The 72,089-nt window shown below is 41.2% G+C and overlaps 1 protein-coding gene across 2 annotated transcripts; it reads left to right on the top strand.

Moving 5' to 3' along the window:
• Window positions 1-13,109: 13,109 nt before the first annotated feature.
• riox1 (ribosomal oxygenase 1) lies at window positions 13,110-70,225 on the top strand. 2 transcript variants are annotated; one of them, XM_043695491.1, is made up of 15 exons: window positions 13,110-13,646; window positions 18,224-18,583; window positions 31,945-32,084; window positions 33,543-33,642; window positions 36,361-36,474; window positions 43,844-43,950; window positions 44,947-45,054; window positions 45,948-45,970; window positions 46,098-46,276; window positions 51,357-51,461; window positions 59,128-59,272; window positions 61,202-61,322; window positions 64,212-64,311; window positions 65,068-65,154; window positions 69,696-70,225. In XM_043695491.1, exons 1-15 carry the CDS (start codon window positions 13,575-13,577, stop codon window positions 69,768-69,770), a joined length of 1,836 nt encoding a protein of 611 aa, XP_043551426.1. In that variant the 5' UTR covers window positions 13,110-13,574; the 3' UTR covers window positions 69,771-70,225. The 2 variants fall into 2 exon arrangements, with proteins under 2 accessions (XP_043551426.1, XP_043551425.1); XM_043695490.1 differs by having other exon boundaries at window positions 13,111-13,646; window positions 45,948-45,982.
• The last annotated feature ends 1,864 nt before the right edge of the window (window positions 70,226-72,089 follow it).

The following is a 72,089-nucleotide window of genomic DNA, read 5'->3' as shown; positions in this document are numbered from 1 at the left end:
TAATGTACTTCTATTTAATGATTTTTATATGAACACATTATTATAATGGGTATGATACCATCGTGATTTTGTTACAAATAATCCAGATGCCTAGACTCATCCAAGAACATGAGCTCAAATCCCACCACCACAGCAGCTGAGGAATTTAAATCTTGTAATTAAATAAATCTGAAATTAAAATCCTGTTTCAGTAATGATACAAAGAACTAGTTGATTGCTGTAAAATCTTCCACACTCACATCAGAAAGAAAACCTGTTATTGTTATGCAGCTTTTTAAAATTCTCTTTTTTTTAGTGGGATGTAGGCATCACTGGCTGGCCTGTGGTTATTACCTGTCCCTATTTGCCCTTGAGAAGGTATGGTGAGCTGTCTTCTTGAATCGCTGCAGTCTACCTGCTGTGGTTTGACCCACAATGCCATTAGGCAGTGAATTCCAGGATTTTGACCCAGTGATAGTGAGGGACCAACAACATATTTCCAAGTCAGGATGGTGAGTGGCTTGAAGGGGAACTTGAAAGGCGCTGACATTCCCATTTATCTGCTGCCCTTGTCCTTCTAGGTGGAAGTGGTCATAGGTTTGGTAGCTGCTGTCTGAGGATCTTTGGTGAATTCCTGGTGTCCCTCTTTAAATTCTTACAAGCCTCTCTGGTTTCACACTTCTAACATATGCAGTCTACTTGATAGTACACACTGCTGCTACTGACCATCGGTGGTGGAGGAAGTGAATGCTTGTGGAGCAAGTGTCAATCAAGCGGACTGCTTTGTCCTCGATGGTGTCAAGCTTCTTGAGTGTTGTTGGGGCTGCACTCACCCAGGCAAATGGGGAGTATTACATCACACTCCTGACTTAGGCCTTGTAGATGCTTGACAGGCTTTTGGGAGTCAGGAGGTGAGTTACTCAGTGCAGTATTCCTAGCCTCTGACATACTCTTGTAGACACTCCATTGATGTGGTGAGTCTAGTTAAGTTTCTGATCAATGATAACTCCCAGGATGTTGAAAGTGGGGGACTCAGTGATGGTAGCATCACTGAATGTCGAGGTGTGGTGGTTAGATTGCCTTTTGTTGATCTTGGTCATAGCCTGGCATTTGCGTGGCGCAAATGTTTTGTGCCACTTGTCAGCCCAAGCATGGATATCATCCAGATCTTGTTGCATTTGGACATGGACTGCTTCAGTGTCTGAGGAGTCGCGAATGGTGCTGAACATTGTGCAATCAACGGCAAACATTCCAACTTCTGACTTTATGATGGAGGGAAGGTCATTGATGAAGCTGCAGAAGATGGCTGGGCCTAGGACACTACCCTGAGAAATGCCTGCACAGATGTCCTGAGCTGAATTTGGCCTATATGAGACTTCAGGCCCACTGCAGGCTCTAAACCCGGCTCTCTGAAATGGCCTAGCAATCTATTCAGTTTTATTCAAGAAGGCAACTCACCACTATGTCCAAAGGGCAATTAGAAATGGGCGGCAGAGTCTCATCACACTGAAATATTCTGGTACTTTCTGCATAGCAATGCCTTGACCAACCAGACTCAACTTGTCTGCTTTGAATTTGAACAAAACTTTAGCAGTGAACTGTTCCCGGCTTCAAAGCACACCTCTACCAATTAGATTCAACCTGCCAACCAATCAGCAGCCTGTTGTCATGCAGTATGTCATTCCCTTTGAGATTTGGCATTCTTGAGATTCTGACTTGATGAATGCAAGGTACAAAACATCGCAGCATATCTGTTTTTTCAGCAATACTTGAGTTCTGTACCACTAAGTGACTACTTGGAAAAAACAATCCTAAAACTGAACAGTTATAGTATGACAAGTCACAAGAGTACACCCACTCATGTGCAGGCCCCACTGGAACTTCCAGGATTATCCACATTCGCATCTGTGCACCAGCAGCGTCCTTACCAATAGACTGCATATGTTAGAAGTATGAAACTATGGAGGTTTGTAAGATCTTAAAGAGGGACACACAAACCCATTATGGGCTGCACTGAGACAGATAAGGTCTTATCACCTGACCTTAATACAACAACAATTCGGATGATGAAAGGATCTGTAACATAGCAAAACACCCCAAGGCCACCACAGGATGGTTATCATATAAAATCTGACAGCAAGCCACAAAGGAGATTTAGGGACACAAAGGGTCATACAGCATGGAAACAGAATCTTTAGTCCAACACAACCATGTTGACTAGATATTCCGACTTGGCCTAGTCCCATTTGCTAGCATTTGGCCCATAGCCCGCTAAACTCTTCCAATTCTTACACTCATCCAGATGCCTTTTAAATGTGGTAAATGTACCCATCTCCACCAGCTTATTCCGTACACACACAATGTCCAAAAGCTTGGGAGAAAGGGGTACCTTTGAAGGGCATTGAGTAAATTTAAGGTGGAGATGGGTAGACTTTTAAGTAGTAACAGCTTGAAGGGTTATAGAATGCAGGCAGGAAAGTGGAGCTGAGGCTGAGATGAGATCAGCTATGCTCTATCAAATGGCAGAAATCAGGCTTAAGGGACTGATTTGCCTATTCCTGGTCATAGTTCCTACATATACTCACTGCAACTGTTCTTGTGGTTACAGACCCCTGGATCTGGCCAAAGTGCTCAGTGACAGAATAGGGCTGGACACTGCCCTGTGAGAGTGGTTGGCTTTTCAATAGTGGAAAATTCCCAATCTGCCTCAAATTAATTAGGGAAGGGAAGGTGGCTCCAAAATCTCCACAATAGGGGAAGCTAGTTTTTCATTTTGTGAAAATATGTGGTTTCTCCAGTGAAAGAGTGCTCAATCAAGCCAAAAAGATAATCTGCATACCACAAAAATTAGTAATATGGTATATATATTCCAGTGCCAGTGTGGCACTGTGCATGTAGGCTGTATGCCCCAACATTTAGTGGATCACATCAAATGACACATCTCTTCAGTTGTTTTCAATTAGCAGAATATTATTCATACTTAACCAGAAGAGGGTCCTGTGGTGGAGAGGTAGTGTCCCTACGTCTGAGGCATGAGTCTTGGGTTCAAGTATGTAATAACATGTTTAAACACGTTGATTAGAAAATACCATACTTGACCAGGCCATGATCGCAAAACTCTGACTGCAGTGTCGTGGAAATTAAATTGACTCGACTCAAATGCTGGCAAGAGCAATGAAAAAGTTTATTTCAGACCTCTGCAAGGGGACCCAATATATTGGCAAGACGCCTCATGTAAGGGGCGCTTGATAGCTTTCACATCTTCCTTTTATACTATAACTCGCTTCTTCTTATCAACACCTGCAAGGTTAGGGGCCTGGAACATTCAAGTTCCTTTCCATATATGGAGTTGCTTTTCTCATTCCTTGACTGTTGATATGGTAGTTTAACTGGCCTTGTAAGTTTGCTGTTAGGTTGGTTTGCCTTTACATTTTTCTGTTTGTTTACAATACTTGCCCCTAGTTTCAGTCAGGCCCTTACTTCTTTGTTTCCCTATGCCTTTATAGATTTCACAATAAATCTTAATTTTCCATTACATTTCCCCGCTTTTTGTCATTTTATGAAAACAATGACATAAAAATATACAGAGCCAGACAGCTAAATATCAAACTGCTTAGGGAGCACCAGGCCTTTCCTTAGACACCATCCACCTGTAACACAGCTTTCTGGTGGTATCATCATTGTTCTGGTGTGCCCTGTACATAGCCCATTTTCACATGTCACACACTTCAATGTTACTGTATGGTGGGATCCATGCAAATGGATCTTCCTGCTGTGGGGCCTCTGATCGTTTTACTATTTGGTATCCCGCTCCACTCATAAGCAAACACCGTAGGCAGGTACACAAGCAGGGTCCTATACAAAGCACTATCAGCATGACCAGCCCTACAACTAGTAGAGCATGTAGGATCCAATATGGTCGAATGTAAAGGTCCCCTTAGCACCCTTGGTTAAGATTACCATCTGCAGCTGTATCCCAGATGCCCCTGCCTTTACGAGTAGTCCTGCCAGGGCGTTTACTAACAGTGTGAGCTGGGGCAGCCCCATATTTTTGTGAGGTGTCTAGCAACCTTACAAATCCCTATGTATATAAGTCCAATCTGGTTATCGGAGTTTCACTACTTGCACTTATTTGGTTCCGGTGTCGTCCAATGTCTCTTCAGGCCCAGCTACACGTTTACAATGGCTGGCGTATATCCATGTGGCTCTTTCGGCGATCTTAACAGCTGTCTGTGTGTTAAGGAGCACTTGAAACGGTCCCAGCCATCTTTTTGCCTTCCAGATTTTCCTCCTGAAGTCTTTCACCATTATCCAGACTCCAGGTTCTAGATTGTGCAGCTTCCCTTCTGCTGGTTGGGGTAGTGCTGCCTTCACTTGATTCTGTATTTGAGACAAAAGTGTAGAAAGTTTTATACAGTTGTTGTGGTTCTGTTCGCCGAGCTGGGAATTTGTGTTGCAGACATCTTGTCCCCTGTCTAGGTGACATCCTCAGTGCTTGGGAGCCTCCTGTGAAGCGCTTCTGTGATCTTTCTTCCGGCATTTGTACTGATTTGTATCTGCCGCTTCCGGTTGACAAGCGGCAGATACAAATCACTATAAATGCCGGAGGAAACATCACAGAAGCGCTTCACAGGAGGCTCCCAAGCACTGAGGATGTCACCTAGACAGGGGACGAAACGTCTGCAACACAAATTCCCAGCTCGGCGAACAGAACCACAACAACAAGCACCCGAGCTACAAATCTTCTCACAAACTTTGAAGTTTTATACAGTAACATAACATCTCATCCTCACAGTGGTCTGTTATTTGTCTTACTGTAGGTCTTGGGCCAATTCCTGTGTTGGGTGGCCTACCAAACAAAATGTCAAACGGGCTAAGATTGGCTCCACCTCTCCTTCTAGATCTCATATACATTAGTACGATTGGAAGTGCCGTTGTTCATGTCAGCCCTAGTTCCTCACAATATTTTGTCAATTTATTTTTTAGGGTAGCATTCTCTCTTACCACTCGCTGAGTGGTAGGCACAGTGTTGAAACATATTTATTCCCAAGTAATCACTGATCTACTATAGCGCATTATTGACAAATGGTGTCCCATTGTCGCTACTAAGCCTTTCAGGGATGCCCCATCTCGGAATTATCTCAGTTAGCAAGGCCTTGGCTACTGCACTGACATCCTGTTTAAACGTGGAGAACGCTTCCACCTATTTGGAAAACATCTCAATTATTACCAGACAATACCTTTTCCCTTCGCTGGGTGTTAGCTAAATAAAATCCATCTGTAAATGTTCAAAGGGTCTTTGGGGCTGGGGGTGTGCTGCCTGACTCATCTGTATTCCCCTCCCCACATTATTGGTGGCACTGATAAAACATCTTTCACAATACTTCTGGGAGTAGTTAGTAAATCCCTTAGTGTACCAGTGTGTCGAAATATTTTTGACACATGGTCCTTACCGTATGTCAGTTTGGCATAGAATGGGAATAATGATCGCGGTAAACAGGGTTTACCATTGGGGCCACACCATACCCCTTCCCTCATGCTGCACCCTGCCCTTGTCCACTCACGCTTCTCCTCCGGCGTGGTCTGCGATTGTTACTCCAGTACGTCTGCTGTTGGGGGACAAATTTTTGTCATTCACATGTCAAACTGATCACTTGGCAGCTGCTGGGCTACCGCCCTTGCTGCTGGGTCTACCTTCGCATTGCCTTGAGAAATGGAATTGTTATTTTTCGTGTGGACTTCACATTTACACACAGCGATTGATTTGGGCAATAGGTCAGCTTCCAAGAGGTCAAAAGTCAGGCCACGGTATGTGATGGGCTTTCTGGTGGAGGTCAAGAAGCCCCTGTGTTTCCACAGGGTTCCAAAATCATGTACAACCCTGAATGCATACCTACTGTCAGTGTAAATATTCACTGTCCTTCCCTTAGCCAATTTACATGCCTCAGTCAAGGCAATCAGCTACGCTCCTTGCGCTGACGGATGAGAAGGGAGTGATCCCGCTTTGACTACCTCGTGGGTAGTTACTACAGCGTACCCAACACAATCCTGGCCTGTCTCTCCGCTTCTAAATGCTGACCCACCCACAATAAACTCTATATCTGGATTCTGAAGTGGTGAATCCTGCAAGTCTGGTCTGGGGCTGTAAATTTCATTAGTTACAGTGACACAGTCATGTGGGTCTCCGTCTCCTTCTGTGGGGAGAAGGCGAGCAGGGTTAAAGACGTTACATCGCTTTATTGTAACGTTAGGCATCTCCGATAACACAGTACTCTATCTGAGCCAACGTGCTTCCGACATGTGTGCAGTCTTTTGCTCGGAAAGCAGTAAGGATACTGCATTTGGGACTAATTCATCATAGTCGAATATATCCCTGCCTTTTCAACGGCAGCCACGGCTCGCAGGCATTGAGGTAATCCTGCCGCGACGCGGTCTAGTTCAGCCGAAAAATAAGCCACCAGCTTCAATCATCCCCCATGATCCTGCAGCAGCACAGATGTCATGCAGCCACGCTTCTCATCTACCGTTTGTACAAAAGGCTTATCTGGACTTGGAATCCCCAGTGTAGGTGTAGTTTGGAGTGCCTTTTTCAATTCAACAAAGGCACTCTCAGCCTCTGGGGTCCACTGCAACGGACTCTGGCTCTGCAACCCTTTGCCATGGGCTGTCACTTAGGGGCACCTCAAGGGTTGCATAATGTGGGATAAACATTCTACAGTAGGAGCACATGCCCAAAAAAGATAGCAACTGTTTCTTCGTGTGAGACTTTGGAATTTGCTGGATTGCTTGAACTCTGTCCTGACCATTGGCTTTCCCTTGTTCAAATATTAAGTGGCCTAAGAACTTCACCTGTTATTGTACAAATTGTAGTTTTGCGAGACTAGCTTTGTGCCCTCCCCTAGCTAATGGCAGAGCAATACAAGGGTATCCTTCTCACATTGTTCCTCTGTTGGTGCTGCTTTAAGCAGTCATCTACATACTGCAGAATCACTGACTCCGGGGTTAAAACAAGAGTCTCCAGACTCCTGCGTAGAGCCTCATTATATATGGTGGGGGGACTCACAGTAACCTTGACAAAGTCGCGTGAAGGTATACAATTTCCCTTTGAATGAAAAAGTGAACCAGAATTGACTGTCTGGGTATACCGATACACTAAAGAAGGCATTTGCTAAATCCACTATGGAGAACCATTTAATGTCTAGCGGAATTTGAGCCAATATAGTATAAGGGTTGGGAACATTTGGGGCGCGTGGAACAACAGCGTTATTGACTGCCCGCAGGTCTTGAACAAACCTCTATTCCTCTGGTTCACCTGGAATGTTTGACGTTTTTGACCGGAAAAATGGGGGTTCTCATCGGTGAGTTTTCACAGGGGATTATCACTCCAGCCTTTAGGAGGGATTCAAAGACTGGAGTAATTCCTTCTATAGTCTCAGGTTTTAATGGGTATTATGCTCTGCAAGGACGATACTCAGACTTCGGGGTTATTCTTATGGGTTTGCAGCCTTGTATGAGCCCCACATCATGTTTGCCTTTTGCCCACAACTCAGTAGGGACCTTTCTCAATCTTGGGTCCGAGACTTCTACTTTAGGAAAATACCAGGCTACCCTCCTAGGCTCTTCAGGGCTAGTGGGGGTTACCTGGACTGCCCTATCTGCCTGAGTTAGCCAATTTAGTTTCTTCCTATATGTTCGCATAGCTTCATTGAACCAGATACCCACATCGTCCCTTAAGACCCAATCTTTTGTTTTTTGTGCCTTTAGTATCCATGGTCCCAAATCCTGCCCACTGTCGTTGGATACCTTCGCCAGTGACTTGTGAGGAAAAGAGCCTTCCAGATCAAAAAAAAGGTCTACTTGCCGTCACAGAGACCTTAGATAAGTTCACACTGACTGCACATCTGTGATCATTCCAATAAAATTTGCACAATAACAACTGATCTGATTTAGCCAATCTCCTAAACCAGTCCCTCTTATATGATTCATCAGGGCCAACACGGTGTATGCGTGCTGTGCAGTGCAGCATATCCCCAGCAAGAAAATCGGTGTTAATAGGATTAACATGGTTACTTGCTTCCAGGGCGAGTGAATTGCTCACTGAACTTATTGCTCTCTGGCTTAATCGCCATTCATAGCCATACATCAGAGGTCATGAGTCATATTTTACAGCCTGCACTGGCAAATCTTCTTTTCGTATTACCTGCAAGCCCGTCGGGGTACTGAGCAAATCCAAAGTCTCGCTGAGATCCTGAGCCATCTGATTTAAAGGACAGAATTCTGATAACAAAAATAAGAATTGAAATGTTTCCCCATTACTGGTTTTGCACAACAGAGGTGTGGTAAATCTCTCTCATATCACAACTCCTGATGCACCCATTGAGTTCTGGAACCTTCCACTCACCTTTATTTGCATCGACTCTCTGAACTGGTTTGATTTAAGGACTGAATATGTTGTCCCTGTATCTACCAAAAAGGTAACTGATGTACCTTCCACATATAACATAGAAATAGGCATTGACTTATGCGCATCATCGTTATACTGAACATATGGTCCACGCTCCGCAATCTCAGTGCTCAATATGGGGGTGGGACATGTTTCAGTGCCCGTAAAGTTAGTAGAAGAGATTAGCATAAGCGAGTCTTTGTTGCCAAGCAAAAAGGAAAGAGGCTTACCTGTCCCTTGTGGGCTGCCCACCTCCACCTTAGCCTTCCCCCGTCAGTCACCCTGCTGTCCAGCCTCCAGGGCTGACTGAGGCTGTCTGTGCGGGCACTGCCTCGCCCAGTGGTCCATTGCTCTACAAACAAAGCACCCGCCAGATCTACTTCTGCCAGCCCCTCTTCCTCTTCCACAACCTCCACCTCTGCCTCTCTCCTTTCCCACAGCACTTCCCTCTAAGGGCTGGGTGACCATTTGCATCATAGTAAGCTGAGCTTTATGTGCTTGCTATTCCATCTTTAGTTTCTGCTTATCCTTCTCTTGGGTAAGCAATTTTTCAGCATGTATTACATGTTGTTCTATCAAATTCAGCTTTCCCGTGTCCCAAGTAACACGTGTCTTTGACCTTTTTTGCTATTTCGTCCTTCATTCCACTGATGAAGCTGTTCCTCAGTCGTGCCTCAGAAATACGGTGTGATTTCTGCCGTCGTTATGTCCTTGGGTGGCGTCAGTCCACTATGGGCGTTATGGACTTCAGTGAGGCGCGTAAGGTACTGGAACACTGTCTCACCTTCTTGTTGTTTACACATGCAAATTACACATTGCAATTTTGGTCATGTCCATTTGTACTGGGAATGCCTCCCTGCAGGCAGTTGCCAGCGCTGCAACAAAATCATTAAAGTTTCTATTCCGCTCTACTTGCGGGTAAGCTGCTCTGGCATGGATGTTTGTGGCTGGCCAGTTATAACTGACTTTGGTGACATTGGCACCCAGTTTTTGTTCCAGGGGATGTCTCATCTCATGTGACTTGGGACAGAACTCAGTACAGAACCTTGTCACTTCTTCGGCGAACTTATTACCTCCAACCTCACGTGGGTCAGACAACTGCCCATAGGCACTTTCCAAATCCTTCATAGTCCATGGCTGGTGGACCAACATTGGGTACCCTTCTGGACCTGCAACTTGATAGCTTTCACATATTCGCTTAATACTATAACTCGCTTCTTCTTATCAACACCTGCAAGGTTAGGGGCCTGGAAAATTCGAGTTCCTTTCCATTTATGGAGTTGTTTTTCTCATTCCTTGACTGTTGATATGGTAGTTTAACTGGCCTTTAAGTCTGCTGTTAGGTCGGTTTGACTTTACAGTACTTGCTGAAAATGTGTTGCTGGAAAAACGCAGCAGGTCAGGCAGCATCCAAGGAACAGGAGAATCGACGTTTCGGGCATAAGCCCTTCTTCAGGAATGAAGAAGGGCTTATGCCCGAAACGTCGATTCTCCTGTTCCTTGGATGCTGCCTGACCTGCTGCGCTTTTCCAGCAACACATTTTCAGCTCTGATCTCCAGCATCTGCAGTCCTCACTTTCTCCTTTACAGTACTTGCCCCTAATTTCAGTCAGGCCCTTACTTCTTTGTTTCTCTATGCCTTTATAGATTTCACAATAAATGTTAATTTTCCATTACAGTAGTGTCCAACATTAGATGAGATTTGGGACTGAACATCACTTACTGAATAATCTCAAGTGTGCTAATAATAACATTAACAACTAATTTCAAACTAACTACTGGGTTTGTAATGTAATTCACTTACACTTCAAGAAGCTATATATATTCCGAAACAAAGCCTGATCCTCTGCAAACACACCAAAAGAAACATAGTCAGGCATTACATACTTTTTCAATTAAACAAAAGGTTTGGGCATAACTGTTCCTGGTGCATTCTCCATAGCAACACCTTGAATTCTGAATCAAAACAGGAATTGCTGGAAAATCTCAGCAGGTCTGGCAGCACCTGTGGAGAGAACACCTTGAATTATTACAATTATCAACCAATCAGAACTCTTTTGTTTATCAAGCATTATAAATTGTTGTTCCCTTTCAAATTTAAATCTGCCCTGATGAGTGCTTGATGAAAAGCTCCAACATCGTATCTCTTTTTACACCAATACTCAACTTCTATACTACCAAGTTTACTTCCAAATTCATTTGCGAGGTGTCCGTTTCACTGGTAAGACTAGCATTTATAGCCCATTTCTGAATGCCCTCAAGAATTTGGAGAGTTGCCTTCTTCAGTCACTGCAATCCCTGGGGTATGGTTTGCCACACTGCTGGTAGGCAAGGTATCTTAGGGTTTCAACTGAGTGAAGGAACATCAGCATAATTCCAAGTCTGTATGACACGTGTGGAGATGAAGTTGCTTGTGGTAATCTTTCTATGTGATTACTGTCCTTGTTCATAGCTGCCCAACTCTCTTTCCTGGTCTTGTCTGTTCTTGTATGGCCTCATGAAATGACCCTAAGGTGTCCACTGGTACCACCCTTTTCAACCGCAATCAGTGTGCAATGCAGGGAATGTATAAGCATGGTGTATACATGTAATTCTTGTATGTTTTCTTTACTTTTTCATGTGGGTATCACTGCCAAAATCATCATTTATTACCCATCCCCTCATTGACTTTGATATGGTCTTAGTGAGCTACCTTTAGGAAATGATACAAGATGAGTGGGAGAGCAAAGTGTGCAGAAGACTATGCAACATTGCAAAGGGACAGAGATAGTTTCAGTGAGTGGGCAAAGATCTTGCAGATGGAGTACAATATTAATAAATGTGAAGTCATCATTTTGGTAGAAATAACAGTAAAAAGGACTATTACTTGAATGGTAAAAAGTTGCAGCAAGCTGCTGTGAAGAGGGACCTGGGTGTCCTTGTGCATGAATCACAGAAGGTTGGTCTGCATATGCAACATGTAATTAAGAAGGCAAATAGAATTTTGTCCTTCATTGCTAAAGGGATTGAATTTAAAAACAGAGAGGTAATGTTGCAGCTGTATAGGATGCAGGTGAGGCCACAGCTGGATTACTGCTTGCAGTTTTTGTCTCCTTAGTTGAGAAAGAATGTACTTGCACTAGAAGGGGTGTAGAGAAGGTTCACTAGCTTGATTCCGGAGTTGAGGGGATTGGCTTATGAGGAGAGACTGATGGATTATATTCACTGGAATTTAGAAGATTGAGGGAGGAGAAACATACAAAATTGTAAAGAGAATAGATAAGATAGAAGAAGAGAGGATGTTTCCACTGGTGGGCGAAACTAGGACAAGAGGGCATAGCTCCAAAATTAGGGGGAGCAGTTTTAGGACTGAAATGAGAAGGAACTTCTGCACCCAGAGGGTTGTGAATCTATGGAATTCCCTGCCCAATGAAGTGGTTGAGGCATCCTCTGTAAATGCTTTTAAAGCTAAGATAGATTTGTTTTGAACAGTAAAGGAATTAAGGGATATGGTGAGAGGGGAGGTAAGTAGAGCTAAGGCCACAAAAAGATCAGCCAAGATTTTATTGAATTGCAGAGCAGGCTCGAAGGGCCAGATGGCCTTCTCCTACTCCTCATTCTTATGTTCTTACGTAAACTGCTGCAATCCATCTGGTTCAAATGTTCAGCAGTGGTTTGATACAACTGAGTACATAGATGTGGAATCACATGTAGGGCAGACCAGGTAAGGATGTCGGTTTTTCACTGAAATGTGTTTGTGACAATTGATGTTTTCATGGTTTCATTTTCTTTTAAGTTAATCGAATTTTAGTTTCACCAATGATCCAGATTATTAGCCTGTAGCCAATGACATTGTAGATATACTACATTTTCCATCTAGGTGAAAGTAAGGACCGCAGATGTTGGAGATTAGAGTCAAGAGTGTGATGCTGGAAAAGCACAGCAGGTCAGGTAGCATCTGAGGAGCAGGAAGATCGGCGTTTTGGGCAAAAGCCCTTCATCAGGAATGAGGTGGGAGCCTCGGGGCTGGAGAGATAAATGGGAGTGGGGTAGGGCTGGGGGATGGTAGCTGAGAGTGCAATAGGTGGATGGAGGTGGAGGGTAATGATATTAGGTCAGAGGGGAGGGTGGAGAGGATGGGTGGGAAGGAAGACAGACAGGTGAGACAAGTTATGAGGGCTTTGCTAAGCTGGAAGCTTGGAACTGGGATAAGGTGTGGGGAGGGGAAATGAGGAAATTGGTGAAATCCAATTTGATGCCATGGAGTTGGAGGGTCCCGAGGCAGAAGATGAGGCATTCTTGCTCCAGGCGTTGGATTGTAAGGGAGTGGCGATGCAAGAGGCTCAGGACCTGCATATCCTTGACAGAGTTGGGGGAGGGGGGGCAGTGTAGAGGAGATTGAATCGGGAGCAATGTATACAGTAAATGACATGTGGAAGTGCAGGTAATACTTTGATGTTTGATACCACATAGACTGTTTGTTGATGGTTTGACTCTCAGCCCAAGAATTGTACAGGGCAGAAGGATGCAATTCAGCCCATTGGATCACTAAATATTCATCGAGGGTATCACCAATCTTCTGCCTTCTCCGTATAACCATGCATGGAATTCTTAGAAAAGGAACAACCTAATTCTATTTTGCAAGCCTCAATCAATCCTGCATCCATCACCTGCTTTAGCGCACACCTTTAAAAAGAACTCCTTTTGGATTTTCTTTAAAACAAGAACATAAAATGTCAGTGGAACTCAATACCATCCTGCGGTGAGAGAGTGAACATCTCAGCAAGGTGGTACTTGTGTGTTGTGGAGAGGGGGATAACATTTTAGTAAGCTGGTACTTATATCTTGTGGAGACAGAAAACATCTAAGCAAGGTGGTACTTGTATCGTGCAGAGAGAGAGAGAGAGAGAAAGTGAACATCTCAGTAAGATGGCACTTGTATCTTGTGCAGAACGAGATTGGAAATCTCAACAAGGTGACGTTTCTGAGTTCATTGAGAAAAAGGCCACGCTGAGAAGGGGGCGGGGGAAACGGGGGCAGCGCCAGGCGAGTGCTGATTCGCTGACGCCACGTCCGTCACACACTGGGGGGCGGGGCATTGTTGTACGTACTGACGTCGGCACGGACCACATCGGTCCGTTCCTTCCAGGCCCTGTCCCTCACACAGGCTACTATGGCCTATTCTCGCGTGTCGGCGTTGTCCGTTTACCGGAACCTGGAGGCTGAGAACGGGCTCTGCAAACAGGTCAGTCAATCAGTGCAATCGAGGGGCAGGAAATGGTTTTGGAAAGGCCCCTGTTGGGATGGAGGAAGCGAAGTCCTCGCTGCAGTCCCCTGTCCGCCGCGGCCCGGAGGCGGTTGAAATGGACATGCGGCGGCGGCGGCTGCTGCCGTTAGGGGTCAGCTCGGGGTTACTGCTGGCTCCGCCCCCTGACGTAACGTTCGTGAAGGTCTCGGAATCTCAGTGGCAGGAGTCACGTGGACAGTCCTATCTCCACGTGCCAGGCTGCTCTTTGCAGTAGCATTTTGGACCCAGAAGCTCACTGTTAAATAAAAACAATATACAGTACTGCGCATGCTGGCAATCAGAAACATACATGGAAGATGCTGTAGAAATTCAGCAGGTCTGGCAATATCAATGGAGAGAGAGAGGAACATTTAATGGGTTGAGTCTAGTATGAGCTGGAAATGTGTTGCTGGAAAAGCGCAGCAGGTCAGGCAGCATCCAGGGAACAGGAGAATCGACGTTTCGGGCATAAGCCCTTCTTCATTCCTGAAGAAGGGCTTATGCCCGAAACGTCGATTCTCCTGTTCCCTGGATGCTGCCTGACCTGCTGCGCTTTTCCAGCAACACATTTCCAGCTCTGATCTCCAGCATCTGCAGACCTCACTTTCTCCTCCTGAGTCTAGTATGACTCAATTGAAGTTCTGAAGGAGCAGGTTCAATGTTCAATATTCCATGTCTGCCTCCTCACGCACTTCAGGATTGCAAGAGGAGGGCACTTGGCTTTTGGAGTCAGCTTTACTGTTCAGTAAGGGCGCAGTTGATATGGTTGTGGGTTCACCCTCATTGCCTTGTCCAGCTTTCACCTCCTGGCCCAGCCTTGATTCCCTGGTAATAGACACAGTGAATCCCAACCTCCACCGAGGAAGGAGGTTTCACAGGCTAACAATTCTCTGAAAAAAAACAAATTTGTCTTTAAATTATTTTTAAACTATATTGCCCAGGTGTAGCTCCCCACAAGAGGAAGCATGCTCTTTATATCCACCCTTTCATGTGTTAAAGTAATAGTTTCTAACAATTATTAATGCAATATAGTTATTAATAACTAACTCAGTCTGCCATGTCTGCATCATCTTTCCAAATTAGCAATGTAAATAATGCCATTTTCTGCTTTCTCCTTGTAATTCTGCACATGTTCCATTTCAAATTTAGCTTTAATTGAATTGATTTAATTGAACATGTTTCTACTCGAACCTAAGGAAGTGCATTCCATACCTTAAGCACTCACACTACAGCAAAGTTTTTCCTTGTGCTATTGATTCATTTCTCAATCCTTCCCACTAGTGGAACAGTTTCTTACTTTTTCAGGTCATAATGATTTTGAATACGTCAAATGTCCCTTCAGACTTCTCCTGTCCAATCCCATCCATTACTCCTTTCTTTCTCATGTCTTTAACTACCTTTGTCTTAAGTGCATCTATGTTGTTATCCTCTATGATATATGATAGGTTGCACAATTAGACCAGTTCAGGTAAAGACGTTTCTCCTGGATTTCTGTTCTGAACCTCCCAAGTGGGTAAAAAGCTCTGGCAGCGATAGAAAAATGGCAGCTCAACATGGCATTTCATTCAGTGCCCATTATCTCAGTAATGTACCATGTGTTCTATTTTTTTCAGTGTGTTGAAGATGTGTAGTTGCAATATTTTGAGAGGCTTTTGGAATGTTTATTGCATGGATGCAACCCATTTCATCCACCTTCTCTTCTGGGCCTTTGCAAGAGCGGTTCATGGAGTCCCACTCACCTGCCTTTTCCCTCTAGCTCTGTATAATTAGTATTTTAAGATAATTATCCAAAGCCTTTTTAAAAGGCACAATTGAACCTGCCTCCACTACACCATCAAGGTACGCATTCCACACCCTAACCACTTGCCATGTTAAAAATTCTTCATGTTGCCTTTGGATTTTTTGATCTTCACACTAAGTCATTGTCCTGTGCTTGTCCACCCTTCTGTCAATGAGGACAGTATCTACTCTGTCCAGACGCCCCATAATTTTTGACATCTCTTATTAAACCTCCTCCTTTATCCTTTAAAGAGAATTACCCAAGCTTCTCCAAGTATCCTCAGTAAAGATCTGAAACCATTCCTGTAAATCTTTGCTGCTGGAAGCAGAGTTAGTTGTTTCAAGTTGAGACTTAGAATCACGGAATCATACCGCATAGAAACAGCATAATCCCAAACTAAACTAGTCCCACTTGTCTGCACTTGCAATGTTCCTCCAAATGTTTCTTATTCAGATAATTGTCTAAATTGTCTTTTAAACTGTAACTGTACCTGCATCCACCACTCCCTCTGGAAATTCATTCTGTACACAAACCACTCTATGCTTTAAAAAAAATTACCTCATTTTTAAAAAATCTTTCTCCTCTCACCTTAAAAATATGCCGTTCAGTTTTGAAGTCTCCCACACTAAGGAAAAGACACTTGCCTTTGCCTTATCTATGAGCCTCATTATTTTTTAAACCTCTATAAGGTCACGTCTCAACTTTTTATGCTCCAGTGAAAAAAGCCCCAGCCTCTCCTTATCATTCAAACCCTCCATTCCTGGCAACTTCCTGTTATATCTCTTCTGAACCCTCTCCAGCTTAATAATATCTTCCTATGACAGGGAAACCAGAACTGGATACTGTACTCCAAAAGATGCCTCACCAACATCCTGTACCATTTCAACATAACTTCTATACTCAAAGGTCTGAGACTTGGCTGTATTCTTGCAAAGAGATTCTATGTTGGATTGGCTGGCATCTCTGTAGTCCCCTCTCCCTTCCGCTTTCTGATTTATAGACAATGTTTTCCTTATATTCTGCATAAAATGAATGCAAAATATTTATCTGGTGATTAATCATGGGCAACCAGATTATAAGGGACACTTTGGGATTAGTTGGCTTCAAGATGCTATCACTAATTCTAAAAGATTTGAATCGAATTAGTTGTGAGAAATGGGCTCAGTACTTGTAGAGTGGTGTGGACAGGTATAATACAAGTTGTTAATGACTAAAGAGGAGATATCTGGCTAACATGATTGAGTTTTTTGAGATGGTAACAAGTCATGTCGATGTGGGTGGTGGATTTGATGTAGTCTATATGGATATTAGCAATGCTTTCGGTAAGGCATGGCAAATTGGTCACACAGATCACAAAAGCAAACACCCATGGGATTTAAGGTGAAGTAGCAAGGTAAATCTAAAATTAGTTCAGAGATGGAAAGCAAAGGGGAGTGGTTGATGGGTATTTTTGAGTGGTTGGCTGGCCTCAGTGGGTTTCATGTTCGGTTTCAGCTCATTTGTATTTATAGCCTTTACAATGATTTGAACTTGAATATAGAGGTTCGATTGAGAAGCTTGCAAATGAAACATAATTTGGCTGTAGCCCGCTAGAAGATAGCAGTAGGCATGCCAAGTAGAACAATGACAAATAAGGTTAAACCTGGAGCAATATGAGATAATGTTTGGTAAAGGCTAATCAGGCAAGAAAGTGGTAGGATGCTAAGAAGCATAAAGAAACAGATCATGGGCTCCAAACTGATTGGACCCTAGAACTGGCTAGACCAGTAGATAGGTTGTTCGTTGAGGCTTACAAAATACTTGTTAATCCTAGTCAAGCCATTGAACACAACAGTTGGAATGTTGTGTGGACCACTGGTTAGATCACAGCTGGAGTACTGTGTGTAGTTCTAGTTGCTGCTCTGATAAATATAAAGTTGTGATAGTTTCAGAGAACTGCTTTCTTATTAGAGAGAGTTGGAGAGAGATAGAAAGAGACATGACTGATGGTGAATTTAACCTGTGTGGGGGTGAAGTCAAGAAACTAGGACCTTCATTCTAACTTCAGCCGGTATGGAAATTGAATTTGTGCTGTTGGTATCACTTTGCATTGCAGATCAAGTGTCTAGTCAACTGAGCTAATTGATCCCCAACTTCACTATAGGAAAGGTGTAATTGCACTAGAGAGAGTGCAGAGAAGTGGATGGCATGGTGGCTCAGTGGCTAGCACTGCTGCCTCACAGTGCCAGGGTCGATTCTCACATCGGGCAACTGTCTGTGTAGAGTTTGCACATTCTCCCCGTACCTGCATGGGTTTCCTCTGGGTGCTCTGGTTTCCTCCTACAGTCTAAATATGTGAACATTAGGTGGCCATGCTAAATTGCCCATTTTGTTCAGGAATGTGTAGGTTAGGTGCATTAGTTTGGGGTAAATGTAGAGTAGTAGCAGAATGGGTCTGGGTAGGTTATTCTTTGGAGGATCGATGTGGAATTGTTCGATTGAAGGGTCTGTTTCCACACTGCAGGGATTCTATGATTCTAAGATTTCCAAGGATGCAATCTAAACTGACAAATTTTAGTTGTAAGAGATGATTGTAGCATATATACCACTCCCTGATATGACAGACAGACTGAAACTAACATTGACTGAGTTTCAAACTGACCATTTTGGTTGTCAAGCATTCATGATTTTATGCTAAATCATCCAAGTTTTGATATTGTAAAAAAAGTGTTGTTTGCTTTCTACTGCTTTACTAATGAGCGATTATTTCTTACAGACCGATGGATCTTCAAATAAGACAAATCAAGAAAAACAAAAACATTCGCTACATTTATCCAGGAGGAGGAAGATAATGAAGAAGAAACGAAAATATTTAAAAGTTAAACTGGAATCCTCATTAGATATTCATGTTGTGAATAATGCCGAAATACTACATGGGATAAATGACTGTGCCAAGAAGGACCCCATGGGTTCCCGTGCTAAAAGAAAAATTAACAGCAAGCGGGTGCGTAAAATTAAAAGAATGAAGTTAAAGTCTAAGAAATTTGAAGCACTGTCCAATGATGTTCCAACAAACTGTTCTACAGTCAAGAGCACAACAACATTCAAGAGGGCGTTTCCCACGAAACCTTTCGAAGTGAGTATTGCAAAATGGAGTTCATGGTCTCGCCTGCAAGCATTTGTTCACAAACTGTTCCTTTCTTATAATAGGGGGGTGCCAGTGTTGGACTGGGGTGGACAAAGTTAAAAATTCACCCAGTACCAGATTACAGTCCAACAGGTTTATTTGGAAGTACTAGCTTTCAGAGTGCTGCTCCTTCATCGTGTAGCTGTGGAACAGGATCATAAGACACAGAATTTATAGAAAAAATTAGTGTCATGTAGCTGAAATGATATTTGAACAAGCCTAGATTCCCGTTAAGTCTTTTAGAATGGATTGCAGGTTTCAGTTTATTAATATGTAAATCCCAGAACTATCACATTCTCAAGATAACTAAAGGTTTTTAAAAAAAAGTGACATCTCAGCTCCAACAATGTGTGCGGTTGGAGTCTGTCTGTATCCCAGTCTTGAGTTAGACTGGTTCTGTTTTTAACATAGGAATTTATGAAAGATTACATGCATTGATTGCCTGTAGATTGTGAGCTTTTTGATCAAAATAGAATGTATCTGCAAATAAGTTCTGGGATTTATATATTAATGAACTGAAACCTGCAACCCATTCTAAAAGATGAAAGACTTAACAGCAATCTAGGTTTGTTCAATATATTATTTCAGCTCCATGACACTATAATGTGTTTTATGATCCTGTTCCACAGCTATCTGATGAAGGAGCAGTGCTCCAAAAGCTAGTACTTCCAAATAAACCTGTTGGACTGTAACCTGGTGTTGTGTGATTTTTAGCCTTTCTTATAACTTATTGGCAATAAGTTGTTTAGATGTCCAAATTGCAAACATTGAAGAAGAGCTATGAGATAACACAGCACCATTTAAAACTGAACAATGTCCAGGTTTCAGGGCATAAACTAAAGTAAATGTAAGGTTTTTCGGACTGTTGGTTTAGTGTGAAATAATTTTTGTCATTTAAGTACAAAATAGTGGTGTTAACTATAACTAATGATGTTTTTGGAATATGAATTCAGTCATGCTGTTACAATTTTGTACAAGAAAGAAAACTTTACTAACTAAATCTTGACAGGATAAATCTCAGGTATGAAAACAAGACACTAGGTAATCCCACATCACTGGAACATCTGATACTGACACATATATCTTGCTATAGCTGTTGTCCAATATTTTATCCTGGTCACATCCTAGAGGAATATAGTTGAAATGCACAAAATGGGCCTAGTTTTAAAATGCATTGCAATAATAGATAGAGATACAGACAAAACTGTCTTTAAACGCAGAACTTCTTAAAACATTTAACCTGACTTGAGTAGACAGAGGTTATCTGCAAACTATAAAATCATTATATTTTTTGCATAGTTTTTTTTCACATTTCTGCACTGTTGCTAGCAGTCCTGCCCAATATAGATAGCATATAACAGACACAAATCACAAGAGAATATCACCAGTGATGCCTCTGCAAAATCCTGCAAACTCACTGGCAGGATAAATGCTCCAATATGATTGTCTCTTCTCAAGTTAGCATTTCTAATATTGACGCACTGGTTATAGTCAGTCACCTGTGCTAGCTGGGCCACATCATCTGCGAGTCTGACACACATCTTCCAAAGCAAGCTCTCTGTCTTGACCTTCAGAACACTAAATGGTTACCAACAAGGTAAGGAAATGTTTAAGGATGTTCTTAAAGTCTCCCTGAAAGAGTACATTGTCCTCACCAACTTGTGGTTATCACTTGTCCAAACTGGAGAAGCAACATCTATGGAGATGCCAACCAATTTGAATATTGCTGACTGATGGCGAAGACCAAGTACAAACATTGGAAGGAGAATGTGAATACTTGAGTCATCAAACACCACCTGTCTCACCTGTGGCAAGATGTAGAACCAAAGTTGGATCATTTAGTCGATTAGGACCCACAACACCAGAGTGGAAGGAAGTCATCTACAACTACGAGGAATTGCCTAAGTAGAGAAGGACATAAAGTCCCCTCACTATTATATTCTTTTAAATAAACGCTTAAATAAGTTCATCAACCTGTCAAGGCACTGTGACCAAAACCCACATCAAACAATCAACCTGTGGAACTACAATTGAAATTAAATCAAAATATTGTTACTGGGTGATGATGCATCCTGGCACATGGTGCCCATTGGTCCCTCAAGGCCTGTATTGTGTTGGTGGACACCTCGTGCACCCTCCAAAAGGACATCCAAATGTGGATCTAACAACAGAAGAAGGGTACTATGACCCCCCTCCATGACTGGCTGCCCAGACCACTTGATGGCTACTTTGGCCAGGTACAGGAGCAACTCTTTCAAGAAACTAAATGGGAGCTGCAAATAAAGACATTCAATGTAAATGCGAAACACTCTTTCCTCCATACTGTAAAAACTGCATGTGACCTGGCAGTCGGTGAACCTCCTTGAACTGTTAACACATGTTATTACTTCCACTCCAGATCCAGGATGGAAAGAGAAAGTATCTGCTTTTTGAAAACCCTCTATTAACTCTGGTGCTGGAAGGTAGGACATTGAGCCAAGGTGGATTTGAGTGACAGACAAATGTGAGAGAGTGGAGACTGGTATGGCAGCTGCATGAAAAACAAACTCCTCCATGCTGTTTTGAAAAGCACCAAGGGAATTTCACTAAGCTGGCTCAAATTATAGTTGCTGGTCCTGGAGATTATCCAGAGCCAGTGTCCAGTTCCAGAAGGATAGGGTCACTTCACTCAGCGGTTCTAGGTGGTTCGGGCTGCGTACTGGACGTTGGTGAGCACTCTAATGGCCAATTGTATTATCATCATCATCATCCAACCCACTTCTGCTTCATCTAACACATCCTGAGTCTGGTCAGCTCAGCATTTTGAACCCCGTCTTCCAAAACCTCACTGATGGAGGAACCCATTGTTAAGCAGTGGCTCTGTTTATACCATCTGTCACTCCCTCAACGAGAGAACTGTAGGGCAAGTAACTACATCCCAAACCAAATAAAAGGCTGGCAATTCCTGAGAAAAAGTCAAAGGACTCATCCATTGCATAAACACATGCTAATGGCTTTCCATTCCAGTGGAGATCAATGTCTATAGCACTGCTTAATGTGTATTAAATGCATTCACTATTTTGGGAAACCTCAGATTATCTGTCTGCAATTGGTACCTCTTTAAGGTGGAATTAATGTGACTTCTTGGTTGATAATTGTGGCTGAGTGGTAAAGGTGATGATTTAGAAACCCAGTGGTGTGTTGGGTTTAATTCCTGATGACTATGATTGTCTCAAGGGAACAATTTTCTAAAGGGCTAAGGTAGTGCAGTGGTAGTATCCCTACCCCAGGAGGCCTGGATTGACTCTATAACATCTCTGAAACAGGCTGATTTTAAAAATACCTAATGTGACTGCTAAATTGCTTGTCATTAGTGTCTAGTTACCACTTACACTAATGACCACTAATTGTAGCTGCAACAATGGCTGGAAAGAAAAGCAATGAGCTTCAACACAAAAGATTGAGCAAAGGAGGATGATGAGCAACCAAAGATGAACTGACTTGCAAAGGCAGTGTAACCAACTTTACAATGGCATCGACATGTAGTGGAAAATGTGATCTCTTAATAGTTGACAAATTGTGCAGTATATGCTGAAGTTTAGCATCCAAATAGAATTGTCAGAGTGATTGAGGGCATTTTGTTTTTAGAATACACTTGTAGGATTGCAAGCTATCGTCAGCGAACTTTTCTGATTCAATGATGACTCCAGCCATAGGAAAATGTTTTTAATTTTCCTCACGGCCAATACAGAGAATCACATCCAGAGTGAGATATAGCCTGAGTGAGTATATAGTTTGGGGAATTTGGAGGGAATGTGGGAATTTGTTGCAGGAGGAAGAGATGTTTTTTGCTTTTTTTTCCAATTGATAGTTTGTAAGTTTTTTAAAATGATAAGTTGACGTCCATGATCAGGAGCCCAGCACAAAAGAGTGTCATCACCGGTAAACTGTAAATTCATTGGTGATAGTTACTAATTTGACTATTATAGGTTTTTTTCAGATTGAAGGTAAGTCAGAAGAAATATTTCTAGACTGCAAACTAAAAAACCAGTATGAACTTTTAAAAAATCAATTAAGAACGAAGTAATCTAAAATAGAGGCGCCAGGTAATGTATTATAAATGCATGATGTGGGAGCTGGTGGACCCTATTGTGGTTCATAGTGACCACATCTGTAGCAAATGTTGGTTGCTTGAAAAGCTCTGGCTCAAGTTGATGATCTGGAATCTGAGCTTTGAACACTACGACACACCAGGAAGAGTAGAATTGCCTGGATGCTGTGTTAGAGGGAACTCATACCCCTTAAGATTAACAACTTTGAGTATGGTCAATGGTCAGGGACAGGAGCATATGACTCTGAGTGAGGCAGGTAGAGAGATCCAGGTGTGGTGCTAAAGGAGCCTCAGCCGTTGGGTTTGCCTAACTGGTTTAAGGTTCTTGCTTCCTATGTGGATAGAGTGAGGGCTGTAGAGAGAATGAGCAAACTGACAATAGCACTGTGGTACAGCGAGCTATTAAAGAGGGAGAATGAAAGAGAAATGTAGTTGTAATCGAGGATAAAACAGGGGAATAAACATGGTTCTCTGTGGCCAGGATTGAGAATCTGGAAGGCTGTCTAGCTGGTGCCTGGATTCAGGACATCCCAGCTGCAGAGGAAATTGGAGTAGGAGGGGAAAGATCCAGTTGTTGTGGTCCATGTAAATACCAATGATATCGGTAGAAAGTGGAAAGGCCCTCACCAACCTTTGCAGATGTGCCATAAACAGCTTACAATCTGGGTGCATAATGACCTGTTACGGTAACTGTTTTGCCCAGGACCGTAAAAGACCATAGAAAGTTGTGTGCGCAACCCAGATCATCATGGAAGCCAGCGTTCCTTCCATGGATTCTATTCACACTTCCATGGATTCCATTTACAGAAAAGCTGCCAACATAATCAAAGACCATTCCACCCTGGTAATGCTCTCTTCCAACCTCTTCCATTAAGCAGAAGACACAGAAGCTTGAACACTTGCACCAAAAAGTTCACAATCTCATTAATCTTGATCTTGCCTCATGCTGGATGGTGTAATGTGTATGCCTCACTCAGTCCAAGTTCCTTTCACTCTATAATCTGTATGTCCTTGCTTACTATGATCTGCCTGTACTGCTCGCAAGCAAAGCTCTTCACTGTGCTTAGGTACATGTGATAATAAAACAAATCGACTCAAGAGGTTCTGCTGAGAGAATATGAGCAGCTGGAGGCTAAGTGAGAAAGCAGAATCAAAAAGGTAATAGTATTGGGATTGCTACCTGAACTGTGAGCAAATTTGCACAGGTCAACAAGACTCAAAGGTTGGTATCAGAAAAACTGGTTCAAATTCAGGGAACTTGGCAGCAGTACTGGGGAAGGAGAGAACTGTTACAATGGGACAGGTTCCACCTGAATCATGCTGGGGGACCAGTGTCTTGGCGAATCGTATAACTAGTGCTGTGGCTATGCCTTCATACTAAATAGATGAGTGGGGGTAGGTGCAATTCAGTTGCATGGAAAAAGTAAAAGGCGGGGAGGGCTCTGCAGAGGTTATTAAAGTTACCAGAGCAAGAAATAAGACAGTGTATATGGAAAGGGTCAGGAATCTAATTTAGACACAGCAGATGAGGGGACAACTGTGAGAAGGGGGACAGTTAACACAGGATTGAGGGTGTTATACTTGAATGCATGCAGTATATGAAACAAGGTAAATGAGCTTGTAGAGTAGATCAAAATTGGCAGGTATGATGTTGAGAGTGTCCGAGACGTGGCTGCAAAGAGATCAGGGCTGGAAACTAAATATCCAAGGATATACGTGCTAATGAAAGGACACAGAGGTGGGCAGTTTGGAGAGGGGTTGGTATTGCTTTGTTCATAAGAAATTAAATCAAATCGATAGCAAGAACTAATAGAGTTGGAAGATATAGAATGTGTGGATAGAGTTGAGAAACTGCCAAGGAGAAAGACCCTGATGGGAGATATGGGACTCTGAACAATCGGGATGTGGGGCAGAAATTAAATCAGGTGATAGAGAAGATATGTAAAAAGGCACTTTTACAATAACCTTAGGGGACTTCAATATACAGGTAGACTGTAGATGGCACAAAGATAGTTGAAAGGACAGATAGTCGTGAGGAATCGGGGAGGCTGCAGAAAGACTGGACAGGCTAAGAAAGTGGGCAAAGAAGTGGAAGATGGAATACAGTATGGGAAAGTGTAAAGTTAAGTCAACAATTTTTACATGCCTATTGTCTATTGATTTTTTTTTGTGTGAGGCTAATGCTTGCAATTTATTATATAGTTCGTCGGGAATGTTTGTTACATGTGGTTCTGTTTTTGCCAGCTCATCAATCACAAGTTGAGGTATGGTTTTATCAAATGATTATCAATTTTGTTTCTCATTTCTGATGGAAAATCAATATACTTGGACGTGTTTTGCCTTTGTATTGAGGATCTTGGTTGATTGTAGGTTATTGGTATCTGTATTCCTTCGAGGTGGGGACGTATTTGAGAGGTAAATCATAATTGGCTAATTTCAGAAATTTAGGTTGACGTTGAATGTCAAACTAGCATACTGCTTCAGTTTTATTTTATACTTCATACTTTAAGCTGCTAACTTTGTTCCTATCTTTAAATCTCTGTGTAAGATGAGTTTCTCCTGCTCTCTGTGCTAACAAGAAATACAGAGGAACTCGATTATCCGAAGGACACGGGTGGGTACTATTTTGTTCGGATAATCGAATGCCAGATAACACAGTTTAGCCAAGCATTGGGATCTTGCAATCTTGTTTGGATAATCCGAAATTCGGATAATCGTATGCCGGCTAATCGAGATTCCTCTGTATAGAAAATAGGAGCGCCGTTTCACTTTTCAGATTGATCATGGCTGGTCATTCAATTCATACCCTATTCATGCTTTCTTACCATACTTTTTGATCCCTTCGGAACTATGTCTAACTCCTTCTTGAAAGCATTCTATGTTCTGGCCTCAATTGCTTTCTGTGGCAGAGAATTCCACAGGCTCACCACACTCTCTGGCTGAAGAAATTTCTCTCCATTTCAGTTTTATGTGGCTTACCCCGTATCCTTACACTGTGACTCCTGGTTTACTTAGATTAGTTTACTTAGATTACTTACAGTGTGGAAACAGGCCCTTCAGCCCAACAAGTCCACACCGACCTGCCGAAGCGTAACCCACCCAGACCCATTCCCCTACATTAACCCCTTCACCTAACACTATGGGCAATTTAGCGTGGCTAATTCACCTAACCTGCACATTTTTGGACTGTGGGAGAAAACCGGAGAACCCGGGGGAAACCCATGCAGACACGGGGATAATGTCTAAACTCCACACACAATCGCCTGAGGCGGGAATTGAACCCAGCTCTCTGGCACTGTGAGGCAGCAGTGCTAGGCGCTGTGAGGCAGCAGTGCTAACCACTGTGCCACTATGCCGCTACAGATATCCTATGGGTCCTAGCTCTGCCTTCCTTTTTGTGTGACACATAACATTCTTTCTTTCAGTCCTACTAAGGCCTCCCACCCCGACATTTTTTTCCAGGTATAATAATCATCATTTTGGTGTTCCTCCCCCGATCCCCACCAAAATTAAAAACTGCCATTAACTTCCCTTCCAATTTCCACATTTTTCCCAGCTTCAAGACAGTCCACCTTCGATTCTACCTTTCCTTGACTTCTTTCACTCTATTTCGAGGATATATTATCAATTAATATTCACCATAAAACTACCAATATCCACACGTCTCAACTACAAATTCACATATCTAGAGCATTCCATTCCATTCTTCCAATTTCTCTATCACCAGCATATCTATTTGCTTTTGTTTTGTGAAGTTAGAATATTCTTGTTATAATCGTACAAGGCATTGCTGAGACCACACTTGGAGCATTAAATGTACCTTTGGTCTCCTAATCAGAGGATGAATGTTCTGGCTACAGAGACAGTGCAACACAAGTTTACCGGACTGATTCCTGGGGTGACAGGATAAAGAGACAGCCGCACCCCCCATCAATTAAGACTACATTCACTGAAGTTTGGAAGAATGAGGAGGGAATTTCAGAAACCTATAAAGTTCAAACAGGAACAGAGAGAGAAACTCAGGAAGAATGTTCTCAATGACTGGAGGGACACGAGGTCATAATTTAAGAATATGGGGTATGCCATTTAAGACGGAGATCAACCAAAATGTCATCACCCAAAGAGTGATGCGCCTGTGGAATTTCTGCCACAGAAAGCAGTTGAGGACAGAAAACTGAATGTTTCAAGGAGATAAATATAATTCTTAGGGCTATAGGGAGCACTAGGTATTGGCAGAAAGCAGGAACAGTATACGAGTTGGATGACCAGCTGTGGACTAAGTGGCGCAGGATTTAATGGCCTGTGTTCCTATTTTCAATGTTTCTACATTCAAAATATGTGATTAGGATTTAGTCCATATAGTGGGGTGAGATAGGTGAAATTTTGTATGACAGGCAGCTTGAACATTTAATATTGATGTATATTTTTCATTTATCATAGATTTTCAATTTTAAGCGAGCTTGGATTTTATATATATTTTGGCAGATTATTAGTGCACAGGGGCTGTAATTTGCAAGTATGTATTCAGTAAATCCATAAATCTATTAGAAAATAAAAACAATTGTGCCAGTTGTAGTGTGCAATCCAAAGCATGGTCATCAGCCCACACATGGTTGCATTCAGTAGACTGACTATCCTTAGCCAAATTCAAGTTGTAGAAACAGTCGGAGAAGTTGCCTGATGAATTCCTTACAGAAGTCTTGGAAAGCATAGTTATTACTAAGAAGCAGAATGCAATTGCTGAAAAAATTCAGTAGGGCGAAGTAAAAGAGCACTAATTTACACATATCTAAAGTATGAACAATTTGTAATTCTTTTTGAAAACTTACATTGGGCGTCAACTCCCTCTAAATAACTTGAAATTTGTTTCATTTTGATGGGCTAATAAATGTGTACATTGTGGGTCTTTAGCCATTATTTGTGCATGCTTTAATTTGATTGTGATGTTGGCATGGTAACATTTTGTTGCCAGGAGTTGCAGATTTGTAGTGTTTGGAATTATGGGTATGAAATCTGCAAGTGCTTTGAGTGGATTGTTTTTGATTTGTTTCTTTTATTTGTTGCTTATTGCAACATTTTAATGTTGGTAGAATTGTTGAGCTCTCATAAATGGAATTTTATTGCAGAGTAACAATGACAGGAGAGTGGAGCCTAAGAATGTGATCAATTCAGTGACAATTGAAGTAGTTCCATCGGGTTGTTGGCATTACGCTGCCCAGATGCCACACCCATTCTATAAGTACAGACCATCATCATTATTCACATGAAGATAAATATTTTAATCAGCGCATTAACCTCACTAGCTAATTAACGTAAAATTTTGAAGGTGAATGTAAATAATCCTAGGTCTCGATTGGGGGAAGAAAATGGAAAGGAACGAAGCAATGACTGAGGTGAGGTTTCTTAAAACTTTGGGGCTCATTGTCTCTTGTGGACTCTGGGTTTTGCAGTCAAGACCCGTGCTGTACATCTCTATGACTGTGACTCTAAGACAAAATTGTGTGGTTTCCTTGAAACGAACAGTCAAAATTTAGTGCTATATGGCGCTTTTTTCCTGTGAGGTGTTGGGACAGTGAAATCCAAGAAGGACTTCCTGTTTTCTTTGTCTGCTGTCTGTCTCACATACACAATCCCCCTGTCCCCCCATCCCAAATCCAAGACATTTTGTAAGGTTTTTGAATGACAGTGCAGTTTCATTAAACTCATTTCTCCATTTATTTGACTGAGTAGCCATGTTTAATCCAAGAGTGTCATAGCCATTTATATTGCCCCTATCACTTCTTTGAGCGTTAATCAGCTAACACGCCACTGACCTCAGATTGACCAAGTAATATTCCAGTTTGCGCAGTTCATTGCACAGTGAATTTATTTATTGAGTAATCACAAGATCTCCTTAATACATTTCCTGACAGTTTACCATAGTCACTTGTCACACTGAATCCTTCAGATACTAAATTTATTATGCATGGTGAGAGACTTGAGATTTGTTTGGATTTGCTCCACTTGTTGATAGAGTCCCTGAAAGGGTGATGGAAGCAGATTCAGTAGTAACAATTAAAGGCAATTTGGATAAATACTTGGATGGGAAAATGTATTGTGCAATGGGAAAAGAGCCAAGGAATGGAACTAGTTGGATAAATCTATCAAAAACCTAACACAGGAATGATAGAGCAAATGGCAGTCTCCTGTGCTGCTTCATTTTATGCTCTTATGCTTATATTCTAGAGACACAAGCTGAAAGCTTGACAGCCTGAGAGTTTCAAATGCTGATTAAAGTACTTGCTACTGTTTATAAGTTTGTGCTGATAAAGGCACCATGAATCTCACAAAATGGTGCAATATAGGCAAGATAAAAATCATACTTTTTGAGGGTAGATTAGGCTCAGTCTTTTTCCTCTCATACTTTACAATATACACTGACATACAATCAGAAGAATCGCAGAGAATTGGTCTATCTCGTAACCATCTTGGGCTTTGAATCAAAAAAGTGTATTCTATTGTCTATTTCCTTTAATTTTTCAATGTCAGTGCTCTTAAGAAAGTGTTTATATGGTTAAAGCTATTGAGTAGGTATGAGACGATCACTTATTAATGATTGATTTATAGTGACAATTTGTAATACTGTTAGACTGCAACCGTACCTGCTTCTCCTTAGTCACCTCTTCATTGGCTCTGATACCAATGAACATCATGTCCTGTCATACTCCTCTGCAATCCACAGGGTAAAAACAAGGACTGCAGATACTGGAAACCAAATTCTAGATTAGAGTGGTGCTGGAAAAGCACAGCAGTTTAGGCAGCATCCGAGGAGCAGCCTGAACTGCTGTGCTTTTCCAGCACCACTCTAATCTAGAATCTGCAATCCACATCCAAGTTCTTGTTCACATTTGACTGTGACAGCAGCAGTTCTGTGATCGAAAAAAACTAGCTTTAATTCCCAGTAGAAGGAACTGCCTCTACTTCTGTCTCTTACACAGTTGCCTTTAGAGACACTCCACCTCAAGTTGATAATATAGCCTTAATGTTGGTGTCTACCTTCAAACATGATATTAGTCAACGTAAACCATACCCCATACTCATAACTTTGGCCCTGCAAAAATCCTTTTATATCCAATGCCACAGTTGATTTCAATATAATCTTGTATTTCAGACATCCCCAGTGTCTTGTTCCACCCTAAATCAATGAGATATGCTAGCGATATATTCCTGGATATGGCTGCTATTTCCTATTATTTCCATTAGTAGTACTGAAGCTGCCAGCTGTTATGCCCTTACCCTCTGAACTAATTTCCCCAACTGTATTGTTTCCTCCATCTAAAATGTCTCATTTTTAAAAAAGTTCTCAATCGTATATTTAGTCTGTTTTCCTGCACTCTGTTCCCTCCTCTTTCTCAGAATCTATTTTCTTCTCCATCTCGTAAAACAGTTTCCAAAGTTGCTTGTTTGTGATACTTGGTGTTGAAATGTAAGTTGAATAGCTACTCAGTTTCCAATTTCACTGCATTTTCTTGGAAGGTGATGTTTTATACGGGCACATTCATTATTATCTTTGAGTAAACACCTTTCAGGTACCCTGCTTAGAAGAGAATGAGAATAATTGAGTATGGAGACATCAGTGGAAGTTTCCACAGCAGATGGAATTAAGTTGGGGTGCAGATGAGGAATATTGCCACAGTTGAAAATCACAGGTCTTGATGATGAGTACAGAGGTGGAAGTTCAGCTTGGGGTCAGATAGGATACCAGAGTTGCGAGCAATCTAGTTGTTTAGCCTCAGATGCTGACAGCTGGAGTAGGACGGAATTGGTGATAACAGTGTGGAGTTGAAGACACAGGCTTCAGTTTTCAAAATGTTTAATTGGAAAATTAATTTCTGCTCATGTGAAACAAGATGTTGAACAGACAAGATGACCAATTGAGGCATTGGCAAGTTTGAGAAAGGCAGTGGTGAAGTAGAACAGCCTATTGTCAGCATTAGAGTAGAATCTGAGTGTATTTGATAATGTTGAAGGGCAGCAAGTAAATGAGATGGAGCCCAGAGTAGATTTCTTTTGGACTCCAGATGTAACAATATGAGAGAAAACATTGTTACTCCATTGCTTTCAAGCTGGGTGACAAGCCATTGTGTAGAGCAGTTAGAAATCAATGTGACTGCCTTAACCTCCAAGCCTGATCTAGATCTTGCTTGAACAGTTTTTCTGCTTTGATTGGCCGTCATTTTTAAAATAAACAAATAAGCAAATGAATCACAGCTACGTCAAATATGAATCATTGGCTCATACCAAATTAGACACAAAATGTGGTTGGCCTGACTCGCAGAAAAGTATTTATGGAGCTGTAATGCAAAAGTACAAACTAATTATGCGTTTCTAAAATGACATTTTAATGTTAGTGTAGGTAGGAATAGGGTGGAGCATTATCTCTGGAGCCTACACTCTACCATCTGTGTTCAAAATTTATCCTGGTGAGCATGTCAAATGTCCACCTGATATAACCATTGAGCAGTTTAGCATTATTTTCTGATAGTTATGCATTGGTAGACTGTTGTTTGACAGTAAATCTGTTGAGGTGATTGTAAGAATGTGAAATATTTGCATTTGCTTCATAAGTCATTTTAACAGTTATGAGTGCTCTCCTAAATTACAGTTAGGTGTTGATGGGCAAAGGTGTGAACACTTTGCTCCCTTATGTATTTAATTTTTCAGCACAGTGGCTCAGTGGTTAGCACTGCTGCCTTATAGCACCAGGGACCCAGGTTCGATTCTAGCCTCGGGCGACTGTTTGTGTGGAGTTTGCATATTCTCCCGTGTGGGTTTCTTCCGAGTGCTCTGGTTTCCTCCTACAATCCAAAGGTGTGTAGGTCAGCTAAATTGGCCATGCTAAATTGCCCATATTGTCAGGTGTATTTGTCAGAGGTAAATAAAGGGTACAGGAATGGGTCTGGGTGGGTTACTCTGCAGAAGGTTGGTGTGGACTTGTTGGGCCAAATGGCCTGTTTCCACACGGTAGGGAATCTAATCTAATCTTCAGCATCAGCATTCCTTGTCATAATGAGCAACAAAATGACATCTTCATTTCTTAAAACAAAAGGCTTGTGATGGAAGAGAAATGGCCCACGAAATGTGTGGCTTTCAACAGGTGGAATATGTTAAAACGTGTAGTGTTTCTAGGGCGAAAATACACCATTAACTAGATATTGAAAATGTGGTTTCCAACTCTTAGAGCAAAGATGCAAGACCTTGGACAGGACCATCATTATCAATACTTCTTCGGGATCTACGTCACATACAGAACAGTAAGGAAAGATCTACTAAGCTCTTTGAATGGTTAATAGCACCCGTTGCTCCAAAAAAGTTTTTCAGGTAAATATGTGCAGACCAGTCAAAAGTATAACTGCTTATGATACACTATCTTTCAATATAATGGTGCCTAAAATAATCTCTTTTAACTGGATGGAAGTGAAATAAATTAACTGTCATAAATCATTTGCAAATCAGTGCTTATTTGAAGTTGTAATTGTCAGAGGTTTTTGCTTTATGGCAGTTTCTCCTCACACTGTATATTAAGTCTGTACTTTTTTGCATTTAGATAAAGATTATAATTGTCGCAGAGGCAGAGTAATTGCATTTCCTGTGTGGAGAAATAAAAGCCTCTTAAGGTCTATTCTAATTTTTCCATTCTATCAGTCTTCCTGGATTGGATCACTTGTGTTTAGTGAGTGATCTGGTAATGCTACTTTTTGAATACACTTTAAGATATACACTATGGGTCCACGGTTGAATTGTGTTCTGATTCATGATTAGACCATTTTGGTTTCTCACTAATTGCTTCAAAAACTCCATCTGTTAAATCCAGCAAAGTCTATATGACAGCATTCTTGAGCTGCCACCAGGGATGCAAAGGCTGTGAACCTTGAAGCTTGATTCTTTCCAGGTGCAGCACTCTGCAAAATGGTCAGATTCACCAAGTTAGACTGAAATGGGACATGATGATGATGCACAGGCTGGCAGTAAATGTTTTTAGCCTTTGTGTGATTTCTTCCATGTCTTCTCACACCTGTGGCAAGCAGGCTTTGTGGCTGAACTCTCAGGATGATGATAGTGGAATTTAACTTTGTGGTGATGTGCAGAACGGATTCAAGAGTGAAGCTAAATTATTCAAAAATATTGTAAGATTCAAAGGTCAACCCACAAGGCAACATAAAAGTACCTACTTCCAATTTGCAGTAACCCACAATCTCTCTCTCTCTCTCTCTGTTTCGGTTACCCACGATCTCTCTAAGTTTCTCTTTGCAAACGTATGCAAGGTAATTACCATATAGGAATCTAACAATAGAAAATCCACTTGATTAATTTGTTTCCTTCTCCTCTTAAGTTATTACCTTGAGTAATGACTGTTGCTGTCACTCCTTGCTGTTAGATCCACCATTTCTTTTGGACTGCAGGCAGGCTATTTAGACCTGGCAATGCAGTCGACCATGGACAATTCTCTGACATCTGGTAAGGTCATAAGTAGAAAAGTAAAGTTGTAAATCCTCTGATAAGCCGGCTTACCTTTTGGTCTGTGAATCACATTTGTTTCTGAGAACTTTAAAAGAAAGAAAGAATATTACAATGTGGAAGGAAGAGATCAGCCATCTGTTGACACTTCTTAAATAATTTAAATAGGACAGCATTTATATGGAAGGGCCTTTTAGTTTGATTTGTTTGTGTTGGGCAGATGAATAGCTAATATTTTTAATTCCTGAAGCACATTCAGAATTTTCTTAATATATACTTGTAAAGTTGAGGCTTAACTTTTGTTGGATTTCTTCATTTCAGCGACATTTGGGAAAAGACCCCAGCTTTGATTAGGCGCCACAATAACAACTACTACAAAGGATTATTCTCCTCAGAAGATTTTGACCGGATTCTCAGAGAGGTAAGCTCACAAAGTACTTTTATTTCGCAAGTTGTGAGCAACATAATCCTTTCAGAACAACTGGTATATGCAGCTAGATTGCTCTTTTCTCTCTGTCTGTCTCGTCTTTCTGTTTGTCTCTGTCTGTCTCTTTCTCCCCAGTCAGGGAGAAGGAGGAGCTCACCCATGGCCCTGTTTGCTTAAAGTAGCATTAACATTATGCCCTTCCCTCTAGAGGAAATCTCGCCTTAGCCACTCGAATAAATCGTTGGCTCTATAGTTTCAGCAGGTCCAATGGGAGCCACTGCATGGATTAGAAGTATTCTGCAATACCAAAGACTGTAGACTGAGAGTCAAGTCAGGCGGCTGGGTTGAGATAACCCGATGGAAAGGCTACATGGAGTATTACTTTGGGCTGAGTGCGATGGCCCTGGGGACCCCTAAAGATGTGTAAGTGCCCACTAGTTGACCACTTAACGGCCCCACAGGCACAAGTGTGGTCAGGCCACCTGACAACCTTCTGCTCCATCTCTTAACCCTTCCAAACAAAATTTCAGGTGGGTCAAGGGCAGGTGGATGGTTGTTGGGAAGATAATTTGCTGGATTTTATTTGATGGCAGCAAGTGCAAAATCTAATCTGTATTTGTTTTTCATCTTGCTATTTGAAAATTGTAAGATTATTTAACATCAGAATCATAGATTGGCCTGTCATGTCTGTTAGGAGAAAGTGAGGACTGCAGATGCTGGAGATCAGAGCCGAAAAATGTGTTGCTGGAAAAGTGCAGCAGGTCAGGCAGCATCCAAGGTGCAGGAGAATCGACGTTTCGGGACAAAAGTAGTGGTATTATTCATACCACTCTTCTTTTAATTTCTCTAGCAATGTTTTAACTCTTGTGGCTATCTTTTGAATAGCCATATTTTTACCCAAAAGAAAACTACATTAACTATGGGAATTATTTATACAGTACTACATTGTGAGTATCGATGTTTTTAGTTCAAGGTTGAAGAAGGGCTTATGCCTGAAACGTCGATTCTCCTGCTCCTTGGATGCTGCCTGACCTGCTGTCACGTCTGTTCCAGTTCGCTGCAAGATTAGTTTATCAGCAATGCTCCCATCCTTTTCAGTTAGCACTGCAAATTTCTCCTCTTCAGACAATGATACAGTTCTCTTTGAAAGCCATAATTGGATATGTCTCATCACACTCTCAGACAGTTCATTCCAGATCTTGACCACTCACTGCATAAAAAGATCTTTTTCTCCAGTTGCCATCAATTATTTCACCGGCTACTGTAGTGTCTTCTGGTTCTTCATCCTTCCAACACTGAGAATAGGTTCTCACTTGCAGTTTGGATAACTGTATTAACAGTTTAATTGCACTGGCATTCATTGGCCTTTCCTGAGGGAGGGTGGATGCTTATAAGTCTGGAAAGAAACTGTGATGTTTTCTTTGAATCTAATTGGACTGTGCTACCTGCATAATGATATGGTGAAGGCATAGTGTGAGATCAATACTTTACAGTGACCAAATAGCCTTTGCAATCCTACTCAATGTGGAATGTTTCTTAATGCAGCTGTAGTGTTCTCCTGGGACTTACCTGATCAAAACACGATCCTATTCAAGCACAGATTTTCAATTTACCGGATCACTTCACATTCACTTCCATAATAAGAAAAGCCTGATTTGAATAGAACATTTTCACAAAATGCCGATGTTTCACCACTGCCATTTAGACTGCATATTGTTATTTCCTAATCTCAACCAAAGACAAGAACAAAAGTAGTGGTATTAGTCATACCACTCTTTTTAATTTCTCGAGCAATGTTTTAACTGTTGTGGCTATCTTTTGAATAGCCATATTTTTACCCCAAAAAAAACCTACATTAACTATGGGAATTATTTATACAGTATTAAATTGTGAGTATCGATATTTTTAGTTCAAGCTTGAATAATAAGCAGCAGCAAAATGAAATGATCTGACTTCATTAGCTAAGGTTGCCATTTTGGGATGTACAGAGAGTAAGCAGGCATTGTAGGAATCCATTTTACAGTAAGCTGCAAATTAAAAGGAGATTTGATAGAGGTGTTTTGGTAGAATAAGTAAGGTGAAACTATTTCCAGTGACTGATGGGTTAGTAATTAGAGGAAATTTAAAAGACGTGAGATAAGTCTTACACTGTTGAATTATATTGATCTGTAATGCATTGTGAGAAATGTTGGTAGAAGCAGATTTAGTAATAAGTTTCAAAAGGAAATTTGATAACTACGGAAGAAGAAAAGAATTGCAGCACCTTGTGAAAAATACAGGGGATTGTGATTAATTGGATTTTGTAACAGCGTAGTCAAGATGGATCATTCTATGTGTCATTCTATGCTTCTATGATAATGGAAGAGGCAAGGACACAAACCTGCTATTCCCTCCAGATGTGTTTTGCACCAATTAAGCTTCTCATTAAATTCTAACAATTCTGACAGCCCTAAGTACTGATTACAGACTTATAATGACAAAGCTGCTGTTGCAGTCTCTCTCTTATCCTTAAATCCTGTATAATGTTATGTTTTACAGGCAGTCATGTGCAGAGGGTTGTTTGTATTCAGATAGATACCTATGTTATTAGCTTTAGAATTGTACTGATTTTAATGAACCTACTTCTGTATGGACTTGAATAACCATATGACATGAAAGTGTGTAGCTCTACTTCGATTTCAAACACTTTTATTGTTGGCTTATTGTTTAAAGGACCATGTTAATTTTGGAGTAAACCTGGATGTAACAAGTTACTTCGATGGGGAGAAGGAAACACATACTCCTACTGGCAGGGCATTACCTGTAGTGGTATGGGACTTCTACAAGGTAAGGGAAATGTTTGTGTTCTTGGAGATGAGCTAACAAGGCTGAAAGAAGAGATTATTTCAAACCATGAGTTTAAATGTATTTGTCAGCTGTTCTTTGTTTTAAGTGTGAGAGAGGTTGAGCAAGAGAAATGTGGTAGTGCTACCAAATTAAAGAGCACCAGTGTGAAGCTTTTCATTGAAAATTACTCCATGAAAAGGATTGGGATCAGTTAGGTATTATATCCTTCAATTCTGCAAAATGTTCAGTTCTCAACTCAGCTGGATCTAAAAAGGTAACCATTGTTGGCTACAATTAAAGATGTTCTTACACACGCTTCCAGGAAGAGGCTTGTGCCACAGTGTGTGTTCAGTACTCTGTTAGCTTTGTGGCTAAATAGTGCGCCTGTTGGTAAGTTACTGACATTGTGTACTTAGGTATGCATTAGGTAAAATATCGATAATTTTCAATGTAAGGGCTCTTGTAATACAGTGGTAGTGTCCCTACCTCTAGTCCAGTCAAGCCCAAGTTAAAGTCTCACCTGCTTTAATAACATCTCTGAACAGGTTGTTGAGAAAATATCTGAATCATCAGTACTTGAGCTCCTTGTATTGCAATGTCATGTCCCTACTTCTGAACCAGTAGGCCCGGATTAAAGTCCCATCTGCTCTAGAGGTGTGTTATAATATCTCGAACAGGTTGATTAGTAAATATCTGAATCTTCAGTATTCTGCTATATTGTGCACTTCCCAATCACTAATCTCAGCGGTACATACAGCTTTCAATGTTGCAAAACTAAGGGTTGAATTTTATCACCCCCAGAGGACAGGACGAAAGGTGAATCAGTTGGGAAAATGTGTCAAGGTTGGATAAATAAAATTCTTGAGTTTGAGAAAAAAAATTCCAATTCTGCAACCATTTTTGAATGGTGAGACAAGAATCTTCCTGGTGAGACAAGAACCTTCCTAGTGAGCAGTGAGCGGATTGTTTGCATCCATTTAAATGTCATAACTAACTAATATTACTTCATTTATACAAGAACAGAAATTTCTCAGCAAAACGCTCAGCAAGTCTGGCAGCATCTTAGAGAGAAAGTAGAGTCAACGTTTTGGGTACTGTGACCTTTCTGAACTTATGGAGGCTAAGAAAAGGTCGATATTTATAAGTTTTTGTTTCTGATTTCCAGCAGCCACAGTTCTTTTGATGTTGAGAAACTTGATGGAGTTCAGAAAAGATTTACAAGACTTTTGCAGGGTTTGAGCTGTAGGGAGAGGCTGAATAGGCTGGAACTATTTTCCCTAGATATTTGGAGGCTGAGGGTGATGTTACAGAGGTTTATAAAATCATAAGGAACATGGATCGGGTGAAGAGTCAAGGTCTTTTTCCAAGGGTAGGGGAATCCAAAATAGTTTCCCATTCTCTCATGAGCCAGAGGGTGATTTAAATGGCAGTAATTCTTGACGTGCAAGTCCTTGTGGGTATCTGGCGGCTCCATCCACCACTTGGTCTTCCAGGCCTCCATCTTAAGACAGCAGTCTCCTGGACTTGAGGGTATGCTCCATAGGTAGCAACAGTCTGAGTATCTTGTCCACAGAGGTTGGCATCACATATGCACTAATCTTGTAACTTTCTCGTGAAAGTTACATCTGCAACTCAGCTAGAATGCAGTCCCCCACTTCGATACTGCTTTTTGAACTGCACAAAAGACTTTCTTCGAAATGCTGCTGTCAGGCCACTTTGTGCACAGGCACAGGCACCCATCTCATTGATTTGCCTCGGGGCTTCTTGCTTGCTTTGTTAGCATTAATTCACCTTGTATCTGCTAGGATGTTCACTTCATCTCTGCCATGCCTTGTCTTACCTTTTTGCACTTTGCCACCTCATTCAGAGCGTATAGGCTCACAGTGCTTCTGTCTTGCTTTGCCATTTAGTGCAGACACACAGCCAGGCTAATGTAGTCGTTAGCAGTAATCAGTCAAGGTAGCATGTTGCACCATGTAGCGCTGTGCTACATGAATATGATATTTATGCATGTGTCAGTAGCTTACACAGCAAACACACTGAGTGGAAACCAATTTGTCAGCATGCCAGTTGACATGTGTAGAACCTCAGTGGCTGCACAGCTTAGAGGGAACATGGCTTCCAATGCTTGGATCAGTGTGGGGAATCCTTGCAATACATTCCAGAGAGTGTGTCACACAAACCATGAAAAAGCTGGGTGAGTGGCAGTGGTATATTGAGGAGGAAGATGAGGACATTGAGTATGAGGAACATCACCTTCAGATGATAGAGTAGTGCAGCATCAAGCACAACAAGCTAGATTGATTTAATTAACACCCAGTTCCAATTCACGGGAGCTGCGTACAGTGATCATTCATTAAATGTAGATTTGACAACTGTGACTTGTATTTGCAATTGACTAACCTCCAAGAAGCTGTGAAGGGCAGATCCTGGTTGACCGTGCTTCACCCGGTGCATAACTGGGCTTTTTATAGAGTGCAGCACCAGGAATCCTGAGAGGACCCGGTAGTGGCAAGTACTTCTGCCATTGGTGAGTGCACAGTAGCACAAGCAGGATGCCATAGAGGCATGATGAGGCAAATCACCAGAGAATTGTAAGAGAATTCACCAGAGCTCTCTGAGAAAACCCAGCAAGAAATTCCCTAAAATTGGATTTGATTTGATTTGTTGTTATCATGTGTACTGAGGTACAGTGAAAAGTGTTGTCTTACATGCTTTAAAGGCAGGTCATACTATAAAGTGCAGGATGCAATGTTACAGCTGCCCAGAAGGTGCAGGGAGAGAAATCAACATTAACATTAAAGAGATCCATTCAAAAGTCTGATAACAGTGGGGAAGAAGCTTGAATCTGTTTGTACGTGTATGCCAACTTTTATCTTCTACATGATAGAAGAAGGTGGAAAAGAGTGTAACCAGGGTGGGAGGGGTCTTTGATTTTGTTGGTTGCTTACCCGAGGCAGTGGGAAGTATTGATGGGAGACTGATTTGTACGATGGTCTGGGCTGTGTTCACAACTCTCTGTAGTTTTTCTCTTTTAAGAAGAGCGATTGCCATACCACACTGATGCATAGAGGTAGGATGATTTCTGTGGTGCATCTGTAAAGATGTGTAAGAGTCTTTATGAACATGCCGAATTTCCTTAGCCTCTTGAGGAAGTAGAGGCTTTGCTGTGCTTTCTTGAACGTAGTATCCTAGGGTAGATTGTTAGTGATTGTCACTCCAAAAAACTTGATGCTCTTGACCTCAGTCCCATTGATGCAGACAGGTGCACAAACGCCACTCCACTTCCAGAAGTCAGTGATCAGTTCCTTTGTTTTGCTGATGTTGATGGAGGGATTATTGCCTTTCCACCATACTGCTAAGTACTTGCTGTGCTCCGTCTCGTCATTGTTTGAGATTCAACAAATAACAGTAGTGTCATCAACAAACTTTTAAATGGAGTTGGTGAGGAATTTGGCCATACAGTCATGTCTGTATAAGAAGTGTAGGGGGCTGCGTATGCACCCTTGTGGGGCGCTTGAGGATTATTGTGCAGGAGGTATTGTTGCATCTCTTTACTGATTGACGTCTGTTAGTCAGGAAATCGAGAATCCAGTTGCATAGGGACAGTGAGAACTTAAATTGACACTTAGACAATTTATTTTATAAAAATTCAACCCAAGGTAAAATCTCAATTTTTGAAAAGTTCATTCACAGGGTGTGAGCTTTGCTTGCTGAGTCATCATTTATTGCCCATCTCTAGTTTGCCGTTGTGAAGGTGATGATGAGCTGCCTTCTTGAGCCACTGCAGTTCATGTATTGCAGGTTGACCCACAGTGCTGTTAGGGAGGATGTTCCGGGATTTTGAGCCAGTAACATCAAAGGAACAGCAATACTTTCCAAGTCCAAATGATTAATGTTTGTGGGTGTGATGCCCATCAGGCACACTTTTTTTTTGTCCTATAAGACATAGAGGCAGAAATTAGGCCATTCAGCCCATTGAGTTTGCTCTACCATTCAATCATGGCTGATAAGTTTCTGAACCCTATTCTCCCACTTTCTCCCCGTAACCTTTGATCCCGTTGAAAATCAAGAACCTATCTATCTAAGTTTTAAATATACTCAATGACCTGGCCTCCACAATATTCTGTGGCAGTTAATTCCATAGATTCACCACTATCTGGCTGAAGAGGTTTCTCCTTATCTCTATTACAAAGTGTCTTCACTTTACTCTAATGTTGTGCTCTCGGGTTCTAGTCTACCCTAGCAACGGAAACATCTTCCCAATATCCACTCAGTCCAGGCCATTCAGTATTCTGTAAGTTTTAATTACATACACCCTCTTCTCCCTAAACTTCATTAAGTATAGTCCCAGAATCCTCAAACATTCCTTCATATGTTAAGTTTTTCATTCCTGGGACCATTCTCATGAGCTTCCTCTGAACTGCCCCAGGGCCAGTACATCTTTCCTGGTATATGGGGCCCAAAACTGTGCACAATACTCCAAATGTGATCTGACCATAGTCATATAAAGCCTGAGAATTACATCCCAGCTTTTACATTCAGGTCCTCTTGAAATAAATGCCAACATTGCATTTGCTTTCCTAACTACTCACTCAACCTGCAAGTTTACTTTGAGAGAATCATGGACTAGAACTCGCAAGTCTGTTTGCACTTAAGACTTCTGAATTTTCTCCGCATTTAGAAAATAGTCCACTCTTCTATTCTTACCAAAATGCATGACCTCACACTATCCCACATGGTACTCCATCTGCCACTTCTTTGCCCATTCTCCTAACCTGTCCAGACCATTCTGCAGTCTCCCCACCTCCTCAATACTACCTGTCCATCTACCTATCTTGATGTCACCTGCAAACGTAGCCAGAAAGCCCTCAGTTCCTTCATTTAGATCATTAATGTGAAAAGTTGTGGTCCTGACATTGACCCTTGTGGAACACCACTTGTCACCAGCCGCCATTCTGAGAAAGTTAAAAATAACACAACACTGTTATCGTCCAACAGGTTTATTTGGAAATACAAGCTTTCAGAGCACTTCTCCTTCGTCAGGTAGCTAGTGGGGCAGGATCTTAGGACACAGAATTTATGGCAAAAGATCATAATGTCATACAACTGATGTGACATATTGAACATACCTAGATTGCTGTTAAGTCTTTTATCACATGGAATGGGTTGCAGGTTTCAATTCATTAATATGTAAATCCCAGAACTACTTTCAAGACACATTCCTGAAATAACTTAATGTTTAATATAAAAAAAAATGACAGCTCAGAGAGTGTATTAAAGGTGTAGGGTTAGAGTCTGTCTGTATCCCAACCTTGAGTCAGACCAGTTCTATTTCCAAAGTAGGAATTTATACAGTGTAACATGGACTGACTGCCTATAGATTGTGTGCATTTTGAACAAAATAGAATGTATTTGCAAATACAAATCTGCAAATGCAAATTCTCCCAATAGACTTATGTGTATGTCTGTATGTGAGGGACAGAGAGAGTGAAATACTCTTTTATTCCCACTCTCTGCATTCTGACAGACAGCCAATCTTCTATCCATGTTAGCACCTTGTGTCTTACATCATGAGCCCTTATCTTACTCTGCAGCTTCCTTTGCGGCACCTTGTCAAAGGCCTGCTTGAAGTCCAGGTAGATAACATCCATTTGTTTTCTTTGGTCTACTTGCTTATTACATCAGATGATGTTAAGCTTTTTGAGTGTTGTTGAAGCTGCACTCGTCCAATTACGTGGGGAGTATGCCATCATACCCCTGAGTTGTGCCTTGTAGATGGTGGTCAGGCTTTAGGAAGTCAGGGGGTGAGTGTCTTATGGCCAGAATCCAAACTTCTGAACTTCTCTGTAACCACAGTACTTGTGTGGCTAATTTCAGTTGAGTTTCTGGTCAATCATACATCTCAGGATGTTGATAGTGAGGTAATTCAGTAATGGTGGTGTCATTGAATGTCAAGGAGCAAGGCTGAGATTGTCCCTTGTTGAAGATTGCCATTGCCTTGCACTTGTGTAACGTGTATGTTACTTGTCAGCCCAAATTTGAATATTGTCAAGTCTTGTGGCATCAAGGCATGGACCACTTCAGTATCTGAGGAGTCATGAAAGCTGCTAAACATTGTGCAATCATCAGTGAACATCGCCACTTTTGACCTTATGATAGAGAGAAGGCTATTGATAAAGCAGTTGAAGATGTTTGGGTCAAGGACTACACTCTGAAGAACTCCTGCTGTGATGTCCTGGGCTTGAGATGACTGACCTCTAACAACCACAACCTTCAATAAGTGTTATTGTTCCCTTACTGCCCAAAAATGCAAGCTATGGATGTAATGTAGTTATTTTTGTCGATTTTATGAAGATTCAACTTGTCAGCTTTGGAACCTGGCCATTTCATTTTTGCCATTACTTCGAAAAGAGTTGTGTCATGTCCAGTACAGATCAGACAACAACTCACCAGAACGAAGGACCCGATACCCAGCATGAGCAAAACCAATGTAGTGTACAAAATGCTGAAAATGTGTTGCTGGAAAAGCGCAGCAGGTCAGGCAGCATCCAGGGAACAGGAGAATCGACGTTTCGGGCATAAGCCCTTCTTCAGGAAATCTGAATGTAGTGTACAAAATCCCATGCAAGGACTGCTCAAAACACTACATAGGACAAACAGGAAGACAGCTAACGATCTGCATCCATGAACACCAACTAGCCACGAAACGACACGACCAGCTATCCTTAGTAGCCACACACGCAGATGACAAGCATCATGAATTCAACTGGGACAACACTACTATTATAGGACAAGCCAAACAGAGAACAGCCAGGGAATTCCTAGAGGCATGGCACTCATCCACAGATACAATCAATAAGCACATTGACCTGGACCCAATATACCGACCACTGCAGCGGACAGCTGGAACTGACAACCGGAAGCGGCAGATTCAAACCAGTATAAATGCCGGAGGAAACATCACAGAAGCGCTTCACAGGAGGCTCTCAAGCACTGAGGATGTCACCTAGACAGGGGACGAAACGTCTGCAACACAAATTCCCAGCTCGGCGAACAGAACCACAACAACGAGCACCCGAGCTACAAATCTTCTCACAAACTTTGAAGATTAGATAAGAGCTGCTTTAGAGACATTTGCAAATTGTTCACCTGTTACATTAACAGAAGTGCTCTTACTTTATATGCATGTTTGGAACTATATTCAAGCCAATGATAAATCTGGATAATAGTTTTCAAATCAAGTTATTTTTACTGCTGTGTTTCTAGGTGGTATTTATAATCCATTAAACAGTTCTCCTTTAGGTTTGAGTTGAACTGGTTCGGGAATTAACTATTTAATGGAATGTATATTCATTTCTGTTGGCAGAATGGATGTTCTTTGCGGCTGATGAATCCTCAAGCCTTTTCCGGCACTGTTTGGAATGTACTGTCTATTCTTCAGGAGTCTTTTGGGAGCATGGTTGGGGCTAATATGCAAGTATCTCTATTTTTCTTTTTGTATACTGTCAGTATCTATTAGTAAATGGGTGGAAGATTCCAGTACAATTTTGTTAAAAGAGCAACTGCAGGAAGGCAAACCAAAATGTGTATATCTGAATACCTCATCGTCACTGTACTCTAAAAGTAAAATGCTAAGTGTTATGAAAAATTCTAATGTGTAGCAATATTACATCATTTGAAATATGAATAATTTTTATTCAGCATGTTGGATGAATGAATGTGAAATGTTTATGTATTTTTCATTTACTGTTCCATGCCTTGTCCAAATAGAGGGATTTGCAAAAAGGGTTTTTCTGATTTCACCAACTATGATTGAACTCATTATCAAAGAAAATAAAAAATGCTTCACCAATGGGATTTGGGTTCTTGCCTTTTGGCTCTTTCTATCCATCACCACAAACATAACTGAAAATAGCAAGTCAATCCGCACATGTTATCAACATGATGAGCAAGGGGAAAATATTCATCATTTAATGTTCCTCAGTTCAATATTCCTATAATAAAAGATATAATGTTGTTTCTAGAATGGACTTAAGGTAATCAAATTTCACAGTGTTTTAATTTTGCTAAAATGGTAAATTCTTTGAAAACAAATGGATGCCATCAATATTTTCTTAAGTTTACAATTTTTTTTGTGACCACTCTTTTCATCTTTGTATGTTACAACTGAAGTTATTGGTAGCGGCACAAGGTTCACTTTCTCCTGGCAAGTTTACTTGTTTTGTATAGGAATGTTAGTTTAGTTGAATAAACAGATTACTTCTATATTTTGTTTTGTTTAAAAAAAGTCATGATTGCCAAGAATGTTCTCATCCAGTTCCCATTGGTGGAAAATTCTTATCCACTGGAATTTCTAAAACTCAGATTCAGATGTTACATCCATTTGTAATGAATTGATTTTTGAACTGTTATGAAGATCTTTTTATGTTTTTATTTCTTTTCATTGTTCATTTTTTTTCCTTGTTGAAGTTACCTGACTCCTCCTGGGAACCAGGGATTTGCACCACATTACGATGACATTGAAGCATTTGTGATTCAGCTGGAAGGTAAAAAGTGCTGGCGTGTCTATGATCCTAGGTATGTAAAATGTGCTCTGTCCATAGACACTACATTGGCTGCCACTTAGACTGTTTAACCTAAAGACTCACTGTTTAACTAATCATTCTGCATTTTAACAAGCACTTGTTTCACAGCTTTAAAAGGGATGGAAATTTGTAGAAAGGACAGAGCAATTCAGAGTAGTTCCCACTGCTTTGCCAGTTCTAGTATCATTGCTAAAAGGGTGCATCCCTGTGTTACCTTGTTGGAAATGGCATACACCTGCTTTCAAAAAAAAGCTGGAGTAACCAATCCAAACGAGAGCACATTTCCTACCATTTCCTACATTGTGTTCCCATAATTTTGAACTCAGTTGAAAAAGTGGAAGAGAAATGCATTTACAAACAATATATGTCTTATGACTCTCTTTATGCTACACACTTCTGTTGGAGTAGATGGATAGTCTTTATAAATGAGTGTTCTGAAGGAAGTCAAGAAATTGAGCCCTATTTCTATCAATGTTCATAATAAAGGTGTATCACATGAAAGCTGTTGTCTCCACATTTGTACCTTGTAAAAACTCCCTTTCTAATGGCACTTATGGATTAACCTACACCAAATGGAGTGCAGCAGTTCAAGAAGGCAGCTCACCACCACCGTCTCAAGGGCAATTAGAGATGGGCAATAAATGCTGGCCCAGCCAGTGAGTAGAGTAAACCTGTGACTCGGAATAACTGTCCTTTTTTATGGGAAGCTCCTGGCCTCCAAGCTTATTGTATGTTAATTGTCTTATAAATGAAAAAAAGAAGCTGCTGTTAACATTGTTCCTCAGACTAATGTTGCTACGCTTACTGTAATGCATTGATATTACTTAGCTTCTTTTTCTCCTGTCCAAGAGATGTATATTACTGTGCATTTTCATGTGTTCACAGATCAAATGAAGAGGTTCTTCCAGGTATTCCAAGCCGTGAGTGCTTGAGCTGTATTTGGTTCTGTTTAAAATTTTTAACATGATATTGAGGCATTTACACTAACAACTGCCTTCATTTCTTAATATGATTATTCTCTGCCATTTGTCCTAGGTAACTTTACTCAGCAGGAAATGGGCAGTCCTATTATGGATACTGTACTTGAAGCTGGGGATATGTTGTACTTTCCAAGAGGCTTTATCCATCAAGCAAACTGCTTGCCTGAAGTGTACTCCCTCCACATCACCCTGTCAACTTACCAGAAGAACACTTGGGGAGATCTGCTACATAAAGTAAGTGACATTCAAGAGTCCTGCAGGGAAGAGTTTTATTATTTTGTGACAAACCATTTTAATAATTGTTTTGATTTCTGCATAATTCTGTTTAAATATTCTCCATAGTTGATCATTCTCACAAGAAGGCTTACTTTCTGCTCTTCGGCTGCGTACCTTAAACCATCGTATAGTATGCTACGCAGGCTCACACATCAGGATACTTCCGGTTCGGTTCTTCATGTGTGCTGAGTTAATTGGAGTCTGATCACCAAATTAAAAGCGCTTATAAAGTTTGATGCCTTCAAAGAGGAGTTCTTGTGGTGGGGTGTAATGTCCTTGTCTCTAGGCCAGGCAATCTGGGTTTGAGTCCCACCTGACTTGGAGTTGCATCATAACATTTACAAGGAGAAAGTGAGGTCTGCAGATGCTGGAGATCAAAGTTGAAACTTTAATGCTGGAACAGCACAGCAGGTCAGACAGCATCCAGGGAACAGGAGAATTTGAAGAAGGGCCTGTGCCCGAAACGTCGAATCTCCTGTTCCCTGGATGCTGCCTGACCTGCTGTGCTGTTCCAGCATTAAAGTTTCAACTCATAACATTTACAGACAGGTTGATTAAAAAGCCTCTGTGTGCTCTCAATTGTTGTCTGCTGGCTCTAGTTTTGAATGTGTACATCTGTAAGAAAAGATTTGCTGATATGGTGCTGGATCTTATGAACGCGCGCGCACGCGCACACAGCTTTTTGATGGGGTGGTATGGGGATGTCCAAATGCTTGGTTTGTATCTGTGGTACCTCCAGCTTTGTGCCTCCCCATCTTTTTCTCCTGTCCAAAAGGATCAGGACATAACCAGGTGCAGTTGCTAGCAATCTTCTTGCTTGTGACCGGCTTCTTTAATGGGGAAGGAAAGAGTTGTGGAGAGTAAGCGATCCCCATGGATTCCATGATAGCAAGATGTGCAAAACATACTCCCAAATTTCAAATCTGAATAATGCTGTCATGGCCCGGTAGAATTGCCAGTTTTTCACTGTACGCTTTCGTACAGTACTTTTACTGTACTGTAACTTCCTGTGAGTGCAAGCTGATAACAGTGTGGGGTGTGACCAGCAGTGGTTCTCCTCAACTAATGAGGTTTAACCATTTGAGAAAGAAACAGGAACAATAAAAAAGGTGGGTTTAATTAGAGTGGGTTATTTCAAGTCAAGGTTTTCCTTTAACAATTATTGTGATGTTCTAGAGGTGTTTAGGCTCCTTGATGGACACCACACTTATCTGCAAGAAGTGTAATAGGTGATTAATGTAGAAATTCAGCAGGTGCTTAGAAATATCAGGGAAGTTAAATGGGACATCCTGTATCTGTGAAGAGGTGATGGAACAATGTGAATTGACCAGCATGTTCTCAAACTTCCCAACTCTCTTTTTCTCTTAATCCCCTGAAATTGCTGACCTACTTGCATATTAATAAGTGTGCATTGTTAACCCAGTTACTTATCCAGCAAGCCTTGATGCTGTACGTCCTCAGATAATTACAAGACATGTGGGTTTTGTTGTTTATTATAAATTTTGCGATATGCTACAGCAGCCTCCAGTGGCAATAGTAAGCTATTGCAAGGCTACTTCCCTTTTTCAAAAGTTAAAAATCACACAACACCAGGTTATAGTCCAATAGGTTTAATTGGAAGCACTAGCTTTCGGAGCGCTGCTCCTTTCACAACTACCTGATGAAGGAGCAGTGCTCTGAAAGCTAGTGCTTCCAATTAAACCTGTTGGACTATAACCTGGTGTTGTGTGATTTTTAACTTTGTACACCCCAGTCCAACACCGGCATCTGCAAATCATCCCTTTTTCCAGATTCTTTGGAGGCTTCGTGAATATTTTTGGGAGATCAAATTCCATAAAGCCCATCTTAAGCTATGATTTAGTGAATGTTTAAATCTTGGTTGTTTTTCTATAATTGTTGCAAATATCCTAGGTTAACAGTAATGCTAAAATGTGCCATAGTTTCTTTTCTCATTGTGGTTATTATTATGCTTATAATAAAAATATTTTACCACTTGAGAGTTTAGATTTTTTTAGAATAAAGTAAAACTTATTCTAGTTTCACTTATGTGAAGGTAACAGTTTTTTAATAGGTAACAAAGGCTGGGAAGTACAGACCAGTTGGTCTTATGTCGGTGCTGGACAAATTGTTGGAGAGGATTCTGAGAAGACAGGATTTATGATTCTTTGGAAAAGCATAGCTTAAATTAGAGATAGCATGTCTTTATGAGGGGCAGGTCATGCCTCTCAAGTCTTATTCAATTATTTGAGGATGTGACAAAACATATTGAAGGTAGAGTAGTGGATGTGGTTTATCTGGATTTTAGCAAGGCATTTGATAAAGTTCCCCATGGTAGACTCATTCAGAAAGTAAAGAGGTATGGGATACAGGGAAATTTGGCTGTCTGGATATAGAATTGGCTGGCCCATAAAAGACAAAGTGTGGTGGTAGTTTGAACGTATTCAAACCTTGATCTCAGTGACCAGTGCTGTTTTGCAGGGACCTCTGCTCTTTGTGATTTTTATAAATGACTTGGATGAGGAACTGAAAGAGTGGGCTAGTAAGTTTGCCGATGATATGAAGATCAGTGGAGTTGTGGATAGTGTGGAGGACTGTTGTAGGTTGCAACGGGTTTTTAGATTAGATTAGATTGCATTAGATTAGATTACATTACAGTGTGGAAACAGGCCCTTCGGCCCAATAAGCCACACCAACCCGCCGAAGCGCAACCCACCCATACCCCTACATTTACCCATTACCTAACACTACGGGCAATTTAGCATGGCCAATTCACCTGACCTGCACATCTTTGGATTGTGGGAGGAAACCGGAGCACCCGGAGGAAACCCACGCAGACACGGGGAGAATGTGCAAACTCCACACAGTCAGTCGCCTGAGGCGGGAATTGAACCCGGGTCTCGGGCGCTGTGAGGCAGCAGTGCTAACCACTGTGCCACCGTGCCGCCCACTACAGTTATTGACTGGATACAGAGCTGGGCTGATCAGTGGCAGATGGAGTTCAAGCTGGAAAACTGGGAAGTAATTCACTTTGGAAGGTCAAACCTGAATGCAGTTTACAGGGTTAAAGACAGGATTCTTGGCAGTGTGGAGAAATAGAGGGATCTTGGGGTCCACATCGATAGATCCCTCAAAGTTACCACCCAAGTTGATAGGGTTGTTAAGAATGCACATGGTGTGTTGGCTTTCATTAGTGGGGGATTGAGTTTAAGAACCGTGAGGTTATGCTGCAGCTCTATCGAGCCCTGGTTGGACCACTCATGGAGTATTGTGTTCAGTTCTGGTTGCCTCTTTAAAGGAAAGATGTGGAAGTTTTAGAAAGGAGATTTACCAAGATGCTACCTGGACTGGAGGGCATGTCTTATGAAGAAAGGTTGAGGGAGTTAGGGCTTTTCTCATTGGAGTGAAGAAGGATGAGAGGAGACTTGGTAGAGGTGTACAAGATGATGAGAGACAGAGTGGATCGCCAAACACTTCTTCCGAGGGCAGTAATAGCTATCTCGAGGGGGCGTAATTTTAAGGTGATTGAAGGAAGGTTTATGGGAGATGTCAGAGGTAGGTTTTTTTACACAGAGAGTGGTGGGTGCGTGGAATGCACTGCCAGCAGTGGTAGTAGAGTCAGATACATTAGGGACATTTAAGTGACTCTTGGACAGGCACATGGATGATGTAAAATGTAGGGTATGTAGGTTAGTCTGATCTTAGAGTAGGATAAAAGGGTACAACATCAAGGGACAAAGGACCTGTACTGTGCTGTGCTGTACTGTTCCATGTTCTAAACTCACCTAAACAATAATTTCTCGGAAAACATGTGCTTCACTTAAATTCCCAGCAGGATCCTTGTGATGTAGATTGATGGAAAGTTTATACTGCTGACTCTGCACCATGCAGGGAAACCAGGTTAGTCGCCATAATTGAGTTTGACTTCAGCTTAGAAGACTTTGAGGTTTGGTTCCAGAGATCAGTTCCTTCCCAGCAGAGTATCAGGTTTGAAGTTCAGGAGAATATTCACCCCAGCTGAAGAGTTTTAATTTATGAATCCATGTGTCATAACTGAAAAGAGGTTTAGGCCATCAGGACTGAAGTAAGTGATAAAACTATCTCAACACTGCAAGAAGACTAGGAAGAGTCAATTAAGAAAGAAGTTGGAGTTGAGATAGGAGTGATATTTTTCTGGAACTGTATATGTAAAGATGTGGGTGGCACGGTGGCACAGTGGTTAGCACTGTTGCCTCGCAGCGCCAGAGACCCGGGTTCAATTCCCGCCTCAGGCGACTGACTGTGTGGAGTTTGCACGTTCTCCCCGTGTCTGCGTGGGTTTCCTCCGGGTGCTCCGGTTTCCTCCCACAGTCACAAAGATGTGCAGGGTCAGCTAAATTGGCCATACTAAATTGCCCATAGTGTTAGGTAATGGGTAAATGTAGGGGTATGGGTGGGTTCGCTTCGGCGGGTCGGTGTGGACTTGTTGGGCTGAAGGGCCTGTTTCCACACTGCAATGTAATCTAATCTAAAAAAAATGTTACTGGGATACAGATTGGGGCATTTTTCCGTTTATGTTGAGACTTTCTAAACTGTCTTAGAGGTTTATTTTGTAATAAAGCTTGTATTCTTTTGTGAAAGAACATTGGCAACCCAATGTAAACATGTTCAGTGATCACCCAACTGTAAAATAAAATTAAAATCATGATCTATCAAGCCAAATTTCATTCTTGGGTCTGACCATTTATGTATTGCCATCAGCTGTGATCATTACATCATCTATTCATCAGAACAAGTGTTATCTTGAAAGCAGAGCATATTTGACCTTGATCTTGTTAGATTTCCTGTTAACAGGAAGATTATCTCCAGATGTAATTAACCTATCCAAATACAATGAATGTATGTTATTCATTTTATCCACAATGATAAATAACTCTTTCTTTTGAAGAAATTTGTAAATGTGACCAAGTGGGCTGGTATTGAATGGCACGTTTTCCACCATATCTTAATCTTTTACTTTAAAGTACAATATGCTAAACATATTTATCATATTTTTTTGCAGCTTTTTCCTGGTGCCTTGGACCTGGCTTTAGAAGATGATGTAGAATTCCGTGAGGGTTTGCCTCTTGATTACCTGGATTATATGGGAGTTCAGAACTCTGAAAGGGTAACTATCCGCTTTTGCAATTCTGTGTTTAATGTCTTATCTTCCTTTGGTTTTATAATAGAATTAATGTTATCAGTAAAGCTTACAAGCCAGCACATATTGTCTTTTGACTAATGTAACTTCTCAGACATGGAGGAGGATTTGTGTTTCTCTTTTCCTTATATAATTTTCTTCAGATGTGAACCTGACACTGGCATTACTTATTGGTAGTCTTGAGTTGCTCTTGAGATTGAAGAGAAGAATGTAAGAAATCGGGTTAGGGATAAGAGAATAACTAGCGAAACAGTAAGATCCATTAGGGATCAAAGTGACAATTTGTCTATGGAGCTGGAAGACACAACCAAGGTTTTAAATGAGCACTTTGCATCTGTATTCACTGCAGAGAAGGACTGTGGGTGTGAAAATCAAGGATGGGTCTGTGATGTGCTTGGACAAATTAATATTGAGAGAGAAGTGGTATGAGTGGTTTTTAGCAGGTTTGAAAGTAGATGAATAGCCAACCATAGATGAGAGGTTTCTCAGGCTGCTGTGAGAGGCAAGGAATAAGATTGCAGGAGCTGTGACGTTAATTTTCAAATCCTGTCCAGCCACATAGTACTATGTTAGCCAATCTCCAGTCCTATTATTTGAGAAGGGTGGGAGGGGTAGACGAGGAAACTACATGCCAGTGAATCTAACATTTGTGATCACTATCGGAAAATATTTGAGGGCAGAATTAATCTTCCCTTGGAGAGACGATTAGTCAAGGATAATTTGCATAGCTTCGTAAAGGAGAGATCCTGTCTAACGAATTTGATTGAAAGTTTTGAGGAGATAACCACTCAGAGGTGAGGGTAGTGCAGTTGATGTAGTGTGTTTGGACTTCAGTAAGGCTTTTGACAAGGGTGGCTCAGTGGTTAGCACTGCTGCCTCACAGCATCAGGGACCCGATTTCAATTCCACCCTTGAACAACTGTGTATGGAGTTTGCACATTCTCCCCATTTCTGAGAGTTTTTTCTGGGTGCTCCTGTTTCTTTCCACAGTCCAAAGATGTGCAGGTTAGGTAGTTTGACCATGTAAAATTGCCCATAGTGTCCACGGATGTGCAGGCTAGGCAAATTAGCCAGGGGAATTGCAGGATTACAGGGATAGGATAGGGTGGCAAGTCTGGGTGGAATGATCTTTGGAGGGTCGGTGAGGACTAAATGGGCCAAATGGCCTGCTTCTGCACAGTGGCTTAGTGGTAGGAAGCATAGAGTGGTAGTCAAAGGGTCTTTTCAGTTTCTTGCTGGTTGCTGTGTACATTAATGATCAAGTCATGAATGTAGAAAGTTTGATCAGTACGTTTGCAGGTGACACGAAAACTGGTGCTGTGGTAAATAGTGAGGAGAGAGCCTTAGGCTACAGGATGATATAAATGGACTGGTCAGATGGGCTGAACAGTGGTAAGTGGAATTTGATCATGAAAAGTGAGGTACAGGAGTACAAGTTGAATGATGGGACCCTAGGATGTGCAGAGGATCAGAGGGACCTTGGTGTGCAGATCCATTGATCCTTGAAGGCGGAAGGACAGCTGGGTAGGGTGGGGGTGAGAAGACTTTTGGAATACTTAACTTTGGTCAAGGCATTGCAAACAAGAGCAAGGAGGTTATTAATGAGCTCTATACAATGTTTATTACGCCACAGTTGGAGTACTGTGTGCAATTCTAGTTGCCACACAGTGGGAACGATCTGATCCCACTAGAGAGGGTGCAGAGGAGATTTGTCAGGGTGTTGCCTGGGTTGGAGTGATTTAGCAATGAAGAGAGACTAGGTAGGCTGAAGTTGCTTTCTTTAGAGCAGAGAAGGGGAGGGGTGGATTTGATTGAGATGTATAAAGTTCTGAAGGACATAGGTTTCTCCCTGTCTAACCAGTCTTTCTCCTTAGTAGAGAGGTCAATAATCAAGGGCACAGTTTTACAGTAAGGAGCAGGAGTCTGAGGGGCAATTTGAGGAAAAGATCTTTCACTCAGAGGGTTGTGTCTATCTGAAACTTGCTGCCTAAAAAGGTTATAGAGGCTGGTAATCTCAACAAACTTAAGAACAATTTAGATGAAGACTTGAAACACCATGATTTGCATGGTGAAAAATGTGATTCAAATAGGTAGATGTTTGATGTCTGGAACAAATATAATGGCAAAGGACCCATTTCCATGTTATAAAATTCAATGATAGATGAGGAAAATCTCTTTCCATTAGCTGGTTAATAAATGATTAGGAGAAACCCAATTTTTCCACAGATTTAAGAATTTTGAGCAAATGTTTCGGGGGGAATGCGAGGAAGAACATTTTTGTACTGTTTGTAGTAATGAGCTGAAGCTAAATGCCCACAAGGCCAGTGGATGTAGAAACAATCAATTTTGAAAGGAAATTGGATAAGCAATCGCAGGACTTTGTTTCTTTTTAATTCACGGAATGTGGGAGTTGCTGGCTAGACCAGCATTTACTGACCATCCTTAATTGCCCTTGAAAAGGTAATGATGAACTGCTTTCTTCAATAACTGCTGTCCTTGTGGTGTGGCTACACTTGCAGTGCTGTTCAGGACTTCATTCCAGGACTTTGACCCAGCAGTGAGTTCTGAGGGTCTGTGGCTTGGAAGGAACTGGCAGGTGGTGGGATTCCCATGTACAGTATCTGCTGCCCTTGTCCCTCTAGCTCGTAGTTATGTGTTTGGAAAATGCTGTCTAAAGAACTTTGATGAGTTATTGCAGTGTATTTTGTAACTAGTACACACTGCTGCCGTTGTGCATTGATGACCGAGAGAGTGAATGTGGAAGATGTTAGATCAAGTGCCAATCAAAGAGGCTGTTTTATCCTGGACATTGTCAAGCTTGTGTGTTGTAGGAGCTGCGCTCCAGCTGGTTAAATGCTGCCTTGATGTCAAGAGCAGTTATCTTCACTTCCCCTTTTGAGTTTGGATCTTTTGCCCCAGTTTGTATTAAGGCTGCAATGGGTTCAGGTGCTGAGTGGTGCTGGTGGAATTCAGATTGAATGTCACTGAGCTGATCTTGTTTTTTAAATGTTGCTTGATTGTCATACACTTTCCATCACTTTGATGATTAAAAGTAGATAGCTGGGCTGATTGTTGGATTTGTCCTGCTTTTTTGTTTGGTCAAGACATCCCAAGGCAAATTTCTACCTTGCTACTTAGTTGTAACTGTATTGAACAGCTTGGCTGGCAGTACATCTAGCTCTGGAGCACAAGTCTTCAGTCAATTTGCTGGAATGTTTTTGGGGCCTTTCTAGTATCCAATGCTTTCAGCTATTTCCTGATATCATATGGAGTGGATCAAATTGGCTGAAGACTTTCATCTGTCATGCTGGGGACCTCTGGAGGAGATAAAGATGCATTATTCATCTGACACTTCTGGATGAAGATGTACTGGATTCACACTTTAGTGAGAATGCAATATTTGTCAAGCTGCCTTCACTGTCTTCTCCAGTGAGTTCCTGGCAAGACTGTAGAGCTTGGATCTGGTTGATTGTAGAATCACTTAGTTGTATTACATGCTGCTTGTGATCCTTGGCATGGAATTAATCTGGTGTTGTAACTTCACCAGTTTGATACCTTATTATTTATGCCTAGTGCTACTCCTGGCATGGCCACACGTATATTCAGTGACCCAGGGTTGATTCCCTGGCTTGGTGGTAACAGAGTGAGGGTTATGTCTGGCCATGAGCTTGCAGGTTGTGGTTAAATATAATTCTGCTGCTACTGATGGCCCACAGTTTCTCATAGATGCCCCAGTCTTGAGTTGCTAGATCAGCAGCTTCATTGCTAGATTTGTTTAAGATCTCTCCCATTCAACATGGTGGTAGTGCCACACATGACAATGGAGGTATACTCAATCTTTTTACAAAGTTTTTAACCTTTTTTCTGGTAGACAAATTTAAAAAATTTTTTTTGCTTCTAATGGCAGGCTCTGGTTTCATTAAATTTTGACAGGGCCAAAGCACTTTTTTTGTTACCTGTTGTGGCCCCGTGATGGTGCAGTTTCATGAGTCTTAACCAGCTGAGCCTTTTATCATAATTAGATTAGATTCCCGACAGTGAGGAAACAGGCCCTTTAGCCCAACCAGTCCACACTGACCCGCCGAAGAGTAATCCACCCAAACCCATTTCCCTCTGACTAATGCACCTAACACTATGGGCAATTTAGCATGGCCAATCCACCTGACCTGCACATCTTTGGACTGTGGAAGGAAGCCGGAGCACCTGGAGGAAACCCAAGCAGACACAGGGAGAATGTGCAAACTCCACACAGTCAGTCACCCGAGGCTGGAATTGAACCTGGGTCCCGGGCCCTGTGAGGCAGCAGTGCTCACCACTTAGCCACTGTGCATTTTACATGCCCTTATTATATGCTGATTTATAACCTTTCCCACAGCGCAGCTATTATTTGGGGGCCTATACACTACTCCTACCAATTTCTTCTTTCTTTTGCTCATTTCTTACCTCAACCAAAATTGATGCTACATCAGCCAAGCCTAGATCATCTCTCAACTGTCCTCATTTCATCTCTTATTAACAATGCTACCCCGCCACTTGTTTCTTCCCTCCTGTCTTTCTGAAAGGTCAACTATCCCTGAATATTATGTTCCCTGTACTCTGTGCAATCATGCCTCTGTAACAGCCTTGAGATCACATCCATTTACCCCAATTTGTACCGTCGGTTTGTCTCCCCTATTCCGAATGTTTCGTGCACTGAGACACAAAGCCTTTAAACTGACATTTTTGACAGTTTTAATCATCCTGACTTTTCTCTGTACTGTGGAAATCTCACCCTTGTCGATTGACTTTGGATTTTACTGTTCTCTCGTCCATTACTCTTTGTTTCTCTTTCCTTTGTCACCCTGCTTAGGTTCCCATTCCCTAGCATTTAGTTCAAACCCACCCAACCTCAGTTGCATGGACCTGCCCTATGACATCCATCCTGGTCCTGCCTAGGTTAAGCTGCCTTTCTTGTACTGGTCCCACCTCCCCCAGAGTCAGTCCCAGGAATCTGAAAACTTTTCCATGCACCATCTTTCTAGTCCTACTATTTCTATACCTAGCACATGGCATTCATAGTAATCCCAAAATCACTATCTTTGAGGTCCTTTTCAACTTACTGCCTAACTCCTATCTTCAGCTTTTAGGGCCTCATCCCTTTTTTCAAACCAGTGTTGTTTGCATCAATGTATACCACAGCCACTGGAATAACCCCCTCCTTCTAGAATGTTCTGTTAGGTGATCTGAGGCATCCTTGACCTTAGCATCAGGAAGGCAGCATACCATCCTGGAACCTTGTTTGTGGCCACAGAAACCCTTACAACTGAATCCCCGAAGACTAGTGCATTCTCACACTTTCTCCTCCTGTCCCGTGCAGTGGAGCCAGTGTCTCAACTGTATCCAAAGTGGTCTATCTTTTTCTCAGGGGAATAGCCTGCACTGCCTGCCTGGTCCACTTGCATTGTTGGGTGGTCACCCATTCCCTTCCTATCTGTGGAGTCTTAACCTGAGGAGTGACCAGCCCACCATACTCAGCTTCATGATTCTCCACAGTGTCCCTAAAAACTGCTCCAACTCCAAAACCCAGGTTTCCAGGAGTTGCAGCTGGAGACACTTCCTGCGGACGGTTTTCCAGCTAAGCTCAAGTGTAAGCTCCGAGTTCCGAGTCATCAGAGAATTTCGAGATCATCACTGGATCGTGATTGGACATTGGAGGATGATCAGTTGGTGAACCTTCTCACAATGGTTTCGGCCTAACACCAATTCAGGATAAAGCCAACCAAAAGCTATAACCTTAGCAAGCACCTGCACCCAGGCCAGGTGGTGTCCAGAACACGGACAGGGTGACTGTGAAGAAGATGGAAGAAGGCACGCGGTTGTTTGGACCTTTTCCCAGAAGAGGCTGATGTATCATTGTTGAACAGCTGCCTATACATGCTCCAGGCACACAGAGACAAACAGTACCTGTGCCTGAAGGACCATCAACTCGTTAAAGGACACACTTCAGGCTGCCCGAAACCTGTTGGTCCTCCAGAGCAAAGAGGTGACCGCGATCCAGTGTTGAAGACTGACACATTCCAAGGTCCAAGACTATGTGCTGAGGGATGCACTAAAGTTTGTGACAGCTGCTGCCAAGGTGCAGTGGGGGAAAGACCACCGTCTAAGGTCTTTTGGCCAAAGTACAATGGGGGTCTGTTCAGTTATTGGACCTTCCCAGTGTCTCAAATATATGTAAGTAGTATTTTGCATAAGTAAGAAATGCCTTGGGTTTGTTTGTTCAAACTCCAATGTTTATTTATTCTCCATATGCAAAGGCTGTTCAAAACCAAACTGCTTTCATGACTGTGTATGTATACAAAGATTTTTTATGAATAAAGTACATTTTTGAAGTGTGTATTCATTGGTGCTGGGTGGGACTGTTTAAACAGAGCCTTTTAAATTATGAAAGGAGTAGAGATGAACTTGTGAAAGGCTACTTCCATAGTTCAGAACAAGGGCAATAACGTTAATACAAAGTCGAGATAAGGAAGAGCTGGGTCCATAAATCTCTCCCCTGCCTTTGTTATCTCCTCCAATCCTCCCTGCTTTTTCCCATAGGGGTGTGGGGGGCCGGGGGGGGTATTCTGCAGGTCAGGAAGAAAACTAAACAGCAGTGGATCAGCTATTGATTGCAATAGCAAGAAAAACTAGAAGAGGAGTGAGCAGCCTCCGTGCTCTCCTTATTTTTGCAGCCCTCCTCCCCCCCCATATTAACCATCCCTTATAGTTATCGCTGTGTTCCCCCATCTTCTAGTTCTGACTAGCTTCATGTGGTCCTGTTCGTCCACTTTACCATCATGTATAGAACCTTCCAGTCTCTTGTCCTACCCCTCCAACTGCCTCTTTCTTTCTTTGCTCCTCTTTCTTTGCTACCTAATTTCTCGCCTTCAAAAGCCCCCTTAAGACCCTCCTTGTCAACTACATGTTGAGCCATTTCCCCCCAGCTGTCTCTCCTAATTCTGATTGGCTCTGACATTCTGCAACTTTTGAGGGATTGCTCTCAAAAAGTAGCTTTTGGGAGAATGGTGAGTGTGGACCTTGAGAGGGCAGTATTTAGAAAAACACTATACGATGCAGGAAAAAAAGCAGGGAAATGGGATTTCAACTAACTCTAACTGTGTTGCGTGGTTTCTGTAAAGCCAACTCAACAAATCTACAGAAATAATCGGCAGATGACAATGAAAATTTAACAAATACACCTTGTGCTTCAGATCACACAGAATTCTGTAATTTTACAGAGACTCTCAAATAGAAGATAGGTATAAATGACAAGAATGAGTTAGAAAGAGAGGGGGGGAGAGATCTGGCCTTGAGTAGGTGGAGACCAAAGGCAGATCTCAGTCTAAATATCTCTGTAAGATGACCAATTCTCTATCTATCCACACCCACTAAGCTATCAGTTACATTTGTGGCTACTGTTGAACATAAAAGACAATGCCAAATTTACAAATTCCAATCTGAAGTGCCTTTTTGACATTCACTGTGCACTTATTTTGCATATATTCTTTTATAGAGGTGTTGCTTTTGCATTGGTCATGTGTGTTTTACTGATGTAGGTCTGTGTTTCAAATACTGCAACTGCAAACACTTGCTGCATCTGAATTTTCTTTTTCAGGAAGATGATCCACGGAGGGAATCATTTAATAAAAAGGTTTATAATTTAATGAGAAAGTTACTCAAATATGCACCAATTGATGCAGCTGTTGATCAGAAAGCCAAAGATTTTATTCATGACTGCTTACCCCCTGTACTTACAAAAGGTATTTTGTTTACTTTATTAATTGATGCATTTTCTTGGGGTTTGGGGTATTTGGGTTATTTGAGATTTCTGAGTGGTCACCTCTGTCTTTTTGGGAGTTGATCAAGTCTGGGTAAAGATCCTAATTTCATAGAGTTTAAGAAGACTTTTTATCAAAGCATCATGTCTTGCACTGATCAGGATAGTTAGCAAGAAAATATTAATTTAAACAAAATAAAATGTATGCTCTGAAAGCAGAATGCTTATTGTTTAAAATGTGAATTCTGATTGGTAGAGATGCCTCCATGGCGAGAGTCTCATTAACTGGCACAAACAGTTAATTATCAAACTTTATTTAAACTTTCAATTGAGCAAATTGACTCTGGTTAGTCAAGGCATTACCCTGAGAAATAAAGCAGAGAATGGCTGCCAGCTATTTTATTGAATTTAAACAAGCGCAATGTGTGTGCAAAGTCTTTTTGTCAACAAAGAGCAGGGCCCTGTATTTAATAATTGTAGTGTCCATGCGTTCAGGTAACCAGACAGCAAGACCAGTGGACAATCCCAAATTGTTTGTCAGCGTGATTCTTAACATACTGTACTGTGATTTGATTTAATTTAATTTATTATTGTCACATATAGCAAGATACAACGACAAGTATTGTTTTGCGTGCTAACTAGACAGATCATGCCTTACACAAGTATATCAGGGTAATAGAAAATAATGCAGAATATAGTATTACTCTGGGTTACTTAGCAAATGTTGTCCAATTAATGTTGGACACTGTCGTGAATTTTCTAAGCGCAGGCTGGTTAAATACACACAGTACCTTGCTTGTTGTGAAAAGCCATGGGAATGTGCTCTTTGGTATAATCTACCAGTCTTTGAGACATATAGCTACATATTTGGCATCACATCCAACGCTGATATTCATATACCACATCTTTAATTTGTTTGATAGGCAGAATATCTTTTTGGCTGTTAGTGGTAAATGACAGGCATGTTACGGCTTAGTGGCAGTGTGAAATAGCTAGTTTCACCTGTTGCTCAAATGTTTTGAGATATCTTGCTCTTCCAGGGTAGCCTGACATATGACTGAGCACTTTTCATGTTTAAAAATGAGTTTGAATAATTTACAGTGAGGAATTATCTCATTAGAATAGCCGTGATACTGCAGAATGGTTTTGATGCACCACATTTCATTATAAAGTTTGCATAGAAAACAAATGGCACAAAGCCTTATTTACAAGCTTGCTAATCAAGTGATAGCCAATGGTGGAAGCAGCAAACCATCCGTATGGTGGCAGAAGAACTAAGACCCTGAGGGACAAAAGCTGCTTACAGGAGGAGGTCCTTTTGTAAAGAGGATTTGTGTTTTCTTTAAGGACACATGAGGAAGTCAGCAGGAGCTATTTTGCTCATAAAAATTGAAAACAGGAGACTCTTATGAGCAACTAGAAAAAAGTGCAAGATTGTGAGGCATAGGGAGGTTAGCAGAGGACCTGCACTTGAGCAGATTACTACTGCATCTTCATGAACTGCAAGAGAGCAATAATCAAAATGTTAATCTTCTTCTCATGCGAGAAGGCAGGAGAATGGGTTTGAGAAACATACCAGCCATGATTAAATGGCAGAGCAGATGCAATAGGCCAAATGGCCTAATTTTGCTCTTCTCGACTAATATAGAGCACTCCATTGATAACCTTTCTTTATCAACAATTACACATTATCATACAGTTTCTCTTTTCTCCGTAATCTTTCCTCTTGCCCCAGCTCCTGATGGAACTGCCTTAACTGACATGGTACCAACAGAAGGAATTTCCATCAGGTGATCGACTTTGATTAAAGATCTGACTGTTTCATTTTAACTTGAAATGGCATCTAATATTTTGTATACAATCAAAACTGTACCTTCCTGGTATTAAATATAATTGCATTTTTCACTTCTAGAGGAATTAGCGTGCACTGTGTATAGTGCACCAGCTCGATGGAGAGATGGTGGGCCACGCAATGTTGTTCTACAGATTCGAGGAAGTACCCGGATACGAATGCTTCGCAGTAATATTGCTAGGTCTCTTATTTCTACTTTTCCTGTACAGTGTTTCAGAATAATATCAATGTGAAATCTCATCAAATGTGTTTTTTATGAATTTGACTTAACGTGTACTTTCAGTTCATTTGCAAATAATAAATAATAATGCTGTATGTCCTACTGGAAAAAAAAGAGCAAGTTTGACACCAGCTTATACATCCCTATTCAAAATGTTCTGACAGGAAGTACTAACCTTCCAATACATTCCTTCCAATTTGGTTTGATCAAACATTTTCAATATTTTAGAAGTATAATAGACAATCATGACTCAGCAAAGAATGGGTCTGTGTTAAAAATATTAAACATTATTTGCTGACAGCTGTGCTGATCAGAACATGGAGTGTTTCCATGACAGTTCTTGAAGAGAGCAGGGGAGTTCTTGCAGGCATCCTGGTAAATGTTGATCTTTTGGCCAACACTATTGAATCAATACCTAGTCAATTGTCCATGGGACCTTGCCATACACACACTGGTGCCGTGGGTCACTCTTTTATAGCTGTGACTTTACCTTAGAACAGATGTGATTGTCCCAGACATTCTTTGGTATGGCTTAAATGACATTTTACAAGTAGCTGAAAACGGGAACATCATTTACTAGAAAGTACTTCCCTTGCAAAATTTCTTAGCCCTTTTTTAATTTATTCAAAATTGTCTTTTGAAATCACTAAGAATCTGAGTATTATCTTTTGTGATCATCTTCATTCATATCATATCTTTAACAAAAAAGCTTTAGAGTTTTCTGTCTGCACACCAATGACTGTTTGCTCACTAACCATTGGATGGTATCTTGAAACTGGGTCTTTTACCAATGTAACTGATTTGTGATTTCCGTCCAAGTGGAGATGTGCACTGCTGAAGATTTCTCAGAATGGAAAACCATTTTCCTAAGTTATCAAATGACATGGGAGTGTGGACTTGACTGAATGTTGACCCCATAAAGAATATTCATTCATACTTGCATATGGCCCAAAATAGGAAAGCTAAGACACTTCACCTGGGGTGTAATAAAACAAAACTTCATGTTGAGTCAAAGAAGGTAATATTAAGACAAATGGTTAAAGAAATAGGCACCAAGACAAGAGAGGAAGTGAGAGAGATGCAGAAGTCAAGGGAAGCATTTCCAGAATCTTAAGCTACCAAAAATACAGTTGTCTGTGGTGGGTCAAAGAAAGTTCAGAGGGCTGGGTGGAAAAGAGAAATAATGAATAAGAAGCCAGAATTTCAGGGATTTACAAGTCCATTACATACAGTACGACTGGGGTTATTGCTAGTCGTTGATAGCTTTAGAGGCTCAGCCTCTAACACATTGGAAGCTGGATTAGAAAAGAGAGTTTAAAATATTGCCTGTTCTATAGAGCGGCACGGTGGCTCAGTGGTTAGCCTCACAGCACCAGGGTCCCAGGTTCGATTCCAGCCTCAGGCGACTGTCTGTGTGGAGTGTGCACGTTCTCCCCGTGTCTGCGTGGGTTTCCTCTGGGTGCTCCAGTTTCCTTCCACAATCCAAAGATGTGCAGGTTAGGTGAATTGGCCATGCTAAATTGCTCATTAGTGTTAGTGTTAGGAGGGAAATGGTTCTGGATGGGTTACTGTTCGGAGGGTCGGTATGGACTGGTTGGGCCGAAGGGCCTGTTTCCACACTGTAAGGAATGTAATCTAATCTAATCTAATTTATAACACTGCTGTTTCTGTCAGCAATCAAACAGCATAAAAGCCACTAGCCCAAACTATTCCTCTGTTCAGTTATAATTAAATACTACACCTATAATGTTAAGATTTCCTTCTCTACTTGATGTTTATAAGCCAGGCTTATAAATTTTTCTTTAATGTTTCATTAATTTTCCTTCTGGTAAAACATAGATTGGGAGAACATGTTGACGTCTGGAACTAAGAGTCATAACCATTTCTGATATTATTATGTAGGATTGTTGTCCTGAAGTAGGCAAAAAAAACTTTTTCAGTGTGAAATTAATGCAGTCATTCAAAAATACAAACTCTTAAGCTGAAAGGTTTCTCCACTTGTTTATATATTTGTCCTATAAACCCCAGTAGAAGTTCTACTTTTAAAATAAGCAATAATGAAATAAAAGAGCTCGATGAATTGCCAAATTGTTCTGTGACCTTTCAGAACTGACCTACTCCAGACTTGCCTTCCTCTGTTTGTTCTCATGCTCGCTCTCTCTTCCTGCATTGCAGCAGGAAACTAGGCTTGCTCTTTCTGGCAGGTGCTTGTCTGTCTTTCCCAGTCTATGTTAAGATTAAAAACCTCCATTAATGCTACTCTGCCTTCACTGCATAGTTGTCTTAATTTCAGCATTTGTACAATTTAGCACATCTGAGCTGCTACGAGATGTGGTCTCACCAAGGCCCTGTATAGCTGCAGTAATACTTAGCCATTTTTGTATTGCAATAAAAGCCAACATTTCTGCAGCTTCCTACTGTCGTCTTCTGTCCTTGAATGAAATGGTTACATTAGCAATTTTCCAATCTGCTGAGTATCTTCCAGAAAGTAAGAAATTTTGGAAAATTCCTCCACAATTTCTGCAGCTATTTCTTTTAGGACCCTGCGGGTCATCTGGTCCCGGAGACATTTCATGTTTCAGCGCATTTAGCTATTACTAGAAATAGGTATAGTTTCATGTTGCACCAGAAATATCTGTCAGCAGTAGGGAGAGCGATATCAGAAGTCACACGACACCAGGTTATAGTGCAACAGGTTTATTTGAAATCACAAGCTTCCAGAGTGCTGCTCTTTCGTCAGGTGAAGTTCTAGCTGTCATAATTAAAAGCATTCTATTATTTATCCCCAACTCATAATCCTTTGATGTGACCCGAATGCTAACTGATATGATTGTATGTTTTGCTCGGTAGATTATGTGGTGAGAATGGCAGCATATTGCTGTACTACACAATAGAAAATTCCAGAGATTATCACAAGGAAGAAGAAAAATGCATAGAAATTGATCCAGAGGTAAGATAAATTGTACAGATTGATCATAAATTAGTTTACCATAATATGTTTTTTAAAAAGCTCATTTTCATGGAAATTTTCTTTCAAAATTTCCTCGTCACTACAGAATGACTAGGAAATGATTGCTGGAGTCATTTACTAGTTTGCTTTAATTTCAGCAAGTTTTGAGAAGATTTGTAGCTCAGGTTGGGGTTTTGGATGTAGGTTTGCTCGCTGAGCTGAAAGGTTCATTTTCAAGCATTTCATTACCTACTAGGTAACATCTTCAGTGGGCCTCAGGCGAAGCAATGCTGAAAATTCCTACTTTCTATTTATATGTTTGGGTTTCTTTGGGTTGGTGATGTCGTTTCTTGTGGTGATGTTATTTATTGTGGTGAAGTCACTTCCTGTTCCTTTTCTCAGGGGTGGTAAATGGGGTCTAACTTGATGTTTGTTGATAGACAAACTCTATTAACAAACACATCGAGTTCGACCCTATCTACCACCCCCTGAGAAAAGGAACAGGAAGTGACTTCACCACAGAAAATAACATCACCACAGGAAATGACATCACCAACCCAAACCTATAAATAGAAAGCAGGAATTTTCAGGATTGCTTCGCCCGAGGTCCATTCAAGATGTTACCTAGTAGGGTAACGAAACGTCTGGAAATGAACCTTCCTGCTTTAATTTTCTCTAGGCAGTATGTCAAAAGTGCATACAGAACTAATGAATAAAAATGTTACTGCAAAAAAAATTGTTATATTTCTCTTGCAGCTTGCTGATGGGGTAGAGCTCCTGCTTTGTTCATACCCACAATATGTAAAAGTTGATAGTCTTCCAGCTGGAAGTCTGGATGACAAGGTATGACATTTTTCGAATATGGTAGAGATCAAACCTAGAAATAATTTGCTTGTATAATCTGTGTTAAGGTCCCTGATTTTAAACTGCAATGACTCCATCTGTGTTACAATAAGGAAGTGGGTTGGGATTTATGTAGAATTATATTGAATGTGTAAGACAGAAACAGCTCAACCAACCAGGCCAATGTTTATACTTTACTTTGAAACCAACCTTTCAAACTTCCTCAGCATAGCCTTCTATTCTTTATTTGCTTGTCTAACTTTCCCTTGGACACAAGTCCTGTATTTTCTTTACTCTCTGGAAGTAAGTTTTTTTTCCAAATGCCCCATTTAGTTTGTTTTATCTTGTGTTGATGCCTCTGATTTTACTGCTTCCACAAAAACTCTCCTCTTCTCTTTCTCTGTCTCTCTCTCTCTCTCACACATATGTACACGCACTTACTTTCTCACCTCTCTTTCTGTCTCATCTTCTTCTCCCTACTAATATTAGAATGTTTTATCATTTTAAAGTCCTCTACCATGTCATCCCGCAACTTTCTTTCTGAACCACTTTCTGTTCGTTCTCAATGTGTACAACTTTTCAGTTTGGTATCACCCCAGTAATTCTGTTTGATAGCTGGTCAGTGGCTTTATTGTCTTTTTAAATAATACAGCAACCAGAACAGTATCCAAGTGTCGTCTAATCAAGATTCAGAACAAGTCTGTTAAACTTTTCTACTTTTTAAACTGCCCCTCTAGAAATAAATGGCCTCTCTTTGTACTGTTTGGTTTGGTTTGGTTTTGTTAGAACTTTTCTAAACTGTCTCAATTTTGTGATTTGTGTGTTTGTACTCCTTGAACTTTTCACTGCTCTGCTCCGTTTAGATTTTTCATTTTCCGAGTGTGATGTAACTTTTTTTTACACTAGAGTATTTGGAAGGGATCATCATCTCCTGAGAAAGAGAGTAAATGTGAATAGGAAATGTTGGGTCATTGAAGGCTTTTGACCTGAAAAGTTAACTCATTCTCTAACCATTAATGCTGCCTGATCTACTGACTATCTGCAGCATTTTGTTTCCAGCATCCAAAGTATTTTGTTTCTAAGTGGCAATACATAGTTCCATTTACAGAGCTAGCACGTATATAATGGATCTTTTCCTAACTCGATGATCAAATTTGGCACAGTGATAAGATGGAAGGAGCCATCAAGGTCCTGTCACTAGCTGCTCACTGCTGCTCGAAAACGTACTCAGTTAACGAGGATAGGATCTGAATGGACTGTGATCATTTGAAGTGGAAAAGCTTGCCCAGACTCCCATCTCTTGTTTCACTCCAGCAAAGTCGGCCATGTCACTACACAGGAGATGGTGTCACTATTTCACCAAGGTTATGGGAGAGCTGAGAGAGAAAATAGAGATAACTGAATGATGTGAAGAACATAAATGGTTAAGGAACATTTGTATTAAAGTAGACCAGTGCCACTACATAATAAATGTTTTCCCCAACCAGGGGACATTTTTTTGCAGAGTTGATTACTCATTTATTGCTCATCCCTAATTGCCCAGAGGGCAGTTAAGAGTCAACCGAATTGCTGTGGGTCTGAAGTCACATGTAGGTCAGACCAGGTAAGGATGCCAGTTTCCCTGGCATTAGTGAGCCAGATGGGTTTTACTGACAATCAACAAGGGTTTCTTAATTCCAGACGTTTTTTATTGAATTCCAATTCCACCATATCCCCCGTAGCGGGATTTGAACCCAAGTCCCCAGAGCATCACCTGGATTAACAGTCCAGCAATAAGACTACTGGGCCATCGCCTCCCACACTGTTTTATAAATGATTCCAGGTGTATGAAAAGTCTAGAGAATGTTAAGTGACGATTTAAGAGGCATTCAACACTTTCGAAGATTTAGATAAACTAAATTCCAAAACTTTTTCCAGTAGAAGACTGAAATTAGAACTCAAAACTGGTTGAATTCTAAAAGGACATAGCTGCTAGACTAGGTCTGTGGCAGATGGTGAAGGAACCAACAAGAGGGAAAAGCATACTTGATTTCGTCCTTACCAATCTGCCGGCTGCAGATGTGTCTGTCCTTGATAATATTGGTAAGAGTGACCACCACAGAGTTTGTGTGGAGATGAAGTCCTGCTTACAGACTGTGTTACCTTCCATCGAGTTGTGTTACATGCTAAATGGGACAGACTTTAAACAGATCTAACAGCTCAAGACTGGGTATCCATGAAGCACTGTGGGCCATCAACAGCAGCAGAATTGTACTGTAGCACAATTTGCAAACTCATTGCCCACATATTCCACCGCTCAAATGTTACCATCAACGCTGGTTCAATGGAGAGTGCAGGCATGGATATGCCAGGACCATATCTAAAAATGAAGTGTCAACTGGTGAATGCACTAAACGGGACTACTAGCATACCAATCAGGCTCTTTGGCTCAATGGTATCTCAAACATCTATACACTAAGCCATCAGGGGAGCAGTTAAAATTGTTCCTATTCAACCTAACAACTTATTGAAGCTATGATGATTGTCACAAACAAAAATACTTTATTCCCTGTAAGAGGTGTCTCATTTATAATCCTCAGAGCGAGTGTCCCAATGTCAAATGTGCCCAGTAGCATGTGTTTTTGTGAGTTGTAATAAAATGATTTACTCTCACTCTATCCTGTAGATAATGTAGTTTCACTCTCACTCATTTGTCACAAAGATTAGATACAGATGCAGGTATTATATAGTTCAGTCCCTCATATCCAGCAGGTACCTTTAGTTGGTTTAATGCTTTAAGGTTAAAGCGAGGGTCATGTAAAGGATTTTCAGCAAGCTGTTACTTAGAGACATAAAGATGTCCTAAATTAATATAGTCCTATTTGCCAGCACATGGCCCATATTCCTATAAACCCTTCCAATTCATATATCTATCCACATGCCTTTTAAATGTTGTAATTGTACCAGCCTCCACCACTTCCTCTGGCAGCTCATTCCATACACGCACCACCCTCTGAGTGAAAACGTTGCCCCTTCGGTCTCATTTATATCTTTTCCCTCTCCCCCTAAACCTATGCCATCTAGTTCTGGACTCCCCCCAAACCAGGGAAAAGACCTTATCTATTAACCCCATCCATTGCCCCTCATGATTTTATAAACTTCTATAAGGTCACCCCTCAGCCTCTGACACTCCAGGGAAAACAGCCCCAGCCAATTCACACTCTCCCTCTAGCTCAAACTCTCCAACCCTTTCAAGTTTCACAACATTTTTCCTATAGGAGGGAGACTAGAATTGCACACAATAGTCCAAAAATGGCCTAACCAATGTCCTGTACAGTCGCAATATGACCTCCCAACTCCTAAACCCATTGCTCTGATCCCGGCATGGTGGCACAGTGGTTAGCACTGCTGCCTCACAGCACCAGATACTTGGGTTCAATTCCCGCCTTATGCAACTGTCTATATGGAGTTTGCACATTCTCCCAGTGTCTGCGCGGTTTCCTCCGGGTGCTCCGGTTTCCTCCCACAGTCCAAAAATGTGCAGATTAGGTGAATTGGCCATGCTAAATTGCCTGTAGTGTTTGGTGAACAGGTAAATGTAGGGGAATGGGTCTGGGTGGGTTGCTTTTCGGAGGGTCGGTGTGGACTTGTTGGGCCAAAAGGCCTGTTTCCATGCTGTAAGTAATCTAATCTAAAGGAGAGCATACTAAACGCCTTCTTTACTGTCCCATCTACCTGAGACTCCACTTTCACGGAACTAAGAACCTGCACTCCAAGGTCTCTTTGTTCAGCAACACTCACCAGGACTTTACCATTAGGTGCATAAGTCCTGCCCTGATTTGCCTTTCCAAAATGCAACACCTCACATTTATCTAAGTTAAACTCCATCTCTTGCTCCTCGGCCCATTGGCTCATCTGATCCCACTTATAGAATAATGCTGTTTTAATGCAGTTTTATTTTGTGGTGTAAAACCTTTTTTGCAAGAATTGTATTTTTGCATAGGAAACCTTTTTTACTAGGAGTGCACATTGTTTTCATTAATGCAGGCAACACTGATCACATAACTAATTTTAGCTAACTCAAGTTGATATTTATATTCTGTAAACAAACATTGCACAATGCAAAATTTTCAATGAAATTATGAAATAAGTAATTTTCTGTCAGTATATTTTTTTCACTCTCCTCCTCTTAAAATTGCTGACTTTGTGGGGCAGTGAGGGTAGAGGCAGAATTATTTGTACAGATGCTGTTTGCCTTCAAACCTACAGAGTGTAGTCCCATCCTCTGTCAATAACCACCAATCCTTGGTCAATAACCACCAATCCTTCTAGCCCAAATAGCACAATCAAATGGGAACCCATGCTATTGCAATAATGTTATTGTCATAAGGCAGATACCTTTGCACTGCCCAAGGCTTCGCGTAAACAGTGTTAGTGTTTAATGTGAGTGCTGTTTGTTGGGTAAACTCCTGAGTCATCAGATAATAAGTGATCTTTTATAAACAAAAAGGCTGGAAAATCTTCCTAACTGTGCAGCCTTTGTGCTTTCCTTCTTTCCACAGATTTCCTTAGCGGCTGCCTTGTACGAGAAGGGTCTGTTGATGACTGAATATCCACTGCTGCCTAAGAGGGACTAATCTTTTAGTAGGAGATGGACGTTTCAAAAGAGTTTCATATCCAATTATAATCTATTACAAATTAGCATATAATTGTTCACTGTACAAAATACATTTAATTTAGATTTGATTTAAATAGTTTTTTTTCATTCTGGCTAGTCTTAAAAGTTGCCCCTTTTTTAAGGTAATAACTGGATACTTGTATCAAAAGATGAACCAAGATCATACTGAGGAATGAATGCCTTGTTAACTGTAATGGCTGTGTATTCAATGATTTGTGTCTTTACCCTACCCTGAAGCATTCTGTGTACGTTGCCAAATTTTCTAAGTGCATGTATAGCAAAACATTTAGATTTAGTTAAATGCTCAACATGCAGATGAGGATTTAAGTTATAGCTTTTATAGTTAATACCACAATGTGAGGGGGGTGACAGTGCTCTGAAAAAATAACTATTAAAACAAATTATTAACCCTGATAGCTCAGCTTCAACCTTGCGTGGATGGGGGAGAAGAATGATCAGTACGTTTAAAAAAAAGCATACAATTTTTTGAAACTTTGCACATCCTATATTTGAAGGGATCTGGGCAAGGATCTAAGACTATTTGGTTAACGCTTTCAAACAGCCAGCAACAATCACGACAGACCAAATGACTGATACTTTGATGTAAGTTGATACAAGCTCAGTTTTTGAATTGGATTTATAAGCTGTATCACTAAGAACCACGAGAATAGAACATAGAAAAATACAGCGCAGTACAGGCCCTTTGGCCCTCGATGTTGCGCCGATCCAAGCCCACCTAACCTACACTAGCCCACTATCCTCCATATGCCTATCCAATGCCCGTTTAAATGCCCATAAAGAGGGAGAGTCCACCACTGCTACTGGCAGGGCATTCCATGAACTCACGACTCGCTGAGTAAAGAACCTACCCCTAACATCTGTCCTATATCTACTACCCCTTAATTTAAAGCTATGCCCCATCGTAATAGCTGACTTGACTCAGAGATAGGGCCATTGCCAGTTCACCACAAGAGCCTCTTCATGTAGCTATTTGCTCAGTTGGATCACGGATGAAAACGGTGGGACTATAGTTTTAAGTCAGTCATATTTAGTGGTGCAATTCTCAGGGAGCCAGCACACACTAAAGACCCCACAAGTGATTGAGTGACAATATGGTTCTCAATCACTGTGAGCAGTTACTTCTACTCATGCCTCTAGCAATATTACTTAATGTGAACGTGGACCACAGAGTTAGAGAGTCATACAGCATGGAAACAGACGCTTTGGTCCAACTAGTTCATGCTGACTATAATCCCAAATTAAACTAGTTCCACCTGCCTGCGCTTGGACCGTATCCTTTCAAACATTTCTTATTCATGTACTTATCCAAATGTCTTTTAAACATTCTAACAATACTTGCATCCACCACTTCCTCTGAAAGTTCATTCTATACAAACACCACTGTGTAAAAAAGTTGCCGCTCGTATCCCTTTTGTATCTTTCTCCTTGAAATCTCCCAACCTAGGGAAAAGACATCTGCCATTCACCTTACCTGCACCCTCATTATCTTATGAACTTCTATAAGGTCATCTCTAAACTTCCTACGCTCCAGTGAAGAAAGTCCCAGGCTATCCAGCCTCGCCTTGTAACTTAAAATCCTCCATTCCCAACAACATCCTGGTAAAGCAACCCTCCATCTTCGTTTCCTGCCATTAAGCCAATTTTGTATCCAATTGGCAAGCTCAGCCTGAATCCCATGTGATCTAACTTTACTAATTAGTTTACAATGCGGAACCTTGTCAAAGGCTTTACCAGGTGACACATCACCATTTTCTTTCTAAAATCCAATACCTCAGACAGTTCAGCAAGTTTTAACTAGTTTTCAGACTCAGGACACCTAGCTTAAATATCAAGCTATCAGTATGTAATTTAGACCTTTTATTTGGATTGAATATAATAACCTTAATATATTCATTTAATGGTGAAGCCAGACTTCAACAAATTTTTTTTGAAAGGTCAGACGCCAGTGATTAAACACATATGATGAGAGCCAACTGTGAATACAGGCAGGCAATTAATTATTTAACTGTGGAATTGAGCACAAATAATACTGAGTCTGCTTTCAGGCCACACACAGAGACACAATTTCATTGGAGGTTTTGGAAAGTGATCAGGAATGGGATCTAAGGCACCTCCATAAAGTTGACAAAGTCAAAAGTTTTAAAATTAACAGATAGGATAAGGGAACTTAAAAATAAAATGGACAATGAATGCACAGGTGAGAATTAAACAGCAAGTTAAAGCTTGAGGAGAATTAATATGCAGTGGACAACAATTT

Source organism: Chiloscyllium plagiosum, chromosome 9 (genome assembly GCF_004010195.1).
Source record: "Chiloscyllium plagiosum isolate BGI_BamShark_2017 chromosome 9, ASM401019v2, whole genome shotgun sequence".
Lineage (NCBI taxonomy): Eukaryota > Metazoa > Chordata > Chondrichthyes > Orectolobiformes > Hemiscylliidae > Chiloscyllium > Chiloscyllium plagiosum.
This window is presented reverse-complemented; position numbering and strand designations above follow the sequence as displayed.

What these genes read in the sequence shown, in the direction of transcription:
- riox1 (XM_043695490.1), top strand. Translation starts at nt 13,575, where the DNA reads ATGGCCTATTCTCGCGTGTCGGCGTTGTCCGTTTACCGGAACCTGGAG. An exon ending in GGGGAGATCTGCTACATAAA is followed by an intron (nt 46,277 to 51,356) that starts GTAAGTGACATT and finishes ATTTTTTTGCAG; the next exon opens with CTTTTTCCTGGTGCCTTGGA. An exon ending in GCATAGAAATTGATCCAGAG is followed by an intron (nt 64,312 to 65,067) that starts GTAAGATAAATT and finishes TTTCTCTTGCAG; the next exon opens with CTTGCTGATGGGGTAGAGCT.